The sequence below is a fragment of the Vicia villosa genome, linkage group LG5, assembly GCF_029867415.1.
Source record: "Vicia villosa cultivar HV-30 ecotype Madison, WI linkage group LG5, Vvil1.0, whole genome shotgun sequence".
In the NCBI taxonomy this organism is placed as follows: domain Eukaryota; kingdom Viridiplantae; phylum Streptophyta; class Magnoliopsida; order Fabales; family Fabaceae; genus Vicia; species Vicia villosa.
This window is the reverse complement of record NC_081184.1, coordinates 65567446-65639534: the sequence shown is the minus strand read 5'-3', so window position 1 is coordinate 65639534 and position 72089 is coordinate 65567446. Positions and strand designations below refer to the sequence as shown.

The following is a 72089-nucleotide window of genomic DNA, read 5'->3' as shown; positions in this document are numbered from 1 at the left end:
TTGAGAAATTTACCAATTCTTGAATTAAAGTGTTGAAGTAGCTTCAAGAACAAGCACAAAGTGTAGATCCTTCAAGTATGGAGATGAACAATCAAAGAAAAGAGTGAAATGTAGGAGGCTTAGTTCAAAATTAGCAAGATTCAATGTGAACCTTACTAATCTTATGAAAATGAACTTTGGGTGAGGGTTTTGGAAAGGGTGAGAAATGAATTTGCAAGCAATTTTTTGGCTCTCCAAGCTTGAGAAATGAGAGAGTAGAGGGCTCTATTTATAGAGTTGGAGCAAGAGTAGTGGCAAATTGGTCTTTTTGTGTTTGGTGATTAACTTGTGTTTAATTGGTGATTAAAGTGGCAATTAAATGGTAAAAATGGTAAAATGAGGTTAAAGAGGGTTTAATGAATGAGTTAATTTTGATGAGGTGGAAAATTGATAAAATGATCAAATAAAAAGGTGCCAAAATGATGTCAAGCTTCCCTCTTATATTTTTTTTGAATTTTGCGCACAGGAAATCGATTTCCCACAGGGGTAAATCGATATCCACCTTCAAATTTTCAAAAATTGTTTTCTTGCACTGTTTTGATTTTTGCCCGATCTTTCACCTGTAAAATATAAACAAAAGAGACAAAACATATATTTTTGATTTTTTTGGTTAGTATAAACAAATAAAAGGTTATAAATGCTCGATAATTCCCCTCAGAGATAATCACAGTATCAAAGATAAAGCTTCACAATGGTGCTCTTAATTGATGATTGAATGCAATTGATGTATGATCTTGGGGTCAAAAATTGGGGTATGACACCCTTTTTTTAAGTTCATTCCCAATGATTTATCCTCCTTTCTCCATAGTTTAAGATCCTTTGATTATTTTTGTGAGTCTCGGGAAATCAGCTAGCATGGTAAGTGTGGATACGGGCGAAGGTAGAAGTGCAAATGCCAATGTAAATGAATGCATGAAAATGAAAATGCATGCGTATATGAGAGACTTCTTTTTTTGTATTATGACTTATATGCAATGCAGACGTGTAACGTATAATCCTAGGGATAGCCTTAGAGGAGACATTATACCCTCGTGAAATCCTTGCAAGATAGATGTTAGGACACGCCAATGGAAATCCCTTAGATTAGGGAGTATGCAGAAGGTAGTGGCTGGTGACCGTTCATGACAGTTACCAAATCTCACGGCCATCGAGAGCCTATTCGACGTGTACCATTGGAGTAGTCCTTGGGTGGAAGGTTCTCTATGCGGAACACAACCTATATAAGGACGATATCAGATGAATTGAAATCCCTACAGGCTAGGGATGAAATATGTATAGATGGGAATCCAAACCCTACAAGTTAGAGGGTGCGCGGAAACGAGCATGGAGTGACCGTTCAGGACAGTCACTAGATCTCATAGCCATCGAGAGGTCAATCGAACGCATGCTAATGAAGTTGTCCTTCGGGGAAGGACACGTCGTTGTGAAAACACATGGATGTAAAAGAATATTCCTACAGGCTAGGGAGTACGTAGGAGTAAGCACGGGGTGACCGTTCTAGACAGTCACTGAATCGCATGGCCATCGAGAGGCCAATCAATGTGCACTAATAAAGGTGTCCTTCGTGGGAAGGACGCGATTCTAGAAGTGGAATCCCTACAGGCTAGGGAGTGCGTAGATGTAAGCACGAGGTGACTGTTCATGACAGTCACTAAATCGCATGGCCATCGAGAGGCCAACTGACGCGCGTAAACGAAGATGTCCTTCGTGGGAAGGACACATAGTTGTAAGAGTACAAAGATATATAAGGAAAGTCCCTACAGGCTAGGGAGCACGTAGGAATACCTGGAAAAATTAGAATGCAAGGCATTCGCAGTATATAAATTGCACATATATAATAAGCACGTAAGCACATAAGCCCTAGCTTCATAGGTTTGACGTTACGGCTTAGGGTGCCTACCCTTCCCATTGGTATGTTCTAGAAAGTCTCATGGGGTCGTTCATAGCCGCCGATACTCTTTGTCTCTTTGGATTTTAGAACAACTCATTTTATCCATGAGGTTCGAATTTTAGGGGTAGGTTCTCAGAGAGATCAGCCAAATACCAAGTCCAGCCCTCAACAAGGTCAAGCCTCGTATCAGACCTTTCCGGATATTCAACCCACTCGGAGTGGAATTATAATAAGACTCGTAGGGGATGTAATTCCCCTCTGGTCTTAAATATAATTCCCACGCTTAGGTTTGACAACAATTTATATATCCCAAGAATGCGATAAAAATACCAAATATTCAATTAACAGAAATATTTAATCGAATAGATATATATGAATGAGATTGTAGATGAATAAATAAATAAATAAAAATTTAAAAATTTAAATATAAAACCCTAAATCCATAGAAATTATAAATAAATATATAAATAAAAATTTAAATATTTAAATATAAAAAGAAAATAAATAAAACCTAAACCCTGATTCACAACCCTAATTTTGGCAAATTTACCAAACCTTAACAAAGTTCGCCAAAAACCTAAAAAGGTTTGCCAAAAACCTAAACCCTGTCAAGACCTAGGAGCATCATAATTTACAGTTTTGTTATCACTATTTCCCAGCAGAGTCGCCAACTGTAGCAACCTGCCCTAAAAATAAAAGTTTTAGAGTCGCCACCTATTCTGAAGGGCGAATAGGAAACTCTTTGCAAATATGAGATTCAGGGTAAGTTATTATAATCAGGTCGAGGGAAGGTGTTAGGCACCCTCAACCCTTTCCTATGGCTTTGAATCTAAGGTAACAGTTTATGGCTAAAAGTTAAGGTTAATAGCTAAGGAATTGAATAGGGGAAAAATTGAGATTTTAGGGAGGGGGACTCGCCTTGGTTATCCAAGTGCCTACGTATCTCCTTAGGGAGAATCAGAGTCAACGTAGTTCGGGCACAGGGTTGTAAGCCTTAGAATTAGAATTCGTGGTTTGAAATTGTTTAAAGGCTTTTTGAGTGGCCTGTCGTAGTTTGAAATTTTATTTGAAAGACGAAAGTGTTTTGAGGTTTGGCATACAACCTGATTTGATATGGCACCGTTAGATGCGATGACCAATAGATTTGGTCACTATAGCTAACGGATTATGGGCATTGCTGGTTACTCAGATCGATAGATTGATCGTTGCGGGCAGCAAATAAAAATGTATTTTAATTTTATGTATTTTTTATCTCTCGTCTAATGCGACTAATAGATTTAGACGGGTCGAGGAGAGAATTAATCGAAGGTTAATGTTTCGCCAAATGGGCAATGGGATCGGGCAAACCCTAATAGATATAATCTTTCTAGGGTTTTTATTGATTTTTATAATTAATATTGGTTAAAATAATTAAATCAATTATTAAGTCGAATAATCAACATAATCGAATAATCGGGAGAAATCCTAAATAATTCTAAACCCTAATTATATTCCTAATCCTAATAATATTATTCAAATCCTAAATTAAATTAAAAAAATTAAACATAATTTATATTTAACCTAAATAATAAAAATAGAAAAACATATGAAAAAAAACCTGGACCGGATTGCATATGGCTGGATTGAATGCTCATGGTATGTGCCTTCATCCTGGTGCATTAGATCTGAATTGTAGGAGATCCCATGGTTGCTGTTAAGGGTCCACGATGAGGTTCCCTAGATGCCATGCGCTAGATTCGGAAGCATGAAAAGGCAAGAAAAATAATTGTGGAAGCCTGGGTTCGAACCCAGGTCTTGAAACCCACCCTTTGTTCCCCTTGGCCAATGAACCCGCGCTTCTTTGCTGCTATTTATTCTATTCGTATAAAATATATAAAAGAAAAATAAAAGTGAATCGAATGAGTCAAAACCTGGCCCACTGAGCACCGGACTGACGAATGAGAGGGGGAGAGAGAGCCATTGAGTGTAGACTGGCCATTGAACGCGTAACACGCGTGATGGTAGTGGATAAAGAGAATTAGAAAAAGTGGACCGACCACACAAAGCCTTGCACGCATACTCCACAAACCCAGGGTACTGTTCATCTTCTTCAAGATATTTACCTACGGATTTTGCAACGGCCCCAGCTGCGGATTTTGCTGCGAAACCTCCATAAAGAATCTTACAAATTTTAAACTCACGAAACATACGGTAAACGAAAATAAAAAGAGTCCAGATCCATTAAACAATGTCTTATGAATTCAATGGTGGAGTCCTTTTGGGCTGAAACACCCTGCAACATGCAATACGATGATGGAGCTTGATTATGCCCTAGCCATGGCAAGTATTGGTTCGCGCGTGAAAGCTTCGTTATAATGGTTCAAACCTTCTAAAAATCACACAAGTAACTCAAGGGAATGGTTAGATTGGATCAAAACGCAACAATATGTGCAAAACGAAAACTATACGAATAAGAATGTGAAGAACCTGATAAATACGTTCTGGGCGTTATGGGACATTATAAGCCATGCAAACTCACCATGTGGTACCTTAAGACGCAGATTGAATGATTGGGAGACCTTGAAAACCTCTTGAATCAGGAATACGAAAGTTACACCATCCTTGAGAATTTTTCCTTTGAAACCCTAGTGCTTTGGCTAATTTTTCCGTCCCCCCTATTGCTGAACGTTTTTTCTATATATATGGGTGTATTAGGTCAATTTGGTGGGCTTGAATATCTTCTATTTGGAGAGAATTTTTTTTATAGAAATATATATTATTTCTCTTTAATCTTTGAAGACCTTTCTCCATAATCATGCATCATGACTTTGATTATTCTTTGGATGTCTCTTGGGCCCTTAGATGATAGAAAATGAACCCATACAATTTATTTCACAATTTTGGATTTTTTGCTTAATTAATTTGCTTTTATAAATGAATAAAAATACAAATAAATTAAATAATAATCCAAAAATATGTGAATAGATTCATAGGTCCTATATGAACTCATAATCATGTTTAACGTCCAAAAGTTAGGCTCACTAATTCAAAATTGTGAAAATCACCCATTAGGGTTCCATGCCTTTCTTGAAATTTGACCAACTTGCGCACATTGTATCTCCCTCAATTTTAATCATATTAATGCACTCTAGGACTTTTTAGAAAGCTTAAATAGTCCTTTAGAACCTCCTTTTGGTTTCATCTCAATTGAAGCTTCCATGTTTAAGTTATGAGCTTTGACCTAAAAGGTGTATTTGTTGACGTTTTGGAGGACCTGTAATGTATTGGACCACATCTCTTAAATGAAGCATTTCTGGCCTTGGCTTGTGAGAGACAAAGTTGTAGAGAATCAAATTTCCATCACAATAGGCTTTAGTTGGGAAATTTTTGATGCTCCATGTGAAAGTTATGACCAGTCAAAGTTGAGTTGACTTTCTCCTTTAAAAACCCTAATTTGAACCTTCGATTAGGAGAGAGTGACTTGAATAAACCTTTGAACCTTGAGCCATTGAATATGCATAGAGGAGGGCAAATTTTGGGGTATGACAATGATCAAAATACTACATGTTTGTCACGATGAGAAACATGCTAAAAATTTCCAGATCTCACGCTTGCTAACACGGGCCGTATCAGCCCCCTGACTTTCATCTCTGTTGAATTTTCAGCTTCTTTTACACCAATACTTGTGAAATTTCCATATTATCCAGATTTAACCTACAACCACAAAGTAGAGAGATCAAAAGCATCTAAAAAGACATGATTATAAAATAAATAACGTAATGCAAGCTAATTAACAAAACAAAGGAAAATCAATGAAAACTCTTAATAAACAACTCGAAGTGTTACCAAACTTGATGATCTTGTGCCAAGTTCATAACAAAACTAGGTAGAAATGGTGACCGATCACAACCCCAAACTTATCTCATTGCTTGTCCTCAAGTGATGCAAGAGATCAAATCGAGGTCACCTTGAACTTTTCTCTCGATAACACAGCCGATGTCCTTCGCAACTTGCTTTCACTTTCTTGATTAGGCTTTTGGTTCATCGAACCATGTTATCTATTGCATGTCCGTATCAGAGTATCTTTTACCTACAATTTTTTCACACTTCTCACCAAGTCTCTCCTGGTTAAAGTGTTTTTCGCTCAAATTCATGATATGCCATACCAACCCTTAACTTTGAATCAATCATACTTTCTGGTGAGACTGTACCACACTTTTCAGTCACCACTTCAGGCTCTACTCCTACTGGTCTCTTTTTAGAAATCACTTCTTTCATGAATTTCTTGTATAAAGGCATTTTCTCCAGTGCTTCAAAGAAGGGTAAATTAATCTCTAACTTTTTGAACATTGCAGCAATCTTCTCAAAATCATTCTCTTTCGAATCCTTCTTGGCAACTCTAGAGGGAAATGGTAATTTAATCACCGGTTTAGCCTCATTTTTATTTTTCTCTTCAAGTGGCTTATCCGATAGTGCCACTACTTCAGGTTCTTTCACATTCTCTTATTTCAAGATCTATCTCTATTACCAAGTTGTCATCTATTTCCTTTTTTTCTTCAGACTCTGGTATTTTATGATTTCTTGTTGTGACAGCATTGATATTCTCCTGGTATTTAGGATTCTTCACAGTTGAGCTCAGAAGGGTACCTTGTGCCTGTAGAGTGAGATGTTGTGCTATCTGACCCACTTGAACTTCCAGATTTTTGATTGAAGTTGTGGTGTTCCTATGGTGGTTTCTCGTCTCTTCTTGAAACTGAGAACATTGTCTAGCCAGTCTCTCGATAGCTACTTCCCATTCTGCCTTCTGAGGCACTTGTTGTTGCTGATCTTTCCAGGAGAAGTTTGGATGATTCTTCCACCCCGGATTAAAGGTGTTAGAATAAGGATTGTTCTGCTTCAAGAACTTTATCTCTTCAATTTGTTGAGGAGTTGCCAAACAATACACAATTTGGTGAGGGTCGTTACAAATCTCACAGCTGACAGTCTGAGCCGGTTGAACTTGAGCCACAGTTTGAGTCTCAACAGTCATCTTCTTGAGTCTTCTCTCGACTTCAGCTGCAATTTGATCTTCCATTTTTATAACTTGATTAGCCAAGTTCAAATCAATTATCCCTTCAGGTTGGCTTACACTACAGTCATATAATTCCAAATGCTCATTCGCAGCAATAGCTTCAATGATCTTCTTGATACCAATGGCTATTGTAAAATTAGATGAGCCACCGGCAACTGTGTCAATTAGTTGCTTAGTCTTTATCTTGAGGCCATTCATAAAATTCTGCATTTGTTCAGTTGCATCCATGTTATGAGTAGGACTACAACCAATAATCGTTTAAACCTCTTGTACGCATCTCCAAGTGATTCTCCTTCCTTCTGTTTAAAATTCACTATGTCGTACCTTTTGTGGATATACACAGAAGCACGAAAATACTCGTTGAGAAATGTCGTCTCCATCTGTTGCCAAGTTTTAATGCTCCCAGCAGGTAAAGAGTAGAACCACTCTTCAGCATCTTTTGAAAGGGTAAAGGGAAACATTACCAATTTTTTTGCTTCTTCGGAGTGCCCTTCAATTTTCAACGACGTGGTCATCGTAAGAAATCTTTGTAAATGCTTATTTGCATCTTCATTGATTTTTCCTGAAAAAGGTCTCCTCTCGAGTTGTCAGATCGTTGAAGGGTGCAACTGAAAAATGAGCCACATTGATCGGTTGATTTACTATTGTCAACCGTCCAGTTGGAGCATTTGCTCCTCCATAGTCACCCAGAAGTCTGTCCAATGGAGGTGGATCTGCAGCCATAGTTTCAGACTCGGTGTCTGAATGCTCTAAATAAGCAGAAATTACTTCCTCTTCTTCGGATTCAGAAACTGTCAGTGTTGCTTCGAGCGTTTCCAGTCTTTCTTGTCTAGCTTTACGGAGTTTGGTACGTAATAATCTTTCTGGTTCTGTGTCAAAAAGAAATTCAGCTGAGGCCTTACCTCGCATCCATAGTTTAGACAATTATTAGTAGTAATAAATCAAAATACAGAATGAAAAATTTTGGTTGCAGAGCAACAAAATTTCAATTGAATTACAAATTGAACTTATACTTTGGCAGTCCCCGACAACGGCGCCAAAAACTTGACCGGTAAATAGCAAGTGTACTATTTTTACCGATGTAGTAATAATAGGATTTATCCCAAATATCGATCTCGTGGACTGCGTAGGAAATATAAGTTATCTTAACAATTTAATTGAACAAAAGATCATGGGGGTTTTGTTATATATATTTGTATTATATAAATCCAATAAATTGTTTAAATGGTTTAAATATAGGTTTTTTAATTAATTAAAAAATAAATTAATTTTTTAAAATATAATTAATACTAAATATTATTTAATACGAAATAAACTTTAATACAAAATATTAATTTAAAAACAAATATTATTAAACATAATTAATACTAATAATACAACAACATCTCTAAAGTAGTTGACTGGTAAATAGCAAGTGTACTATTTTTACCAATGTAGTAATAATAGGATTTATCCCAAATATCGATCTCGTGGACTGCGTAGGAAATATAGGTTATCTTAACAATTCAATTGTAAAATAGATCATGGGGGTTTTGTTGTTTGTTTGGAAATAATGATAAATGACAACGAATCAATAGAAGACGTAAATGTGACTTTTAACCAAAATGAGAGAATATGCTAGGGTCAAGTGTATAAATTGCCTTGCAATAACCTTTAATCCTTATTTATGAAATATCAGTGTACATGAACTATTACCGAATCTCGAGAGTTATCTTCCCTAATTCCTTAGCGGAAAAACTTTTGATACTTTCTTGTATCCTAATTCCTTAGCAATTCAAGAAGTAATCAAGCGCAATATAAATTATCAAGATTATTACGGTTACTACGGAGTATCCTTATTCCTAAGCAATAACAACCATAATATAATTTTGCAAACAGAGATAAGGTGGTTTGTCCGACCTAACCCTTAACCGTAAATCAAAAATCTATTTGTCAGATAGATAAAGCATTAAGAACTTTGCACAATCAAATAAATTCACACACACAAATATTCCATAACATAAAGGAAATTAGGTTCAATGACAATAGCAATTCAGGGACACCCCCTAGCATTGGGGGTTTAGCCGCTCATAATTTTCAAATAAAATACAATAGGAAGATTAGACATTACAAGAAAATAGGATTGCTTTGATCTTCAATCGCAATTGCTCTTGAAGATCTCTGTTCTCCAAAACCCTTGAGAGCTCTCCTCTTTATTCGGCAATTCTTTCGTACGTCAAAAAGTGTCCCCCCTCATGTCTCAAAATCACTTTTAATCAGTTCTAGGTTTTCAGGTCCAAGACAAAACACCCAAACTGCCTCGGGGACTTTAAAAATCACAAAACAGAATAATTATAAATTTTGTCCCGCACAGCTGACACGGCCGTGTCACCTGACACGGGCTGACCATGTCAGCTTCTGCCACTTTGGGGAGTGTCCTTCAGTAGGTCTGACACGGCCGTGTCAGCTTACACGGGCAGCCCGTGTCAGCCTCTGACTTCAGAATTTGGCTTTGACTTCAACATCAAATTTGTAGCCCTTTTCGTTAGCAAAATTTTTCCACCGGAACCGGATCATTCCGAGTTACGAAGATCTAGTTATGATCAAAATACTACACGCTTGTCACGATGAGAAACATGCGAAAAATTTCCAGATCTGACGCTTGCTAACACGGGCCGTATCAGCCCCCTGACTTTCATCTCTGTTGAATTTTCAGCTTCTTTTACACCAACACTTGTGAATTTTCCATCTGATCCAGAGTTAACCTACAACCACCAAGTAGAGAGATCAAAAGCATCTAAAAAGACATGATTATAAAATAAATAACATAATGCAAGCTAATTAACAAAACAAAGGGAAATCAATGAAAACTCTTAATAAACAACTCAAAGTGTTACCAAACTTGATGATCTTGTGCCGAATTCATAACAAAACTAGGTAGAAATGATGACCAATCAGTAGTCAACAATGCCTAACTAGTTTGAAGTGCCTGTTGTATTTGGTCGATGCGGACATTTTTTCCGCATATGTAATCCTTGACAGATTCCACATCGTCTTTTTACTTTCTCAACGGTGTCCATTTTTGTCTTAATACGAGTGCTGTTCGGGCGACCTTTTTTGTTTCGTCGCATTCTTTCTTTGTGTAAAAGAATATCGCCTTGATATTTAGTCCATTGAGTTTCTTTGGGAACACCGATAAGTTTTGTTCATATACCTTGAAGACATTTCGAACTCTAAATACAGGATGGATAAACATCAGTTAATTGAGTCGGACATGAGAACAAGCTGCAATGGCATATGAGCAGGGCACATGAGAAGTTTGAAATTGCCCACAGTCACATGTTTCTTTTTGGAGGTCGACGTTATAATAAGTAAGTGGCCGAAACTTATTATTATTAACCGACTCTTGGACGACGAAATAGTTTCTCTCACGATCAAAACTCAGGACATTATAACTGTGATTTTTCTACTTCTTTCATCATCCCTTTCATGCAATTATCTGTGAAATCCTTCTTTGATGACAACATTTTTGTCCAATCATGACCTCGCCTCCCAAACAGTGTGCCCATCCTGAAATATGTTGATCTTACCAGTGCTGTAATAGGTAAATTCCTTGTTTCCTTCATCACTGAGTTCAACGATTCAACAAGGTTTGTTGTCATGTGACCCCATCGTCTTCCACCGTCATAAGTGATCGTTCATCATTTCTAGTTAATTTCGTCATAAATTCGGCATAAGATCGTCATACTTGGTAACACTTTGTGGTTGTTTTTAAGATTTTTTCTTTGATTCATCTAGTTTTAGTTAATTTGTGTGCATTATGTTTTTGTGCCATTTATCTTGTCTATTAGGTGCTTTTGATCTTGTTTTGTAATCGTTGTAGGTTGGCTTTGGATTGAAGAAAGATCTCAAGTCCAAGTGGTACACGTAAAGGAGAAAAATGGAAAAAATGGTGTGAATAGGCAGAGGCTGACACGGGCAGCCCGTGTCACCTGACACGGCCGTGTCAAACCTCCTGAAGAAGTCTCCCTAAAGTGGTAGAAGCTGACACGGCCGTGTCAGCTGGTGCGGACAAAAATGCTTATTTTTCTATTTTGTTATTTTTAAAGTACCAGGGGCATATTGGATGTTCTGTCTTGGACCTGAAAACCTAGAACAAATTAAAAGTGATTTTGGAGACAAGGAGAAAGCACTTTTTGCATCATATGATAGAATTCCAGAGAGAGGAGAAGATAGCTTCATCAAGGGTTTCGGAGACAGAGAGATTTAACGGTGGACACCATTGAAGATCAAAGCTCCCACTCATCTTTGTAATGTCTAAATTCTTTGATTTGTGTGGCTTGAATATTATGAGAGGTTAAACCCCCCAATGCTAGGGGGTGTCCCTGATTTTATTTGTAATAACTCTGGATTTCGTATTTCGTTAATCAAAGGTTCGTATTATTCAATTTGATTGTATAATGTTTTTAATGCTGTCATTATCGGATCAATAAGGATTGTTCTATGGTTAACAATTTGTAGAAGTACGATTGTTAAGGTTTGTATACAATTGAACCGTATAGTTATCACCTAGGACTAGGGATACCGTATGGTTATTTAGAAATTCTTGATTAATCAAAGATTTGGTTTTCTCCTATGTCTCTAAGGACTTAGGTAATAGGATTATAAACCAAAAGGTTTTCACTAAGGACTTAGGGAAAACATCCTTAAGAATAAATAATTTAATTCTTTGAACTTGTTAAAGAGATCTTAATCCAGAGGAGTTATAGAGTAAATCACACACCTTACCTTGGCTTTTTTCTCATATTATAAAAAGCTCAACTTTAATTTCAACTTATTTGTATTATTTCAACTTATTTCATCGATAATCAAAAGAACCCCTATGCTCTTTTGTTTAATTGACTCATTATAAGAACTTATATTTCCTACGCAGTCCTCGAGATCGATATTTGGGGTATACCCATTATAACTACATCGGTGAAAATAGTACACTTGCTATTTTTCCGATCAATAAGCTCGCGACCATTTTTCTCTTGGAAGATTCTCTATCCACTTGAAAGCTTCCATGTCTGTTTGTCGGATTTCCTCTCGATAATAAGCGTATGTAGACTCCATCAGAGCATACTCTGTATGATTTATTAAAAACATTAGTATAACAAAAATATGAGTTTAAAGTTGAAGAACATAACGCTAAAAAAATCTAGAATAAATTACCCATGTTTACAACTTTTTTGCGAAGGTCTTTGTCCTTGATTGCTCGCATAAAATTTTGTGCAATGTGCCTGATGCAATACACATGCACTAAAGGAGGATTTTTCCAGCCATTGTCTGGGTTATTGTATGCACTCTTTATAGACTCGTGTCGATCAGATATTAAACATAGATCTGACTGAGAGGTCACGTGGAGCCACAAATTTATCAGGAAAAAACTCCAAGCCCCTCTGGTCTCACCTCCAACTAATGCGTAGGCGATTGGGAAAATGTTACCGTTCCTATCTTGTGCAACAACCATTAGCAACGTTCCCTATATTTTCCATACAGCCATGTGCCATCGACTTGCACAATTGGTTTGCAATAGGCGAAACCCCTGATACAAGGTTGAAACGCCCAAAAAAGGCGATGGAAAATTCTTGCACCACTAATTTGTGTTCCATCATCTAAATATGCAGGCAGTGTTTCTAGTTCTATTACGGTTCCAGGAAGATGCTCTCGCATGACTAACAACCATTGTAGTAGGTTGTTGTATGAAGCCTCCCAGTTTCCATAAATAGACTCGATTACTTTGTTCTTTGCAAGCCATCCCTTTTTATATTATATCGTGTAGTTGAAAACTGTACGAACATGACCGATAATAGTTTTCACCTTGATTGAAGCGTCGTCGCTGACAAGAGCTCTGGTGCTTTGAGCGCTAAGATTTGAGTCAAGCTTGCTGTGATCTTGTGACATAGCAGACGCCATGCAAGTGTGAAGTCCATCAATTCTACTAATAACCCATTTACCACACCCCTTTCGTAATGATGCTCTACATGTGAAGTCGCATCCTTCGATCTGACATCTAACCAAGAAACGTTGCGTATCAGACTTATAAATCTCGTAATCAACACTATTTTTAATGTGATATTTACGGATTGCATACATACAACTTTCTTTGTTTTTAAACTTCATGCCCTCCTCTAAACCTCCACATTCATGACCCTCGTCTATGGAATCAAAGACCGATACAGGCACAGTAGGATCGGAAACATGATTTCTCATGTGATATGGTGGGCTGTATAAATCAAGTACTATAGAAGGTTGTGACACGAGAATAATTTCGTCGCCTGAATCGTCAGTAGAACCACCAAACAAGTCAAGTTTCTTGGAATCATCAGAGTCGCTATCATCATCAACCTCTTCTTCTGGAAACAATGGCACGTTATGTTGGGTATGGGATGGCTCTCCGTCTAGGGAGGACTGGTTTTGTTGATATTGATGTGTTTGGGACGATTGTGTGGGATAAACTTCCTCTGCCTCGTGAAAACAAACATACAACTCCAATGGATGTCCACCAATGAACCTAGTGTGACAATTAAGCATTGAAGTAACATCTTCATCATCTTCGATCTTCACAGTATTGTATGTGACACTATCATGTGTGTAACGATATTATCAATTATTGGATACCGATAAAAAATATCTGATTTTTTTTGCATTGTTTCTTTTATTTTTTTGTCATGTGCGCTAAATCACATTTGCGATGAACTTTGACAAGAATGGTAGTTGTATTATGAAAAACTACCCCAATATTCTCATGTGTAACGATATTTCCATTGAGATAATGATACAAGGTATTTTATTTTGTGTTATTGCAATTGATTGATATGGATTGTAAGTAAAGAAAGATGGTTATATTTGTTGCATAAAAGATGGTTTGCATGTAAAGAAATAATGTTGCAAGTATTTATCATGCAAGTCTCAACGCTGCATGCATGGCCTACACGTGGAACACACATGGGAACTTGTCTCCAAAGCATTTGGCGACATAGGGTGTTGTCTCCAAAGCAATTGGCGACATGGGGGGTTTTCTCCAAAGCAATTGGCGACATGAGGAAAGCAATTGGCGACATGGTCCTTTACTCCAAAGCAAATGGCGACAAAGGGGCCTTTTCCCCATTCCAATTGGCGACATGGTGCAGACGTGTTGGGAAGCATGCATGCCTATATAAACAGTATATTCTGTACGCAAATAGCACACCTCAAAAAATGGCACTGCTACTTTGCTCAGTGTTTATTGTTCTGTATAATACTTCTGTTCAAATTTCTGATTATAACACCTCTTTATCTGATCCATTAATTACACGACTAATGGAAAGAGAGAAACTTCGTCATTTAAAAAATCAACTACTCCAGGTCACCGAAATTGATCGGCAAATTCTTCATATAGCATTTAATCGCAGGTACTTCAACGACGATTGCGTTCTAATTGAAGAAATAACACAATTAGAGACCGATGAGGATGTGCGTAATATGTTTTATGATTTTATGAGTTGTTTTAACAAAACGCCATTTGAATTGTATGTTAGATTTAGTAGATCAGCAGATGAAGTGATAACATTGTGTAGAAAACCGATTTAATATAAATTTATGATTCAACTATGTTATTTATTGTTCCATTTACTTTTCACCCACCTACATTTACTTTTCACCAACCTATATTTACTATCCCACCCACCTATATTTATTATCCCACCATTTAAGTATTTTAGATGTAACATTACTATTTTTTATTACAGCTAGATGATGAATATGTACATGGGTTTAGATGTAGAAGTCACCAAAAGTTGGAGCCATATTCGGCAATCGTCCCGTATCTAATTTATTCAGGTTTATACCACGTAACAAAAATACCCTCAACCCAAATTGACAACCGTTTAATTTTGGCGTTATTAGAAAGATGGAGGCTCGAAACTCACACTTTTCATCTTCCGACTAGTGAATGACCATCACATTGGAGGATGTTAACATGCTACTAGGCCTTCATGTTGAAGGTACGCAATTAAATGGTCCTTCTGATGTAGATGATGATGTATGGCCTGCAATCGTAGGGGAAGCACCACCAGAAAATGCTTTACATGGTTCCGCTGCAAGATTGACATGGCTTAAAGGCATTTATCAAGCAGAAGCAAATAGACCAACAGAAGCTTCAACAGAAGAGCATAAAATGAGATATGCTCGAATTTATATAATGATTCTCATTGGACAACTTTTGTTTTCCGACAAAAGCGGCAGCCTCGTCCACCCAAAATGGTCACAATTCATCTTTGATTTTAATCAGTGTGGAACATATAGTTGGGGTTCAGCTGTTTTGTGTAACTTGTATAGGGAGATGTGCAAAGCTTGTGAGTTCAAAGTAAAAGAAATATCAGGATGTCTTTTACTTCTTCAAGCTTGGGAATTTACACGCATGCCTATTATTTCTCCTGAATCTGCGTTCGCTTCAACATTTCCTCATGCTTCGAGGTAAAATATAATTTAATTTCAATATTTAATTTTTTTTAATTACTTTGGAATAATTTTATATTTTAATATTTCCTTTAGATGGTGCGATAAAGGCATGAACTTCAAGAACAACCCCCGCCACTTTCTCCAAGGATACCGGTTCCTAATTGATCACATGCGGCCAAATCAGTTTTCTATTCTTAAGCTCTTTTGAGAATATGTTTTGTTTTAACACTATTTCGTTACACTAACAAATTTATTTAATTAATTTTACTTGTCAGTTTATTTGGAGGCCGTATCTAGGATTTGCACCCCCATGACATGAAGATAGTTCGATTTGGAGTGCAAGAACGTATATAATTTGTTTTCATATTGTTGAAATGCATCAAAGTGATTGAGTGAAACTTCAGTTTGTCTATCTACAAAATATACCCGATACACCAGTGTGCCTCAAAGATCATCACAAGATGAAAACAAACAAGTCCCGCAAAACTCCATGGACGGAACTATACCACGACGAACAACAATGTTGGACAGATAGGGCATCCTATACGTTGGAGGGAACACAATTACAAGAGGAGACAAAACCATCAGCACAGTACATGCATTGGTATAGGTCACTTCCATTCATATATGCATCGTACGAACACTTTCTCACTGACCCGCATTCAATTCCAAGTGGGTCTCAACAACAACAACAACAACAACAACCTCAACCCCAACTAATTCAACACAACAATATCAACCCCAACACTTTCAACAACAACCTCAACACCAAACCTTCCAACAACAACCTCAACCCTTCCAACAACACTATCTTAACCCTAATTATTCCCAACTACATACTCCTAGCCCTTACATTGACCCATAATACTCTTCCTACACCCAATACACCCCATCTCACTCTCAAACAAATTATAACTACCAAACCCAACACCAACAAACCTATAGTCGTCCACCCACGCAATTCACACCAATCTCGAATCCAAACTTTGATTCCCCTTACATCCAACAAAACCCTTCAACCTCATACACTCAACCACCCACCACTTCTTACATCCCAACCGTGACCCACCATGACCCGCCGCACACACAATCCACCCCAAACTTAAACTTGGATCTTAATGTCAGTGATTATGAAATGTTAAGCCAAATTTGGTCTCCTCCTCCACCTCCAACACAAGAAACACAAAACGACCCTGCTCCAACTGAAGAAGAACAACAATATGGTCGTGGTTATCCTCGTGCGCGACGACATCCTGCCTGCGGTACAGATGGTCATTTGTTTCACTGATTTATTATTAGTATGAAATGAAATCTATGAAATTTCGTATTAATATTATTAGTACTAATTATGTTTAATAATATTTGTTTTTAAATTAATATTTTGTATTAAAGTTTATTTCGTATCAAATAATATTAAGTATTAATTATGTTTAAAAAAATTAATTTATTTTTTAATTAATTAAAAAACCTGTATTTAAACCATTTAAATAATTTATTGGATTTATATAATATAAATATATACAACAAAAATAACTTATATATAACAAAAATAATAAAAATAACAAAAACGAAAAAAAAATAGAAAATACCTTTTCTCCACCTCAAATGGCGACATGCCTTCATGTGGCGGATAGGGCCCACCATGTCTCCATTCCAATTGGCGACATGGTTTCTTGTGATGCTGGGGCCCACCTTTTCTCCATTCTGAATGGCGACATGGCTTAAAAGCGTGGCAGTCTGGGAAATTAATTTCAACTTGTGGCATTTTGGGAATAGTGTTTCGCAGATGTGGTGGTCTTGGAAAAAATTCCATTTCAGTCTAAGATAGTGATTTTTTGCCCTCAATTTATAGCTGTCATTGCCATTTTTTGTGCTTTTTTTGCCTTCCACATTATAAATTTTGATTGGCAACAAAAATAAGACCAGTATGTCTTGTCATTACCTCTCTTACGAATGGGATTCATCTCCCCCATCACCTTGGAAGTAATGACAAAATCATCAAATTATATTTATTTTAATTGCTTATATGAGTTACTTTAAGACTAGTTTCATTCTAATTGGTTTAATTGAAATTTTTGTTTATGGAGACTCACAGTTGAATATAGAAGAGTTTGTTGAGTCTCTGTTGATCATTCAAAGGGAATGCCAAATCAAAAATTTGCTAAAGCTATAGCTTGCTGGTATTGAACCAAACTTGTTCTATTAAAGTTACAACCACCGACATTTTTGCTCAAAACAGAATTAAAGAAGAGTAATTTCTATCAAGGAACAAGGAGGTAATTTCTGTTAGCGCACAAAGTTTAAGAAAGAAAGATGAATAATATCATTGTTCTGTAATGACGGCTACAAAAGTGTAAGGAAAAATAACTAAGTTTAAATGACAATTACTACTAGTTTATTTATACACTAAAAAACCAGGGTAACATAAACAACATACTAAAATACTAAATTACCCTTCAATATAATTTAGGATTTTCTATACAAAAACTAACAACACCAATACCATCTCTTAAGCGAAGAAATTTATTTGTCTTGATTGCCTTCGTCAGAACGTATGCCAGCTACTTCTGGGTGCTATAGTGCAAAACTTCTAGTACTCCATTCTGGACTTAACTTCTCAAAAAATGATATTTTGTCTCAATATGATTGCTTCTCCCGTATAGTACTGTGTTCTTGGCAAAATTGATTGCAGACATGTTATCAATCATCAGCTTCAAAGGCTTATCCACTTTGATCTTCAGATCCTGCAATAGATTCAGAAGCAACACAGCTTGACAGCTACAACGCCTGCAGTGTACTCAACTTCACACATTGATAGTGCAACAACAAATTGCCTAAGGGCGTATCATCCACAGACAGATGGTCAAACTGAAAGAACTATTCAGTCTTTAGAGGATTTGTTGAGAGCATGTGTTCTCGAACAAGGAGATTCGTGGGATGCTCATCTTCCGTTGATCGAGTTTACTTATAATAACAATCATCATTCTAGTATCAGGATGGCACCTTTTGAAGCGTTGTGCGGTCGGAGGTGTAGGACTCCACTATGTTGGCACGAATCTGGCGAAGGCGTAATACTTGGACCGGAAATTGTACGAGAAACTACAGAGAAGATAAAATTAATCCGGGAAAATATGAAGGCTTCACAGAGTAGACAGAAAAGTTATCATGATAAGCGAAGAAAGGAGTTAGAATTTGAAGCAGGTGACCATGTGTTTCTAAGAGTCACGCCTGTGACCCGTGTTGGTCGTGCCCTGAAGTCTAAGAAGCTAACTCCACAATTTATTGGTCCTTATCAGATTTCGGAGAGAGTTGGGACTGTTGCTTATAGGGTGGCGTTACCGCCTAACCTTTTGAATCTGCACGATATGTTTCATGTGTCACAACTTCGGAAGTATGTTCCATACCCATCTCACATGATTCATATGGATGATGTGCAAGTGAGAGAGAATCTTACTGTAGAGACGATGCCGATTCGGATCACGGATCGTGAGATAAAGTCCCTTAGAGGTAAGGATATTCCGCTGGTGAAAGTAGTCTGGACGGGGACTACCGGAGAAAGCATGACGTGGGAAATGGAGAGAAAGATGCGGGACTCCTACCCCGAGTTGTTTGAACGAGGTAAGATTTTCGAGGACGAAAATATCGTAAGTGGGGGAGAGTTGTAACGCCCTGATTTTGATTTTTATCTTATTACTTATTTATTGGTGTATATAGAGCTTAAATTGGTGTTTTGTTATTATTATATTAATTTGTTAATTTAACTTTAATATTAGAAGATGGGGTGGTGTGTACTAAGCCCATTAGTAATTTATTAATTAGTATGTTTTTAATAAAAATAATAAGGAACTAAGAGGAAAAAAAAAGGAGATTAGTGAACATTAGTGAAGAACGGGAAATTCAGAGAAGAGGCTAGGGGAAGAGGTAGAAGAATTCCACCATTGTTGAGGAAAGTCAAGCTTCAATCTAAGGTAAGGGGGGAGAATGGGTTCTTTAAATGGTGACTTAAGCATGAGAGGGTAGTGAGGGTTCCTTTCCCTCTTTATGTTTCATAATTGATAAGTTTGATTTCTTCCTTGATGTGTGAATTGATTTGATTTGTGTGTTGTTCTTCTTGACTAATGATACTGTATAATTTCTGGACGAAATTCTGGTTTGAATTGATGAATTATGATGTGGGTTTGGATGTTGGTTGAGTTGTTGTTATGTTCATAGGAGAAACTGAATCTGAATGTATAACTGTCCAATTGGATGAGTAGAAATTGAGTTGTTATCATGTAAAATTGATGTAGAATAATAGGTTAATGAATATAAATGAAAGGTATGAGTTAATAGGTGAAAATATGTTGTTTTGGACCTGAAATCGCAGACTGGAAGTGATGGAAACGAGTGAGGAACGAACTGGTGCGAGTGCAGATCTGGAAAACTGATTTTTTCTGTCAGTTTGCGTATGATACGCGTTTGGGTTGGGGCCATACGCGTATGAGGGACAAGCCCAGGGGCTATACGCGTATGGTACGCAGCCCTGTCCCAACACATTGCAGCCTTTCTGGTGTAACGCATATGCTATGCGTATGGAAGGGATGCCATACGCGTATGGGGATGTGATACGAGTATGGGAGGAATTTTAGTGGAAATCGGGTTCTGGTGGTACGCATATGGTATGCGTATGGGCAAGGGGGCATACGCGTATGGGCTAGCTGTACGCGTATGGTCAGGCTAGTGTGCAGAATTTCCCATTTTTGTGATTTTCTTCCGATTCTTGAGTATAATGAGTACCCTTCCGAATTCCCTTGATTAGTGAGACTTAAGTAGATATAGGAAGGCTATGAAAGTTATAGATTTGGACATAAAATTTTGTGATAAGATTTATGTTGATTTTTGTGAATGTTGACTATAAGAGAATGAAATCCTAGTTGCAGGCTGATGGCAATGAGTTGAAGGCTGATGCCTTGTGTTGTTGAATTGTGTTGATTGAATTCCCATATTGCATACATATGTCGTTGAGGGCTTATGCCTTGCTGTTGGCCTGGATTGGCATTGTTGAAGGCTTATGCCTTGTTATCGCCTCTAAATTAATGGCAAATGTTGAGGGCTTATGCTTTGTTGGTACCACATGCATGTAGTGTCGATAGTCGCATTGTATTTCCCATGATTGGTTGCTAATTTCATATATCGTTGTTGTTGTGTTGTTGATGGTGTGAGAATCTGTTTGTGATTGTTGTTTGTATGTGGTGTGAATACTACTCCTTAGCATGTGATATTTCACCGTATATTTATTGAATGTAATTCTCACCCTTTTTCTGTTGTTGCATCTGTGCTTCTTCGGAAGTACAAATAACCATGTACCAGAGTAGTGCTTGGATTTCGAGTGTTACCTGATCGAGTCTTAGGAGTCGCTCTGATACGTAACACAAGAGTTGTGGGATACGTTATGTTTTTTATTTCTTTTCAGTTATTTGTTGATTGTTACGTATCTTGATTTTGACATTTTGTTGGACCACCTGTTTAGTGGAGATGATTTATTTGTTGAGGCTATAGTGCCATGAGAACTATTAAGCCGTTTTAATTTCCGCTGTGGTATTGGATTTACTTTAATGAAAACCTATTAAATAAAGCGATGTTTTATGGATTTTTAGTTGATGTGACATCCTACTCGTATTACTCTGATTATTTATGTATTTATAATTTATATATATTCGAGATGGGAAAGTGGGGTGTTACATTAGGAAGCTTCTTCTCCTTTAGCATACTTCTCGTCATATCAAGCAAAGTACAATTTCTTCTTTCAACAAGACCATTGTGTTAATGAGTATTAGGAGCATTAACCTCCTTCTCAATTTCATTTTCATCGTAGAACTTCTAGAATTGTATAGAGTTATACTCACCTCCACCATCCGTTATTAGTATTTTCAGCTTCTGACCACTCAGTTTCTCAGCCTTCACCTTGAACTTCTGGAAAACACTAAACACCTCATGTTTAAAATGAATGAGTGTTACCCACTTCATTCTTGTGAACTCATCCATAAAAGACACAAAATATGTATTTCCTCCAAGTGAAGGTTTTGGAAATAGTCCACACAAATCGGAATGCACTACTCCCAAATCATGTTTTACTCTTGGGACTACTTCTAACCCAAATGGCAACCTGGGTTGCTTGCCTTTCATGGATACCTCACATGACTTCTCAGGATTCACAATCTTCGGAATACCACACATGAGCTTCTTAGAACTCAGATTCCCTAGGCTTCTGTAGTTCAGATGCCCTAACCTCTTGTGCCACAACTTACTATCACCTTCAACGTCTTCTGTACTAAGACATTATGTTTCAGCTGTCTCCACATTCACCTTAAATATCTTGTTGCTTCCCTGTTCAGATTCCATAATCAGCTTCTGATTGGAATCATACAACATCAAGAGATTTTACTTCATGACAACTGAGAAACCTTTCTCAATGAGATGACCCACACTCATCAGATTGCTCTTAATTCCAAAAACATACTGATTTTGAGTAAAATCAAATGTAAGTATTATGTTTATCGTATCCACAGGAATTGGGGCGACATCAAAACCGTTTAATATTCTCTATAGTTCTAAGCATAAATTTCAAGATTGTTTGGTTTAAAGTACGGAAAGTAAAAGTGCGTGAGTAACGAAAGATAAGTTCAGGGGAATGGACTTGTTGGGAATTGGTTTTCATCCACCGATTCAATATGTATATCTCAATTCAATTATACAAAAGTCATGAACGTTTCAAGATCATCACGTATCACACATAAGCAAAGTTCATGTCTAAACTTTGTTGAAATTCCTTACCTTATGGTTTAATCGACGATTTCTCAACCTATTAAACAATATGGTAAAAATAAGATTTGATACTTTTAGTGAATATTAAATCTAAATCTATGTCTAGCATTTGGAATTTAATAGTTGTTATCTTGGATCGAGATTAGAATCGTATTTGTCAATAGCAATTGAATCCATGAAATAAACAGTAAAACAAAGATAACAATAATCATGATTCAAACATAATTTATATATAATGCCATGATTAAACAAGATACATACAGTTTCGGTGAACTACGACCAATCCCAACAAGAGAGGGATTTATCTACTCATGGTAGCTTGATGAACAATGGAAGAATTGAGTTGGAACGACATCAACGATGATTTCCCAAATCTCGATGTGTATCCAGCCCTTTTCTACTTAAAACCTCTTCTATTCTTACTTCACTTACAAGAGTATAGTGTATTACTGATCGGTCACAATTTCTACTTAATTTCGTCATAAATTCGGCATAAGATCGTCATACTTGGTAACACTTTGTGGTTGTTTTCAAGAGTTTTCGTTGATTCCTTTAATATTACTTAATTGCTTGCATTATGTTTTTGTACCCTTTATCATGTATTTTTAGATGCTTTTGATATCTCTACTTGGTGGATGTAGGTTAATTCTGGATCAGATGGAAATTGCACAAGTGTTGGTGTAAAAGAAGCTGAAAATCATGACATGCGTGTAGTATTTTGATCATAACTGGAGCTTCGTAACTCGGAATGACGCGGTTCCGGTGGCAAAATTTCGCTAACGAAAAGGGATACAACTTTGATGTTGAAATCAAATCCAAAAGAGGCAGAGACGGACACGGTCAGACCGTGTCAAGTGACACGGCCGTGTCAGCCTGTGCGGACAGAATTTCTGAATTTTGATGTTTTTACAATTTTAAAGACCCAGGGGCAATTTTGGCATTCTGGCTGGGATCTGAAAACCTAGAGAAGTTAAAAGTGATTTGAGAGACAAGGAGAAGGCACTTTTTGGTGAGGAGAAGACACTATTGAAGATTGGAGAAAACGAGGGTTTGGGAGAGAAGAAGGTTTTCAAGAACGGAAGGGATTGAAGATCAACTTTCATCTCAATTCTTGTAATGTCTCTATTTTAAAGTTTGTTTTCTTTGAACAATATGAGTAACTAAACCCTAATGCTAGGGGGTGTCCCTGATTTGATTCTGTAATGATTTTGAATTCCTGAGTTCATCGATAGATTTGTTTTCTTATTCAATTTAATTGTACAAGGTTTTTATGCTTTCTTTGTCGGACCAACAAGATTGATTTACGGTTAACAACCAGCTGGACAGCGGTTGTTAAGGTTTTTGTACGATTAGACTATAGTAGATATCACCTAGGACTAGGGATACCCTATAGTTACCGGTTAACTCTTGATAACATAAAGGCTTGAGTTCATCATAATTCTCTAAGGACTTAGGATTTAGGATGAATGTTCAAAGGTTTTCCCACTAAGGACTTAGGGGAAAATAATCTAGAGGGCGGTAATTAAAGGTTATGAACTTGTTGAAGAGATCTAAATCCAATGTTATTACAGGAACAATCACACACTATACCCCTAGCATAATACTCATATTTGTCAAAAAGCCAATTTACTTTTCTGCTTATTTTAATTATTGTTTAGTGACAATTTGCAACCAAAACCCCAATATTAGTTTTTGTTTAATTGATCTATAATTTGAACTCGATATTACTACGCAGTCCTTGAGATCGACATTCGGGGAATTTCCCTATTATTACTATAGAGGCAAAATAGTACACTTGCTATTTTACCGATCAATTACAAAAGTAAAAAGTGGAATGAATCCTTTCAAAAATGGTTTCTGCTCTATTTATAGCAGTTCTGGCCACCTAAGTTTCCTACATGAGCTTTTTCTTCATGGTTAAGTCTTTCAAAATATCTTTAAGAAACCGCCAACGTTCGCTACGTGAACTTCCTGCGATGCTGCTCGCTGCTAGCGAAACCGAGTATTTTTCTTCTGACTTGGTTCGCTACGCGAAAAATGGCTCGCTTTAGCGAATCGGGCTCTTGCTGCACATTCGCTTAGCGAATTCTCTATTGTATGGATTTTGCCTTTGACTTCACTAGAGTTCGCTACGCGAACACTCTGATTGCTGGTTTTTGCTTTAAGGCTCTTTCCTGCACAAAAGCAAACCATACCAAGTAAACTTGCACAATAATACTTTTATTCAATAATTGCAATTTTTATATGAGAAACTTGCAATTTAAGTAAGATAAATGCTATGTCATAATAGGACATTTTAACATGAATCAAGCACTTATCACATACCAAACATCCTTGATCAGAACAGTTTTCCCCTTCTTCACTTTAACTTTGACATTTTCCATACCTTTTGCATTAAGGTACTTATCATCAGCAAGTCTTATCTTTGTCCTCCTTCTAGAGTCAAAATCTATCAGGCATTGTTTGCTTCTCATGATTTCCTTCCCTTATTTGACCAACACTCTTTAGCAAAATGGCCAAACTGCTTGCAATAGGAACATTGAACCTTCTTATTCTCAAACTTCTCCTTCCCTTTTGATGTTTCTTCTCATCAGACGTAGAGGTTTCTGGCTTCTGGAATCTATCACCACGTCTATTCTTGGCTTCTGACCAAGAATGCTTCTGGTCCTTCTTGACAAAAGAAGCTTTCAGAGCCTACTTAACCTCTCTCTTAGAGGTTCTTTCAATCTGACGCAACTCCTGCGCCTATAGACTGCTTTGCAGCTCTTCTATTATCATGATGTTTAGATCTTTAGAATGTTCAATTTCTACAACAATGTAATCAAATTAAGGAGTAAGAGACCTCAATACCTTCTCTATGATTACTTGTTCAGAAAGGGTTTCTCCACAAGCTTTCACCTCAATAGTGATGAGAATCACTCTGGAGATGTACTCAGATACCTTCTCGTTGTTCTTCTTGTTGAGATTCTCATACTACTTTCTCAGGGACTGAAGCTTCACCTTTTTCACTAATGCGTCACCACCATAACATCTGACCAGTGTATCCTACGCCCCTTCATTGTCGTCGAATCAACGATTTTCTGAAACACGTTCACATCCACACATTAATGAATAAAGAACAACGCCTTCTGATTTTTTTCCCTAGGTCACACTGAGCATTTCTCTGCGCAACAGTTGCATCTTCTAGAAGTGAAACTGAGATATAACCATCATTGACGAGATCAAGAACATCTTAAGCGCCAAACAACACACGCATCTGATTCTTCCAACGATTCCAGTTTTTACCATCGAACACTAGAAGTTTGGTACTCAGACTACCGTTTCCGTTCATCTTCAACCTTGTGCAAGTCACTCAGATCTCACCAAACACATTGTTTCCCAATCCTGCAGAATCAGAAAATGTGATTCTGTTCTGATTTTGTTCAAGATTCAACATGAATACAAGAACCAAAATCAATCATACAACGCCTCACTGTTTCACTCATGTTTTCCGTGTTTCCCCGTGGATCTGAACCGGAGCTCTAGATACCAAATGTTAGTGCACAAGCTTTAAGAAAGCAAAATGAATAATATTACTACTCTACAATGACGGCTACAAAAGCGTAAGGAAAAACACTAGTCTATTTATACACGGAAAAACTAGGGCCACATAGGCAACATACTAAAATACTAAATTACCCTTCAATAATTTGTATGTCCTTTCTCTTATGCTCTGTACTTTTAACAGTTTATAGCATTTGTTTATATTTTCATAAGAGGGTGGTCCAATACACCATCAAATTATACTGATAATTCTCCTGAAACATGATTTATATGGTATATAATCAGCTGTGGGTGAGCTGTTAGCTGAGTATAGCTTGAAAATGTCTTAGAAAAAAATGACAATGTTCAATGTAATTATTATTAGGTTGTGGCAACAATGAGAGTTTATTTGACTAATTTTTGAACTTCGGGATTCATGTCTATAACAATGGGGATGTGAAGTTCTATGTAGAACGTGTGAAAAAAAAGGTTTACATGAACCAATTTTAAAAATTCAATGCACCAATTTTAATAATCCAATTTGTGTTGGATGTGAACCGCTCCAAATCCATTTTGATAGCAAAACAAAAAACCCGTTTCCATTTTTCATAACTCGTTGTCATGTATAAAATCAAATGTATATGATACTATTATTAATGAATAAGGTATTATTAAGGTTCAGGAATCAATACTAACAAAATGCAATTTAGAGAGGGAAATTTTTTGTCACTAATATAGTAAATTTCGTCACAAATTATATTAGTGACGGATTTTCTGACGAATCTAAATCCATACAGAATTTCAATGTCGCAAAATATTTGTGAGGGAATTTTCTTTCCGTCACTAAATAGTATGCAGAAAATATACTCAACATGTATATTTCTGACACTATTTAGTGAAGGAATAATACCTCCCTCTCTAATTTACAAGGGAATTTTATTTCCCTCACAAAATTACTAACTACAGTTTTAGTGACAAAATTTGTTTCCCTCACTAAATTAATCATATTAATATTATAAATTTTAAATTTAATTTCATTAATGATTTTAATAATATAAAATCATTTATTATATTAAAAAAAATTAAAGTCATTATTATAAATAATTAAAGGAAATTTTTTTAAATATTTTAAAGTATGTTCAACATTATCTTAAACAATTAAAATCAAATTTCTAATGTGAAATATCTACAAATTTCACTCACTCTACTCTCATTAACTATTACAACAAATAACAACCAAATTTTTACGACTAAATGAGAATAACACTAATGCTCTGTTTGGATGGGAAAAGAAAGTGAAAGGAAAGTAAGAGGAAAAGAATAGTAAAAGAATGAAAAGTGATGAAAAAGTCAGAGAAAAGTGGAATAAATTTTTAATTGTTTGTTATGAGTGAAAGTGAAAAGAAAGTGGGAGGAAAGAAAGATATACTAACATAAATGACTAAAATAACCCTTTTTAAAAATTGAATAAAAATATTTAAATAGTCTTAGTGTAGTTTTACTTTTATCGTTATTAAACAATTTTTATTTTATATAAACTCAATTCTTTTATAAAAATGATTCATGCAATTTTTTTATAAAAAAAATACAATGTTTGTGATGGTGTTTTTTAGATTGATATATCATGCTTTAAGCCAAATATCATATAAAATGAAAAATAAATTAATTGATGATAAAAAGTATAAGTAAGCATAGAAAAATTTTAAAAAAGTGAGATACATTTTTGTTTTTTTTTTTTACATAATTAAAAGAACAATTTAAGCTTTCTTCTCATATTTAGAGAGAAAGTTATTTTACGTGGGACCCATCTAAAAGATACTTTCTTTCCTCTCTGACATTACATCCAAACAGAAGAAACACATATTTCAATAAACTTTCTTTCCTTCTTGCTTTCTATCCACTCACAATACCTAGAACCAAACAATGTGTAATTTACAATTAGAATATAAAATTGTGGACAATGGAAACTAAAGACTAGCATGTGTCTTGATAGAATATAATATGCATTAGATGATTAACCGACTTTCAAGTATCAGCTCTGCTGATCTTCGGCTAATTCATAGTTGACAAAACATCCTACATTAAATACATAATATATGAGAGAGAGCTAGAGAGCTTTTACAAGTTTATCATAGATATAATATTTCGACATTTTTATTAGGATTGAGAACATAGCCAGTTGATGAATATAATGTTGGCGAGTATTAAGAAATCTAAGTTACTATGTGCAAAGTCTAAGGCTTACTATTCAGTAAATCGAAGAGGTAGTCTTGCAAAATAATAAAAATGTTGTGAGATAATTATAGGCCCACTTTCTAAAAGATTGAGAGAGGATAAAAGAGAATAGGAGAAAAATCTCTACTCCAAATCATATTTACAACAGTACAAACACATATTTTTAACGTATGACAAATCAATTAATTGTGAATCCATTAATTAAGAAGCTCTAACAAGTGCATTTAAAAAATAACTATAAAGTAACTAAGTAATCCCAAGTTTAGATGCAAAAGATACAATGTGAAGACTTATTATCTAAACAAATGAAAATTACCTGGGTAAAATCACACAAACAACTTCATCAATAAAAAAGTTAGACATCAATAACAAGCAAAATAATTTACCATTCAACTTCTTCACAGTTAACTCACGGTTTCGTTATACCTCAGTGAAATCATAACTACCCCTAATGATGCTCTATTCATTTTCAATAATGATAGAAAAATGCCACATCTAAAGGAATTTACAAAAAGGGACAGAGGAAGGATTAAAGAAGAAAGCACACTGTGGTGTCGTTTTTTTTACCTCCCCGTTTCACTTAGGAGGACGGCACGCTAGACCCTTCACGCGAAATTTGGAAGGAGAATGCGCTCGTTGCGGGATGAATTTTATTTCAGTTCTTCCTATGATAACACACGAACTTTTTAATTATCCTACGAAGGAGGAAGGGGAAAAAGATCTCAAATAAACCCTAGGAGTTTGCTAAGTGTGGGGATTCACCTAGACTAGAAATTCTGGAGTCCGGGAGGTCGGTTATACATATGGAAGGTTTTAAGCACCCTACATATCCGTAGTACTCTACGAGAACCTTCTCTGTGTCTATGTGTTTGTGTTTGTTGCTGATGATTGGGAAAGTTTCTCCTTTGTGTTAGGAGAAGGAATTAAATTGATTTAAAAGAAAGACAGACTGACTGACTATTTTTGGTTTTTGATTAGCTCGCTGAGATTCCTTGCGAACCGCATGCCTACATATCCCTAATGGAAGTCGGAGCTTTTTGTAGTTCGGGGAACTAATTAGGGAAATTAATTGTTTTTGGTGCCTTGCTTGAAGCTCAAGGTTGAAGCTTGGATTAAATCTCTGTTTATAGTAAAGAGACTTGAAATCATCTTTACAGAGAGGTATTTCAACTATTCCACCACAAACATTTTAAAGTGACAGAAAAGCTGAGTTTGTTTCATTAAGAGAGGGACCCTACTTGGTTGATCAAGTATGTCAGTTACGTGTCTCTTGAATGAAAGATTCTCGACCAAATTAGGGAAAGTTGCACAAGTTTGGGATGTTGCCAGAGCATGCCTTTCACGAGTCTTAAGTGGGAGAATGTTTGAAATGATTGTTTGTTTGAAATGATTGTTTGTTTGTGGTGAGATAGGAGAAATATATCCCTATAAAGATGAGCTATGTCTATCTACTGTTTGAAAGATTTGATTTTTAGTCGGCTTGAATGAGGCCCAAGCTTGAGGCTTTTTGATTGATTTTATTGACTCTGGGAGATGACTCCACTGGAAATTAACTTTTGAATGATTTGTGTTATGTATGAAGCCCAGAATTGAGGCTGACTTTAGTTGGAGAGTGTTTATTTTGTTTTATGATTGAAAAGGTTTATTTAGTGTTCTGTACAAAGCCCATAATTGTGGCTGACTCTACCTAGGGAGACTCTATTTTATGCCTTGTATGAAGCCCAAGGTTGTGGCTGACTCTTAGCTAGGGAAGACTCTATTTTGTGCCTTATATGAAGCCCAAGGTTGTGGCTGACTGTTGAGGAAACTGAGTATGGATGAATCTATGGGGAAAAGATCCTGAAGGTTAGGAATCTTTTGACACATGAAATGTGGTTTATCTGCCTTGTTCAAAGCCCAAGGTTGTGGCTACTTGATGATGAAGGACTCACTGGGGAGACTTTATTATCTGCCTTGTACAAAGCCCAAGGTTATGGCTAACTCTCTAGGGGAATACCTATGAGTAGGGTTTTGACTCTAAGAAGAGTATGTGCCTTGTACAAAGCCCAAGGTTGGGGCTGACTTTTAAAATGAAGAAAGATCTACCAGTGTGGGATCTATTGACTCAAAGGGGATTTTTGTCTTTGTTGAGGATTATCTTAAAGGGTTGACTCTACTAAGGATTGTGCTTTTGTTAAATACGAATTGATGAATGAAAGACCCAGGTTTGAAGATGGACCCTTATTGGGGAATTTGTTTGAGTGGTTGACCTAAAGTAGACTCTACTAGGGAATTGGTTTTTATTGACTGAGACTGACCTTAAGTGAGATTTATCTTTTAAAAGTTTAATTTTTGGAAGCTAACCCTTTTCAGGGAATTATGACTCTAGAGGACTGATTTTGGAGGCTAACCCTTTTCCAGGGTTTTACTCTGCTGGAGAGTTTGTCTTTTGAAAGTTTAATTTTTTTTTGGAAGCTAACCCTTTCCAGGGAATTTTGTTAAAATGAAGGAATGAATGGAGGCTGACCCTTTCCAGGGGATTTTGTAAAAAAATGGAGGAATGTTGGAGGCTAACCCTTTCCAGGGAATTTTGATAATGGCAGAATGATTAACTATTTGAGACTTCTTGTTTAAAGCCCAAGATTAAGGCTGACATTGACTGAGGATAGACAGATATGGAACCTAGACTCTGCTAAGGAGGAAATTGTTGAAGATTGAAAGATAAAGGTGACAGAGACTGTCCATGTCTCTCATTCCAAAAGGTGAACTCAATGTTAGATTGAGACATTCTTAGCTTGTTTAAAGTCTGGTTTTAAAGAGTGGAAGAAACTCACCAGGGTAGGCCAAAAAGGTGACTAAAGACCTGTTCCTATGTTTATAAGAAATCTGATGGGTCCTTGTATACAAGCTCAAGAGTAAGCTGGGAATGCTTTTAAGAAGCCTGTGGGTCCTTGTACAAAGCCCAAGAGGAGGCTAATCGAGGGTCCTTGTTATAGCACAAGAGAAAGCTATGTGGCTTTGAACTTATTTTGGCTCTAAGCAAATGGGTAAGAGGTTTCACCGGGAATAATTCCTCTTGGGTGGATGTGTCCTAGTTTTGGTTCTAAGGCTTTTTTCAAGATGTTTCACCGGAAATAATTCATCTTGAGGTTAGAACTAAAGATCTCTAATTAGGAAAAAGCCTTCATCGGGAAGACATTCTCAATCCTAGGCCATAGTCCTATAATATATATATATATATATATATATATATATATATATATATATATATAGTTTAACTGTCCTAAGGTTTATACTTAGACGTAGTTCTAAACAATATATATACAGTTTATATTTGACAGTAATTTAAATGAAAGCTTGTAAATTGAAAGCTATATAGCCTAACCTGGATGGAGTGGAGGCCTTTGAATATGTATGTACAAAGCCTTACCAGCAGTTTAATTGTTTATTGATAACAGTTGAATAGTTGTTATAAACAGTTAAAGGTTTTTGAAAACAGAAGAAGTGAAGATGGACCTTAGGTCACATAGGTATCTGAAGAGTTTCACCGGGAATAATGCCCTTCAAATACCAGAAGAATGTTTTGAAAACCGAAAGAAGATTTTGTAAATACAGATTTTGAAAACAAACTAAGAAAAGAAAAAGGTGTTGGGTCTTACACTCTATTAGAGGCCCATTGAAATGATTTACTGTTTACGAAAAACAGTTGAATGATGATATGAAATTATGCAAGGTTTTGTTGTCTGAAAACCTTGATCGTCTGGTCAATCGGAGATTTGAAAACAGTTTAAATTATTGACAAAAGTCAACTTAATTAGGATAATGACAAAGTCTATACCTAATTAAGACCTAAATGATTAGGGTTTTAAATCAAAAATATTTACAAGAGACTAGGTTTTGAAAATCAAGTGAAATTTATATTTTTAAAGTATTAAACCATGCTTAAAATATGTGATTTTAAACCTAATTAAAACATGTTAAAATAATATATTTTTTATTATTTTTTGGTATATTCTCAAAATAGATTCATTAAATGAGAAGTGTGTGAAAAATCAAGTGAGAATGACTTAATTTGATAGGTGAACTAATTGTGTGAAGTTGTGAAGAAAATGAAGGAAATTAGTGGTAAAAAAAGGTTTGTCTCCACCAAGGCTTGAACCCACGCCCTTATGGTCAGACATTCAAAATAATACCACTGGGCCAAGCCCCAGTTGGTGACTATAACGCGCCCGCAGTTAGCTTTGTTTCAAAATGAGTTAGAAATGTTTGAAAAATAAAAGAACCAAAAAGTCTGGGGCGAGGGGGATTCGAACCCCAGACTAGAGGCATGGGGAGACTAAGAGCGCATGTGAGGCCACTAGGGCAAACGATGAATTCGTTTTAAAAACGCATACCATTCAAAATAAAATAAACTTTGCCCTTAGATTTGAATTTGCGCGCAACAGCCATGGTCGTCTTCAACCTCAAGCTTGAAGATTTTGAATTTTCTAACTTGCTCAATTCTCAACCAAACAAGGCGATGTAAACATGGATTTCACTCTAAATTTCTTCACGAACTCAAATATGTAACTAACACAGATTTATATTAATTACATCTAATGAATTAACTATAAAACGTGAAGAACCCTAAAATTTGAAAATCAAATTAAATGACTATACTGAAAGATAAATGGATGATGATAGAGGGTTTTTAATCCTCTGATGATGCAGAATGAAATGGTATTGAGTTTTATCACAAAGAGTGCCTAAATTAAAGAGGTGGATTTCAAAAACTTACCTCTGAAACTGAAGGTCGTGATGATGATGGAGAGCTTCTGGCTTTGAGTGAATGATTGCAAAAGCTTCCTGGGACCTTGTTGATGCTATCTGGGCACTTGGATTGCTTTGAAAACCTCTGAACTGATCTACCTGACCCCTCTTGCTTGAGCTTCAAGTAGGAATTGAAGATGATGATTCTACAGCTACAGATGAGCTGCGACCATCTGGATAGCTTCACTACACTCCAAGGAAATTGTTTGAATGCTTGGACTTGCTTGACACCCTCTAATTTGTTCTACAGACCTCCAGCTGCTCGAGCTCCAAAATGAAAGTGACTATGGTGTTCTTGCACTTACATAAGTGATCCAGGTGCTTGGATCACTTCTAATGAACCTCCTTGAGATGTTAGAAAGCTTACTTTCAAAAGAAAAGCTCTGGTTTGAAGAATTCGATTCTTCTTGCCAAAGAACTCTTGAAAACTATAAGCAAGAGGGTGAGAAGGAGAAAGCAAGAATTAGAGTTGCTTTGGTGTGCCTAATACTGAGGAATGCACTTGTATTTATAGGCAAAGATCTTTGTACAGATTGAAGAGAGTAAGCTTGCTTAGCGAGGTAGCTTTGGTTTCTTGGCCATGAAGAAATTCAAGGAATCTTGCAAATGTAATGATGGAAAACTCGAGCTAGCCCCCCATACATTGATCTTATATGATCTTAGGGGACATTTATGATGCATAGGAGTGTTCCAATTGGTTGGTGAGAAGATTCCTTTGGTGATTCATCCATTTGCCATAAATTTCCAAATGTAATCATTACATAATCACATGTTCTTGTTTTGGGAATATTCTCCAATCCTCATGCCATGGTGAAAATGAATGCATGGCATCTTTACTTATGTGTTATGGGTCGTGTAGCATCAATTAGTGGAGTCATTTGCACAAATTTGCAAAGTTTCAAAATGGTACATGACCTATAATTTCACTTCATGAGCCCTAATTTGAATCATCATAACTCTTAGCTCAAAATGAATTTGGAGAAGGTTGAGCACAATTTGGAAATCCCTTAACATGTATTTCAATTCATTAGTTTGGAGTTTCTTCAAAATCATTTTGGAAAATTGTGAAAAACAGGCCCAGAGTTTGAAGAAAACTAGGTTAAAACACTTAGAATTTTTCTATGTTTTTTATGACCTATAACTTCCAAAGTTCATATCTCTTAAATGATTGATCTCTTGAAAAAATTTCCCTTGTGAGAAGTTGTTTTATTTGATGAGATCTAAAACTTTCATGTTGGAAGTTTTTTGAGTTGTGTAGGTGAAATTTTAAGATCCATGAACTAGGTCAAAATGCACTAGTTTGACTTTTTGTTGACTTTTTGATCCTTGATGAGTTTTCTTGATTTTATTCGGTTTAATGACTTCAATAATCATATGTTGATGATATTTATCCTTAAAAGTCATGTTTTGACCAATAATCTTAAAAGTAAAAGGTGATCTTGTACAGTTGACTTTTTCCAGATGAAGTGAAATCTTGGACTTTGGTAATGAATCAAGTTCTCCTCCTCAAATAAGTGATATGAATGGATTATATTAAGGTAATAGAAGTTATTGAGTCATGTTTTGAGTTTTGGATCCATGTCCTGATTAAAAGTTAACTGCCCAGGTGCATTAGGTCAAAAACCCTAATTGTCGACCAGATGAAATTGATGACTGTAGATCTTGAATTGAGGTACAATGCTAAATGGATATTGTTATATGGATCATTTGAAGATGATTGAATCCTTTGAGTGATGTCCTGGAGCTTTTAGGGTTTCCCAAATATGGTCCCTGATTTCAGTCCTTGATGGGCTCAAAACCCTAGTCTGGTGATCTGAGCAAACCTGAGTCTTGATGACTGGTTTCTAATCAATCATAGGTGAATGAATGAATCATTTGAGTCTTGTGATTGTTTTAGAGACCATTCCCTTTATTGATTGATCCTTTGCCTGAGCTCTTTGGTCTTTGAACATCCTCGATTAAGTACCAAATGAATAGGTGATTGCTCTGAGTACCTATCTTGAGTTTGATGAAATATTTGGAGGTATGACATCTCAGGGAGGGTCAAAATTAGGGTATGACACACACCAATTTGCTAGCTGTTGCAACACTCTCATTTGAACTAGGAGCCAAAACAAGTTCCAATTCCCACAAGTGGTTCCATTTCCATGATTTAAAACAACAAAAGGTTGTTAATCAACTGAAACGACCATTAACAAAAAATTCTATAAATTTATCCCAAGATATCATATCTAATATCAATATCGAACAAATCAGTCTATTCTTAAATCATAAGTTTGTAATTACTAATACAGTGCTGAAAAAAATGATGTTGCTAGAGCATTGTTCGTTTCACATGATTACTAACAATTACCGACGGGAACGATGGCTAAAGCCATAACATTCTTCTCTTCCAACTCTTCTCCAGATGGAACCGTATCATCCATATTCTAGTACTAAAATCAAAATGAAAGAAAAAACATTAGGGAAGGAAAAAGAAAGTATGCTAAATGTAAAACAACTGTAATATCCAAAAACAGAGCACACACAAAAAAACACAACAATTACCAAAAGACCACGTGGTGGTTGTACTGGTGGTGCTTCTACCACTACTATTACAAGTTCAGACTATGGAGGGGTGAGAGCGTATGCCTCTCCTGTACTTCTAGTTCCTTGTTATACTACTCAATAGCCAAAACTTCTTTTGGAAAGACAATTTGTTGTCAATGGATTGTTATAAATTAAAACTAAAGAATCACTTAGTAAAATTTCTTTAATAGAGCTTGAAGGAGGCACAACTTAAATCAGCTAAAAGCATTAGTTCATTAATATTGAAAATTTTGAATGTATTTGACCAAGAAAGTTTATTCATTAGCTTATTAACATTAAAAAGACATTGTCACTCATTCATACACAGTCATATTTAGAACCCAGGATTCAGTATATTTGATTATTCAAGCATTACAAACTAAGAAATTCCTATGAAGAAAAGAATCATAAAAAACATATGGTTTGAACTTATCACTGACCCACACATGGCGCTGTTGAGGATGAGATCGTTCCAAGGTAATCTGGTTCGGCGGAGTGAGGTAAAGCGCAATAGCTCCACTGAGAGATTCTGAGTAGAGAAAGGAATGAAGCGAGGGATCGAAGCGAGAGCGGAAGGATTCAAAGAAGAGGATACAGTCATCGTCGACAGGGTTGATTTCAGGGATATGAGTGATTAAACCGTCGAAGAAACCATAGCTTTGGTGATCGATGGCACAAGTGGCAAAACCGGCCTTAGCGAAGTAAACAGCAGTGAGTTAGATAGGCCAGTTGGACTCGCCGACGAAGCAATGGACAACGGCGAGGGTTCCGATGAGGTTAGTTGGAGAGAGAGGGAGAGAGAGAGAGAGAGAGAGAGAGAGAGAGAGAGAGAGAGAGAGAGAGAGAGAGAGATCCACCACTAAGTGAAGAGTTTGAGGCCTCTAGGGTTGGTAACATACTCAGAGGAGCGAGTCACTGAGTGGCGAGTGTAGAACTCGTCTGGAGTGAGGGTGCCGAAAGGGCTGTGGTTGTAAGTCGCTACAATTGAAATGAGCACTTTGGATCAAAGAAGACAAAGGGAAAGTTAATCTTCAACGAGAGAATAGGAAAGGAAAATTTTAGATCTAATGAGAGAAAAGAGAAAGTTCGACGGCTTTAGGGTTTTTTTGTCTTAATTTGGGGGAAAGGAGGGAGTGAATTGATTTGGGGGAAAAAGGAGTTAAAAGGTGGAAGAAATAAAAGGTGTTTTTTTTTCATTGGAGAGGGAAAATGAAAATTGAAAAATTCAATGGGGCGCACACACTTGAAATATTTTCCATCCGGTTAATTATAGTAAATTTATTGATTTATCAACTATAATTGAAGTTTTTTTATTTTTTTTATACAAAAAATTTCAGCATAAAAAATTAATTTTAATAAAAATATATATTTTTATAGTAAAAAATTAATTATTTAAGAAATTTTTAATATTATATTTGTCTAATTAAAATTTATGCGACAATATTATTATAAAGAAAATTAATTTAATTTTATATAAATAATATATTAGAGAGGGAATATTTCCCTCACAAAAATATCTAACACTTTATGAGAGAATTTGTGAGGGAAATATTGGAAAAAAATAACATCCATCTGAAATTCATTCACTAAATTTACTTTTATCAACTTTGTGAGGAATTTAATGAGGGATTTTTTATAACGGAAAATTTCCTCACAAATTTCTTCAGTAATTCTTGTCTATTTATGATTTATCAGTTATATAGTTTTCCCTCACTAAATCCTTCACAGTCATTGAAGGATTTATTTCCCCCATAAATTTCCGTCCCTAATTTGCATCTTTTAGTAGTGAATGTCAAATTCATGTAAACCAGTTTATATAATATTCAAATTAAAAATGGAAAACCAGTTTATATATTTTATTTTATTTATTCTTAATTAGTTAATTAGAGTGGTGATTAGTGAAGGAAAGAAGAACTTATTAAATTCATTGGGATGAACGATTGGTAATCTGTGTTTTGTTGTTTAACTGTTCTGGTGTAGCAATTCTTTTGAAGCAGATTTTGTCTTGGTTTTAGGGTATTTTATTTTAATTTATTTTAGTTGTGGTTGTAGAGTTCTAATACAAATTTATCATGGATTCAGATGTAATGTTTTTAGCACACCTTGTACTATTTAATTGAATTTTACTTTTTGGCTTTTTTAAAAAAATTGTGATGAAGGATTGGTGTTGGTGTTCGAATATAATAGGATAAAAAATGATGCGTGCCTATGAATTTTGTTCCCCTGCACTTTTTCGTCTCTTTAAATTAAGAAAGGTACAATTTTCTTATAAACCAATGTTGGTTGAAAACCTGTTTTAAACCAAATTGAAACTATTTTGCATTTTTAAATTGGTTATTATAAAAAAATGGTTTGGTTTTAAAACTAGAACCATTAAAATGGATTGGTTCTTGAAATTTGGTAACCATGCACACCCTTAGTTCTATGCAACTATGTGAGTAAAATAGAAGTGTTTATCTGTGAATTTGATAGTTGTCTAAGAGAGTTAAATAATAAGATAACTACGTTTTTGGTTGCAGGAATCTCCATCTAAAAAGTTTCAACCTTCAAAGAATGTAATTGGCTTTTGTACTTTTTATATGCACTCACATTTAGTATTCTAATTTTTAAGGTTGTTGCATCATTATTCTATGGAATTTATGAATCTTTTTTTGCAGACATAATTTAAGGCGAATCTACACAGCGAGATTCCCCAAATTTTGGCGTCGTGATTGGATAAACTGTCAGCAAAGCGGCAGGAAGTTGTGAAAATGAGCCTGAATTATTTCTTGTGAGGGAATATTTGAGTTTCAATGGTTCTCCACAACCATGTTATCAAATTGCAGAGCCATGGCCACAATGGCCGATATACATGGCGGTTTTTGGACTTGCTGCAATTTTAAATATTGGCCGCTATTGCAGGTTTTTCTGCCATAATCCACAATATTGTCCCAATAAACGACACGAAAAAGTACAGAAAAATTGTTTCCTGCAAATTTTTATCTCAAATCTACATGGATACAGAGTATTTCTAGTAGTAGTAACGATCCCAATGAATTCATGACACCGTAGCAACAGAAATTGCGAAAGACTTCAATTGGGTCCATTTTTTTAAAACCTTGTATCAACATAAGTTGTTATTTCTCTTCAAAATTAACGACACAGATAAGACGCCTTAGTATATATAGATAGGTAACAAAATACCACTACGAGTTGCTTAATTGCTTAATTTCAACACATATTTTCCTGATCGACAAGGTCCTAAATCTACTATTTTTTGTATTCAAGGGTTTATGTATTAGGTCTTTAAATTTATATTAACAACATTTAATTACTAATTTTATATTAGTAAGATAATTAATCTATTATAATTTAGCTATGGACCAGTAAGCATAATAGTTGGCTTAATAAACGAAAGTTGTTTGAAGTCAACTTTCCACACTTTTTAAAGCCTACTTATGATATGAATGTCTAACGGTTTTGTTCATCATACATAACACTGTAATAAATACTTATTGTAGAGAAATTTTAAAACTGTTTTCTATAGTATAACAATGACTCAGGCAATGGCTTGGGCTTTAACGGTTCAGACGTTGTTCTCAAAAGATTAAACACCATTTTTTTCACTTACAACACATTTGAGAAGTAAAATTTTCCTTTAATTACAACACAATTGAAGCATGTTTTAGCTTCTATCGGCCTTCTTGAATACTACTTTCAAGTTGCACACTTGAAGAAGCTGTGTTAGATAGGTTTTTACGTGTAAAAAAGGTTGGTTGTTTAGGAACTGATAGGAATGTAGTTTCATTGTCTAGCATGGTCACAACATTTGACATGTGTGGACGATCATCTGGCTCATCTTGTACGCATAAAAGTCCTATTTGTGAACACCTAATGATTTGGTAAGCATCATAAGTATCACATAGAGATGAATCCATTAAATCTTGGAGTTTTTCTTCTCTCCATAGTGTCCAGGCCTGGTATGAAGACAAATATCTCAATAAAAGTTCAATTGTAAAAGATAAGAAATGAATGTAAAGGGTGGAACATACATAACCCAAAAGGCTTGAAATTTCTCTAGTCCGATGAAATCCCATGTTCTTTTTTCCACTAATGATCTCAAGCAAGACAACACCAAAGCTGAAAACATCTGATTTTGTAGAGAATTGTCCTTCTAATGCATATTCGGGAGACATGTATCCACTGTACACAAAAGCCACATATATGCAAGTAGTGATTAGTACGTATCAAAACAAAGCATGTTGAGAGATTCATAATAACAATATTAGCTTAACATTATTTTTTTTCCAATAAAATAATTATATTTAAAAAATAATCCATATGTGTATGAGAAAGCCAAAAATAGGAGAAAAAATATTAAGAATTGAACTTACTATGTCCCGACAACTCTCTCAGTATTTGCTTCTGTTTCCTTGCCTCCAAATATTCTTGCCAATCCAAAATCGGATATTTTTGGTTGCATCTCCTTGTCTAGAAGAATGTTGCTAGTTTTTAAATCTCGATGAATAACTCTAAGTCTAGAGTCTTGATGAAGATAGAGTAGTCCACGAGCAATTCCGAGAATTATATCAAACCGCATTGGCCAATCCAAAATTATGCTTTTTGCAGGATCTTCGAATATTTTAGTTTTCCATTAAAAAAAAATCAATATTTGGTATAAATAAAACACTTAAAAACCACATCTAATAAAAAAAGAGATTTAGGAACCAACCGAAGATCAATAAGTCCAAACTCTTATTAGGCATATATTCATAGAGTAGAATTTTTTCTTCTCCCTTTATGCAATAGCCGCGTAATTTAACAAGATTTCGATGTTGGAGTTTGGCAATCAAAATAACTTCATTCTTAAATTCCTGTAAACCTTGTGATGACACACTTGAAAGCCTCTTCACTGCAATTTCTTGACCACCTTGTAGTGTACCCTAAACAAAAAAATTGAGACACTATATTAAAACTAGATAGTAATGATGTTAGTGCATTATAATTTCTGATAACAAGGTAACTTGTTAAAATTGTAATAAATGATGGTATATTTCATTAATTCTCAAAAGATAAATTACAACATTTATATAACTTGTTGGTTAAGTAATCAACCTAACTAATTAACTAACCATAGTTAGTTAGTTAGTTTGTTAATTTAAGCTAGTAACAAAATTAGTCTCAAACTAACTAGCTAAGGTATATACACACACAAGTCTATAGTGTATATATATATATATATATATATATATATATATATATATATATATATATATATATATATATATATATATATATATATATATATATATATATGAAATTAACTACTTTATTTCAGTATATATCCATACAAGTGTATAGTATAACTACTTCACTATACTATTTACATGCACATGTGTATAGTAAATCTACTTTAGTGAACTATATACCCGCACAAGTATATAGTATAAATGAGATGAACTATATATCTGTGCGGATGTATTAATGGAAATGCTATGTTCAGGATTTATCAAACAACAATCTCCCATAATACTAAACATATATTATTCCTAGTTGTTCCTTCAAATACACATAGTAATACAACACACATCTTCCTCCCCTTCTCTTCAAGGCTATTTTTCCAAATTAAATCATCATGATCATCACCGATAACTATTTTTTATTTGTACAATAGGAAATGGAGCCTTATTTTACATGAAAACATAGCATGAGGTGCTTCTTCTATAAGTTTTTTCACCACACCAATCTATATTTGAATAGCTTGTCCATTATGCCTTTTTCTTATTCACATTAGATAAAAAATAGTATGCTTAGCAACATGGTTCCTTTTATGTACCTTAGTATTCTCCTTACAACCACTTGGTGTGAGTTATTAGACTCACTCGTGAACCTAATAGTAATACTTACTGCATAGAAGATGTTAGGTTTTCTATTGCATAAGTACCTCAATGATCCCAAAATATGTTTGTAGATGATTTTTTCTACCTTATCTTTATCAATGTTAGTGCATTTAGCATCAAGTTTTTCATATAAACCTTCATTCCGAACAGGTTCTTTAAAAAAATTACTAATATCACTCGCTTTATCTAGTGTGTCTTGTCACTTCCAAATCTCTCTATCATTGAAAATCACATTTATGCTGATGTACACCATCTTATCCATATGATTGTATAATTTATAAGCAAATATATGGAATGATATTTTATGAATGCCATGCTATCATTTTTGTCATCCATATTTTTATTTGACAAGTATGTACTTGAAACATACTGATCCAAACATATTGAGATATTTCACACTTGACTTTCTTCCACAATAAGCTTCTTTAGACATTTTCATCTTCAACTTCTCGGAGGATCATTTGTTTTATATATATATATATATATATATATATATATATATATATATATATGTGTGTGTGTGTGTGTGTGTGTGTGTGTGTGTGTGTGTGTGTGTGTGTGTGATTTTGTTGATTGCTTTTATAATATATGAGGCATGTTCTTGTGATTTAGCATACTTCTGACCATGTTTCTTCTCTCTCTTATACCATTATGTTAAAGATAATATGGTTAGGTAACTTCATGTCTTATACTCTCCACTACCATTTGTCCTCAAAACTTTTATTACATTCCCACACTCCTTCTCAGGCAAGGTTTTGAAATTCTTGAACACTTCAAGTACTCCACTTTTAAATTTGATGGTATACAACCACAATATTCTAGTATGTTCATTAACAAAACATATGAAATGATTGCTTCCTAGAGATGATACTTCATAAATACACATATATATCATAGTGCAAAACCTCTAGTGATTCATTTGATCTCTTGGGTATGTCTAAAGCTTTGCTTACCCTATACTTAATAGGTTACACATCATCCCGAGAACATAGAGTATCTTTTAAATAAGTGCATTCTTCCCATCCTTTCTTTTGATAACAATGTCACATATGCCTTTCAGTGCATAGTAACTACTATTTGCAAGTCTGACATGTTTTCTTGCTTGAGTCAAAAGGTGCGAGTCATTCCCTGTGCCCAGTCCTATGATTTGAACATCCTGAATTAAGACACCTTAACTCACACATAGGATTTCCGTAACGGATTTTGGCAATTAATAAAACAACTTCTGAATCATAGATATCATCATGAGCTATATGGGCATGTGATTCTTCTTCCCATATTTCTTTTGCCAACATTCATCATCAAAATAACCAAGCTTTTCATAACTATACCATTGCACCTTTCTCTTATCAAATTCTTTCTTCTTTGATTGGTTGGTTCCAAAGCCTCCCCTCTCTTGGAGGACTAAACTTTATCATCAACCATTGTTGGACCAATTTGCGTTCTTCAATTTTTCTTTTTGAACTTCATGTCATGACCATTTTTCTTCATCACCAAAAATGACAAGACATCTTGAACTGATCTCTTAGTCCCTCTATCAATCATATTTAGTTCATGATCCTTTAATGAAGTATGAGTTATTTTATCTTCCTGGTCTTCAAATATTTGGATTCTCGAATTTTATAAAACCAAATCTTGAACTCAAAGCTTATATCACTTTCTTAACCACTTGGTGATTAGTGATAGTCTTACCACATGTTTTCATTTGATTCACCACTATAATCAATTTTGAAAAGTAACCAATTATCTTTTCATTGTCTTCCATAGGCATTAGATCATACTTTCTCCTTAAAGATTGAAGCTTCGCATTTTCTTCACCATCATGGTACGTACTTCTCTAGGATATCTCATGCCTCCTTTGATTTTGATACCTTTGAAATCTTTTCAAAATGATGATCGTCCCAATATTTTTAATATAGAACAAAGTCTTGCAATCTTTCTTCTTCGAACCTTTATATGTGACTTTGTGTGCATATGTGGGTTCTTCACCCAGTTCTTCATAGTCATTATTTACAATCTCAATCACATCTTGAGATTCACGCGATGACTTCATTAAGGCACTCCATCTTTTCCCAGTTACATCCATCAAGTATCAAGATGTTCGATGGAAATCTATCATTTGTATTCATGTTTGTTGCAAGAACCCTTGAAAAATTAACACACTTCACCAAGGATTTCCCAATTTAGTGATCCCCTCACAATTCTCTTGTGTTTCCATTTGACAGAACCAAACCCTTGATGTCAGTTGTTAACACAACGAGATTTCTAGTGCAACAAAGTAACTTATTAAAATTGTACCAACTAGTGGCATATTTCTTTAGTTCTCAAAACAAAATTTACAACATCTATATAGCTTGTTCGTTAAGTATTCAACCTAATTAATTAACCACTTGTTAGTTAGTTAGTTTAAGCTAATAAACATACTTACTTATAAACTAACTAATAATATTTTATACTTACACGAATGTATAGTATATATGCGAAACTAACTATTTCACTTAACTATATACTCGTTCTGGTGTATAGTACACTATCCATAGTATACCACATACCTGGATGGATGTATAGCAAAGATGAAAATGCTATGTTTAGTAATTATCAAACAAAATTCCCCCATAAACAAACTTTACATGAAAGATAAAATGGAGGGAAAATCAATCACCTTATAAACTGGTCCATAACCACCTTTACCAAGCTTATTTGCATCTGAAAAATTATTAGTTGCCGTCACTATGGTCTCAAAATCAAAGTAAGGAACCTCTATTCCTTCATTATCATTCTCTTCCAACCCCTCCATGTCTATCAAGTCCTTCACATGCCTTTCACTGTCGGTGAAGTGCCCTCTAATGTTTCTCTGAATGCTTTCCTTGTCTAAATCATATAAGGAAAATATTAGACAAGATTGAACATTTGAACTCACATAGATTCAAAAATTTGAAAAACGATAATTAAAATAAGAAAAGAATAACCACCTTGCTTAACCATAAGAGCTATTCTCCGTCTGCATACATAAACCAAAATAACGATGCATGCTAGAATAACCACACTCGGAAGAGTTAAGCCAAGAATCAAAGAGAAAGAAGAGCTTGCTTTTGTGGAGTGTTTTGTAGCATTAGGAAATGATCCATGTTCTGAAGAATCTGCTGAGAACAAATTAACCCTTGTTTAACTTCAAACTTAACTTTAAATTTTAGCAAAATAAGGAAATTCACAATATTGTTACGTGATTATAATTATAAATACTTACTGTTGGTACAAGTTAAAAACTCGCCACTCCAATGATAGTTTGCATTGCAAAGACACTTTCCTTCACTGCAAGTAGAATGTTTCCAACCAAGGCAATCAGCAGAGTTATCACATATGGGTTCTTTGGAAGGCGCTTCCCAACTAACTTCCACCTGTTTAGAGCATAGTTGGTCACTAGACAGGCCAAATGGTGAAGAAACCTTTAGATTTCCCACACTCTTCGAACCTTCACAATATCGATTAATCAAACTATCTTTGACCTCTTGATAAATGGTAAACGTTCTTGAACTGGGGTTTACACGAATAACTCTGTAATTAATGTTGCTGTTGGTGTTGTTGGTATTGTTGGTATTGTTGCTGAAGCTGAGTTGACCCATGGAGGTGTTGCATCTAAAATTGAAGTATCTGGGGTCTCCACATTTGGATCCGGTGCTGAGAGGATAAGGAACTATGTTTGTACCACAAGGCTCACAAGTTCTTGGAGTTGGTGCTGCAAAAGTGAATAACATGTCATGAATCTTTACAATTATATATAGACCAAATGTGAAGTATATCTCTAATTGTATCATAAATACCTATGTCTGATTTATCTACTAGGACATAGAGTCTGCGGTCATCCTCCCAATTAGTATAGTTTTCTTTAAGAGTAGTTAAATTGTGTGTCCAGATCCAACAGTTTGATGGATTATTAGCAGTACGCTGGTGTTCAGTAGGAAGTGGAGCATATGAGTAAGCTTGGCACTGGGGACACATCCCAACGCACATAGATGTGCAATTTTCTTCGTATTCTACCATTTTCTTTATATCCGGCCTTCCTGTTTTAATCATGGTCAAGTTCAAAAACGCCGTGTCATTTCCAGTACACGGTGCTGATTTTCTCCTCGTACAACTTGCCTCGTCTAATAGAGGATAATCTCCATCTCCCAGATTATCATTATCGAATCCAGGTAAGCATTTACATGGGGAGTCACCATCGTTGTCGTTGCAGCTAGCAAAGTTTCCACAATAATTATATCGCAAACAATTGGTTTTTGGCTGCTTCCATCTGCCCGACGGTTCAACTTCCAACAAATTGACATCCGCCAACTGAATCATACCTGTAGAATCGAGGAACAACCTTGTATTCCCGTATTGCCATCTAAGTAAACTGAAGTTGGTCAACAAGCTGTAAACCTCTGAGCTGATGTCATCCAATTTATCATTATTTACTTTGTAATTCCTTGTCTCGTAAAATTCGCTCTCCCAATAAATTTGGTCTCGGTTCAAGATTATGAAACGGATGCCCCCTATTCCTTCCATCTTAAAACTGAAATTCCCACTTCCTGGGTCATCGTCACCTTTCCAACTAGTTAATTTCAGATTCCTATCCATCTTCATACCTGGTAGGAACGTGTCAGATGGATTTTCAAAGCTCTCCCATAGTTTCACTTCCTTGTCTTCATCATCATATAACACAAGGTTACCAGAATCCATGAGTTTCAGTATCATATTTTTTGGCGAAGAATTAGAAAAGACTTTGACTTTGGATTTGGAACTGGAATTGGATGACCAGTAGGTTTTGTTATTACCGGATGTGTCTTCAACTACAAGATTCCCATCCCCAGCTATTTTAAAAACTCCAGTTGAACCAACAGCTACAGGGTTGTCTCTGTTGGCAACCCACACAACTATTTGTTTTTGAGGTTGTTCTAACCCCTCTTGCATGCGATACCATATGCCTAAGTAGTTTTGTGAACCACCGGTGATGCTAGGAGTAAAAAAGCCTAGTTCAAATATTTTTCCAGCTGAAACAAGGTTGGTGTCATCGCCTATGATCTTCTGGCCAGCTTTCAAAGTGTCCCCTGCGAAACACGTTGGAGAAGAACATATTAGAAACCAAAAAGCATACATGTTGAAGAAGCGAAAAACAGTTGTCATCTTATTTGACCTGAAACTTCTCAGATCAAACGTCTCTTGGAGCCTTCCACACTCACATACTATTGCTACCTACCATTTTAGTTTGACCTTTTCATTTCAGCTAGTTGTTTTTTATCCAGGCCCAACTTATTCACCGACAGGAATAATAGTTAGACCACTCGTGGTTTTCGTGGTTTTGAATATCTTTTTTAAGAGTAATGCTATCCTTACACACATATTTTACACTAATATTTACACCAAATACTATTTACCGTATTTATACGGTAAACAGTGTTTTTTAAAATAAAATAATAATATTTATTTTAATTTTTAAAATTACAGATGACAATATTCATGTACGGACGTCCATTAACCAACTTCATTACTGCATTAACCAAGTTTTTACACTGCATTAACCAAGTTTGATGACGGTTAAAAATTATTTTTAATACCTGGATGTTGCATTAACCAACTTCATTACTGCGTTAACCAAATGTTTACACTGCATTAACCAAATTTGGTGACTACTGTAAAGTACTGTTCATGGGTGAAAGAATAGCATTACTCAAATTTGGTTAATGCAGTGTAAAAACTTGGTTAATGCAGTAATGAAGTTGGTTAATGCAACATCCAGGTATTAAAAATAACTTTTAGCAGTCACCAAACTTGGTTAATGCAGTGTAAAAACTTGGTTAATGCAGTAATGAAGGTGTTTAATACAACACCCAGGTATTAAAAAATAATTTTTAGAAGTCATCAAACTTGGTTAATGCAGTGTAAAAACTTGGTTAATACAGTAATGAAGTTGGTTAATGGACGTTCGTACATGAACAACGTCGTCTGTAATTTTGAAAATAATTTTTTTTTATAAATATTATTATTTTATTTTAAAAAACATTGTTTACCGTATAAATACGATGAACAGTGTTTGGTGTAAGTATTGGTATAAAATATGAGTGTAAGAATAGCATTACTCATTTTTTAATAGTTAATGCTTACTATGATGATTGAATGAAATGGATTAATTTCTGTTGAATGAGAAATGAGTGGGTCCCGTCCAAGTAAAAAAGCCTAGTTCATATTTTTTTCCTAGCTCAACCGATTAGTGTATTGTATTAAATTTAAAGGTTTTTTTAATTTTATTTATTTTAATAATGACTATCCTTATATCTCGTCTTTATTATTTGCAAATAAAAAAAATTATTAAGAATATAAAATTAGAAAAATAAAATTGAAATAAATTATTATATTAGGAAAAAATTAAAATAAAATATTTAAGTCTTTATTATTTCAATTTAATTTCAATCGACAATTGTTATTAATATATAATCACAAAAACATAAAAGAAAATAAAAATATGAAATAAAAGTGGTGGGATAGGATGTTGAATTTTATTACACAAAAATTATTGTAGTGAGTAAAAGATGAATGAGTGTTGAATTATTAGGTGGACGAGAGAAGATGATGTGGAGTGTAAAAAGTGAAAAAGGAGGGTGTTGAATATGTAAATCATTGTAAATAGTCTTATATGTGGATTCTCAAAGAAAATTTCAAGAGAAATAACATATTTATTATTGAAATAAAATTTTTAATGTTGTTAATAAAATTTTTATAATTATTTTTAGGATTAAATATGATTTTCATCTTTATAACTAGTTTAAAATTTTTTTATCTCTATAAAATAAATAACATCTTTAAGTTCATAAACAAAAATTTATGCATACAGTTTTAATCTTTGTTATTTTCAAAAAAATTTAAACTGTTTAATTATTTATTAATTTTTAATTTTTGAATAATTTTTTCATACATGTTCAGAATACTGTAAAATATTTTCTTACGAAATTTTAGAACTTTTTAAAATATAAGAATTAAATATGAAAATTTTTAAAATTTTTAAAAAATAATGATAAGATTAATGAAAATCTCGACTTTAAAATTAAATTTTGAGTTCTTTTTTTTTTCAAGAAACTTTTTAAAACATTATAAACATATGTGCAAGATAAACATTCAAAAATAGAAATTGGTTTAATAGTAGAGACTAAAATTACTTGCATAGTAATTTTGTAGGGACCAAAACATGTCATTTAGTTGTATAGGGACCAAAAACATATTTAACCTTTATCTTTATTAGCAATATTTGGGTCATTAATCAAACTTATTGATATTATAATGGTCTATTTAAGAAAAGTATTAGTTGTACAATTTTCACAACATTAAAAATATATAAGATATTAAGATGTATATTTTTCATTGTAGAATAAGCTTTGTTTTTATTTTCCAAGTAAATCTTAGAGATGTTTATATAGGTTATCCGATCTGCGACGAACTGTCCGTTGAAGACTCGAATTTTATGTGAGTTAAACTAATAAACTCGGTTTATAAATAAGCTACATTGTTGTTGAAACCGGACTTTTTGTAGGTTACGATTTTTTAGACCCCAAATATTTAGTTGCTCAAGTTAGTAACTGAATGAGGAAGAGAGGAATGTTTTAGGTTTTAAAGAGTGTATACATTGATTACGATGTTTGTCCCCTTTTATAGGTGAATTCTAAGGTTTTCTTGAATCTAGATCTTCCTGTGTAGGCCAAATTACATAGTATTACTCATTATGACATCTAACAGTCCTTACTCTATCACTTACTTTGATCATGTGCATTCTTAGTGGTAAACTATAACACCCCGAAAATCTAAATTAATTATTTAATTAGTTATTGAATAAATTTAGCGTGATTATACGAGTCCTTATGAAGTATATGATGTTTTGGTGATGATATGTGATGTTTTGGTGATTTATGTGATGTTCATGTTGTTAGAACAAGAAATGTTCTGATCAATATTCTTAGTTTTGATGATAACATTATTTATGAATTTTGTATAAGAGAATGTGGTACTCTAATTATTCACGTTTTCCATTTCAGGAAAAGTATAAAAGAGTATGCACAAAATCATCGCTCAGAGGCTCTGACCCAAAAGTTCTGGAGTGCTTCATCAAAACATGGTCTGGCAGACATCAGAAGATGGTCCTGCAGAATTAGAACATGAACTAGAAAGCATCAGAAGATGGCAGTTTGAAGTAAAGCTCTGAAGATTTGATGGTATCACGCTCAAAGCACTTCTAAAGTCTGAAGACAGAAGTTGCATCTGTACCAAAGTTGAAGACTCTGATATTCAAATGTCTATTCTACATATTCTGAGTCTAGAAGAAAGTACAAGATGAAAAGGCTATAACGTCAAATCTCTGACTGATAAAAGGAATGTTAGAAGCTACAAAAGGCAAAGTCAGTAAAAGTCGTGAAAGCATAGCTCGAGGTAGTTGACAAAAGTGTGAAACATTAATTGCAGCAGTGTACTATTCAGGCAAAGCATTAAATGCTCCTAACGGTCACTTTTCCTCAGCGCCTATAAATAGAAGTTCTGATTCAGAAGCAGCTAACGAACTCTTGCGTAAAAGAACCAAAACCCTGTCAAACTGAAATCAAACAAAACAAAGAAGAACTTCATCTTCAACCTCACAACTTTGTAATATCTTAGTGAGAGTTAGATCTTAAAATTAAGAGAAAAATCACTTTGTGATTGTCATACCCCAAAATTTGCCTTCTTCACCCCATCTACAATTAGGGTTCTATCCAAACAATATTCCATAAGTCAAGGGCTTCTTGAGGCTAGGGTTGAGGTTCTCTTAAAAAGATCAATAAGATAAGGTTCTCAATCAAAGTTATATGATTCATAATGACCTAAGATAGCTCCATGGCAAAAAGTCAAAGCTCAACTCCAAAAGTTACCTGCTCAAACAAACTCCAAGATTCACAGTCAACTGATTAAACCTAAAAGTCAACCACAATCAAAGCATGGTCCAAACCTCTGATCATTGATCAAACATCAAGTATAGAAGTGTATATCCATCATTTGATCAAAATTTGATCATGATTTATCAGTAGAAACTCAGAGATGAACAAATACAAAAAGGTTCAAATTAGGGTTTCTCCAGGAGAAAGTCAACTCAACTTTGACTGGCCATAACTTTCACATGGAACATCAAAAATTCCCCACTCAAAGCCTATTTGGAAGGAAATTGGGTTCCCTACGACTTTGTCTCTCACAAGCCAAGGATAGAAATGCTTCATTTGAGAGGTATAATGCAAAAGAGTATAGGTCCTTTTCAAGCATCCTTCAAAAAACAGTTTTTTGTCAAAAAGGATATGATCAAGATAAAAGCTCCAAATGAAAAATATGTTCCAAAGTGGCTTATAGAGCACCTCTTGAGGTTTCCAAAAAGTCTAGAACTCCCTTATAGCTTAAAAATTGAGTGAGATATGCTTGGTCAAAGTTGGGTAATTTTAGAGGACCAAATATGAAATAAAGGAGGTCCAAATTGGATTTATTGCAAATGGGCCTATATTTTATGACTCAAACTTGATCCACAAGTTATCCAAACCATATGCCACGAATTTAACCTTTTATTTAATTTATATATAATTTTATTTCATTTTTTAAATGATTTAAAATGGTTTAATTAAAGGGAAAATCAAATATTTTTATTAAGAAGTGCATATGGATTGATTCCAATCACATTTATGACATATTAGCAATATAATTTCGTGGTACATTGATTGAGAAAATATTGATACAAAATTTGACAAAATTAGAAAGCTTCCAATTAAATTTTAAATCAAATTTCTCAAAATTGCAAGATTGGATTCAAGTGAGGTTTTGGACAATTTTATTGACCTAATCCATTGCCTATAAGTATCTAAAAGATACCACACGAATAAGGGTTGAAAATATGGATCAGAGGCACAAGCTCAAGAACTCAAAAATTCACTCAAAACCAAGATCCGGATTTGAAGAATTGGAGACTCTCAAGAGCTTTTAAGCATTGCAAAAGGTTCCTTGGAGGTTTCTGAATCGATTGGGATCGTTACTCTGCTTCAGCACCCCCAAAATTATCTCATATTTGTCAAGGTAAGTCGCTCTGAAAATCTCGTCGATCTGACCAATATATGCATTCTCATTGATCATTGAGTGAATATTATAATTCATATGATGTTTGTGAACGTTTCTGGATGATTGAATTAAAGTTTGCGTGGTCTGGTTGTGTGTTGCCATTAATGACCGAGTAAGGTTTTCTAGGGTTGAAATTGGGGGTTTGCGTTCTAGGTTAAATTGAGGCAAATAGAGGGCATAATTAGGACCAGGGATCTTGGACGAAAAGGATAGAGGGGTCGCGAAAAATTTATATATGCATTGTGTGTGATTCGTTATTTTTTCAGGTGCATCTGCTACAAACGAATTCGTAGTAAAATGGTAGCTAAATATCCAGAAAGTACAGGTATAGTTGAGGAAGACGATGAGCTGTCTTCGTCTGGTTGGCCTGTTTGAATTTCGCGCGCACGTTTTCATGTGCTCCAATTGTCTTCCTATTTTATTGTTTAGTGTGCGTTGGATTAACGACTTGCGTGCGTGGTTGGGTTGGTTAGTGGAGATAGTTGCGAGGGGGAGACCATGGGTTCGAGTCTCCCCTAAGGCATATATTTTTTCTGAAATTTCCTGTGCAATCCTGTGTGTTCGCATCCAGACCATGTACCATATACCGTCAGATCTTGCCACTGGATCTTCAAACCCTTTAGATCCAACGCCCAAAATTAGTCCCCATAATATAAACCTCAAATCCAGCCACATAGAATCATAATCTCAATAAACTAAAAATTATTTTAAATTAATATATTTGTTTTAATTAATCTTTTTTAATATATATATTTATATGATAATAATTATTTTTATAAGTAAAATTAATGTATAATATTAATATTAAAAATCATAATTTGTTGTTCGTTCTGATTAAATCGATTAATCGCTATGGTCAATAATAATTTTAATTAAAATGTTATTTAATTAAAATATAATTAGTTTCTATTTGGTTAAATGGTTTCAACTATTTTATTAGTTGCGATGATTAACTCTTCTTTTTTCTAAATTCGTTGTTCTTTTTAATCGAATCAATCGATTACGAGGGGTAACGATACAAATTAATTCATAAAATTATTAAAAAAATACTATTATTCGTTATTAGTGATAATTAAATCAATTGATTAGAATTGGTAACGACACAACTATTAATCTTTTAACTATGGTAATCGAATCAATCGATTGTTGCGGTTAATAGTACAAATTAAAATCAGGGTTGTACGCCCTAAGCCTAAATCACTTCCAAAACAAACTTTTTTCAAATTTCTAACTTATCATAGGCTATTTCAAAAGCCTTGAAGCAAACTTTCAACCATCTCAGATCAAATTCAAATCCTATGGCGTACAACCCTTCTCCGAACTACGTAGACTCTGATCCTCCATAAGGAGGTATGTAGGCACTTGGCAACAAGGCGAGTCCCCTTCCCCCATAAATCTCATTTTTCCCGATTAAATTATAAACCTTTAATTATGATAATTATTTGCCTTAACCCTGTCTGTCATCTTTCTTTATCTATTGCCATTAACCTTGATCATTATAATTTAAACCATAGGAAAGGGTTGAGGGTGCCTAATACCTTCCCTCGACCTGAATATAGTGTCTTACCCTGATCTCTTAATTGCGCGAGGTTTCCTATTCGCCTTGGTAGAATAGGTGGAGACTCTAATCTTTAATTTTTAGGGCAGGTTGCTACAGCTAGCGACTCTGCTGGGGAAAACTAAAAAAATGGTGAATACTATGCTCCTATAGGTTTTAGGTTTTGGCAGGGTTTAGGTTTGGCAAAGTGTTAGGGTTTGGCTAATTTGCCATTTTTAGGGTTTGCGTTTGTTTTTTAATTGTTTGTTTTTCATTTTTTTTATTTGTTTAATTGTTTATAAAAATGTTCTATTTGCTTTGATATTTGTATTTAATTGCATAATTGTTATATTATATGCACTGCTGGGTATATATTATGTTGTGTTAAAACCTAAGTGTGGGAGTTATCCTTGAGATCAGGGGGGACTTGAATCGCCTATGAGTCTCATTGATAACTCCACTTGAAGTGGGTTGAATATTCGGAAATGTCCAAAACGAGGCTTGACTTTGTTGAGGGCAGGACTGGATAGTCAGCTGATCTCCCCGAGAACCTACCCCAAAAATTCGAACCTCATTGGATAAAATGAGTTGTTCTAAAATCCGAAGAGACAAAAAGTCTCGGAGGCTACGAACGACCCCATGAGACCCGTGTCTAGGACATACCAATGGAAAGGGTAGGCTCCCTAAAAGCCGCTACGTCGAACCTATGAACCTAGGGCTTTTGTGTTTTTGTGATTAAATATGAAATATTATTTGTTATTATTATATTTGTTTTTTTGTTTTTATTTTTTTGTGTTTTATTTGTGTGCATGCATCATTCATCATATGCATTTCATCATGACTTATCCACAGAAAAATAGTAAAGTAAAAAAATATATAAATATAAAATTGTATTTTATTTGGTGAATTTGTAGGAAGGATGAGTACAAAGAAGCCCATTATCCACTTTGCTGTTTCCACCCCAGATATCAAGAAACTGAAAATAATAAAGGAAAAACTACCATCAAGTGCTTTGGATAGGTTTGTGGTCCGTTATGGAGATATTTTGGATTTGTTAAAGGTAAAAGTTCAAGAGGAAGCTATCACTGCATTGGTTCAATTCTATGATCCTCCGCTTAGGTGCTTTACTTTTCAAGACTTTCAGTTTGCTCCGACTTTGGAAGAAATGGATGTTATGTTAGTGTTACGACCGGCTTTAAATTTTAAGTTATAAAACTTAAATTACAGAGTCGCCACCTATATTTATTTTATCCTAAAAAGATAAGGTTAAATACGGGAAAAAACCTAATTAGAGAGATTCTAAGTAAGTCGAGAAATTAGGGTCAAGGGAAGGTGTTAGGCACCCTTAACCCTTCCTTAAGGTTTACAGTGTCTCTATGGTAAGGTTTATGATAAGATTTTTATGGTAAAATTTATAAAAAAGTTGAAGTTAAAAGTGTACAGTAGGGCAGAGAATAAAATCTTAAACCTACTTAATTTTAGGGAAAGGAGAACTCGTTCTGGTTGCCCAGATGCCTACGTACCTCCTTAATGGAGGATCAGAGTCAACGTAGTTTGTAGTGTTTGTTGGTGTTTTTTATGGGGTTGTACACCATTATTTGTATGTTGAGTGTGTTTTAGACGTAGTTTCTTAGTTAACGTGGTTCGTAGTTAAAGGTAAAACAATATTGTGTACAACCCTTATTTTTTTATATTTTTTTTGTAATTAATAGTTAGTGTTTTAATTGAATTAGAATAGTTATATTTTACAATTTTAATTATGTTTTGGATATTTGGTTGGTACGACATAGAGAGTCGACCAACTCGAAGACATAGTGAAATTGTCATCCACTCGTCGTATTATTCGTGAAAAGTGTTAGAATTAAATTAATTAAAAAAAAAGTTTGAATTTATGTATAAGAGTGATGATTTTCATTAAAAGAGATAAGACTTATTTTTTAGTGTTTTTTCTAAATAAATGAATTAAATATTTTTTGGAGTTTATGATATTTTGACAAATTTTATTTAAGCGACTTGCTAAATTTTAACCTATCTTAAAAAAAGCTGATAGAAACTAACATGACTAATTAAATAGTTAAACCACGCATATAGTTAAACCAAACATGTGTAAGTAGCAAGGAGGGAGTATAGTGGTCACCATGTACATTTAGGCCCAAAATTAAAATCAAAAGGGATTAACTCTAATTCTAAAATTAGAGCCAATTCATTAAATAAAATATAAACAACATGACAGCAAACAAATGATACACATGCTCATTCATTCAAGGGCTGAAACGTGGCCACAAAAGAATTAGAAAAAACAAATTAAAAAAAGTTATCATTATACAGATATGCACACGAAAATTTGTATTTTTCCTCACAATCAAAACAACAACACTAGCATGCAAATTATAACAAACAAAGATAACACCAAATATCAAATTCTGAGCAACAACAGTAGTTAGAGAGAAAAAAAGAATGATGGTTACCGAAATCAGAGAATTACGCGGTGGCTATGAGTGTCAAAGGTGTGTTCGGCACAGTGGTTTGCGGTCGGAGATCTGGAGCTGCAAGTTTGTTTTTCTCGTGCGGATGCTATTTTCGATTTTCAGTTTCGCTCTTCTGATTTCGTTTTTTTTCCTCTTGGTCTGCATTTCTTCTGCTTTTTATAGACTTTTCATAATAAATATGATTGAGCTATTTTGAGAATGATTTTAATGACTTGAGATTTGATTTTTTTTCTTTTGTGAGCAAGATTATAACTCCAATTAATATGAGATTATGATCGATTTAAATTTTTGATTTGATCCATTTTTGCAGATTTTGTGCTTTAAGAGGAAGATATGATTAATATATTTTCTTGCAATTTTCCTTTTTGAATGAGCTTAATGACAATAATAGATATAATATAATAATGATGTAATATACTAATAATGCAATTCTAATAAACCTCATAATTGGTTGTAACGAGATTCTAATTTGATAACATTAAAAAGGACCAAGTATAAAGGAAATATTAACACTAATTATCCAATGATCTACAAATAATAATAATAATAAATCAAAATAATAATATTTATTATACTATAATTTTAATGGTGATATTTAGTAAATTAATTAAATAATTTTATAAACCTAACAACTAATACTACTATTAATAGTTAACATAAAAACTAAGAATACGATAATTAGCTAAATACTAATATAAATTAATTATAATTAAAAGATAATTTTGTTAATTAATTTTCAGAAATATATATATAAGTAAGGTAAACATTAAAACACAAGATTTTTCTAAATGGACTTAAGTCCTAATTAGGCCCAAGTAATTTTCTAAAAAAAAACATTTAGCGAATGATGATGATGATTTTTTTGAAATGGGCTTAACAATATAAGTGTCAAGCCTACTAGTTTACTAAACACCCCCCTTTTAGAATAGTATATATATATATGAAAAACTTAGTGATACGACTTACCTAGAATAAATCGGATGTTAAAGTCTACAGGGCAAATTTTGGGGTATGACAGCTGCCCCTGTTCAATCTTCTTAAACCTGAAGAGTCAGATAGGCACGTCTGCCTATCATGATCTAAAGGTAAAAGATGATTGAACATTGAAATGCCCTAAAATTTGCATGCGCTTGGGAAGAAATTCCAAGGGAGATGGGCTTAAAGATGTCATCCAAGGTAAATACCCCTTCTTTTAGAATGTGAAGCAGATGCTCTCTTTTTTTTGAAGGAACCACATGTTTTGGTTGTAGCATGCCCTGAAAAGGCAACTTTAATTTTATGCAGTGTCATGATGCATGTGATGTATGATGCAGTGAGCTTCTCAAAATAAATGAGGACTATGCATGAATATGCATTATGTATGAATGAGGTATGCAATTGAATGATGCATGACTGTTATTTGTTAGTTGAAGTATGTTAGTAACTTTGAAAAATAAAGATAAAACCTTTGCTTGTTATTGGTGAAGTTTTTAAGAAGATCACTACCGAGGGACTAACATGATGAATAACCGTAGCTAGCCATAGCGAGGGTTCGCCGTTTGCTGTGTAGAAGATAGTTAACTTGCTATAGTGCTAGCAAGGTTTTTGCAATTTGTAGGTAACCCACTTACTATAGTTCTAGTAAGTTGTCGCAGTTGGTATACCCGCTCCCTATCGTAGTTTATGTAAGCTTATCGTAGATGGTATGACCCACTTACTATCGTTCTAGTAAGTCGTCGCAGTTAGCCATACCTGCTTACTATCGTAGTTGGAGTAAGTTTATCGTAGATGGTGTGACCCACTTACTATTGTTCTAGTAAGTCGCCGCAGTTAGCCATACCTACTTACTATTGTAGTTTGAGTAAGTTTGTTGTATATGGTGTGGACCACTTACCATAGCTCTGGTAAATCGTCGCAGTTAGCCATACCTACTTACTATCGTAGTTTGAGTAAGTTTATCGTAGATGGTGTGGCCCACTTACCATAGCTCTGGTAAGTCGTCGCAGTTAGCCATACCTACTTACTATCGTAGTTGGATTGATCCCAAAAGGATCACTTGCTATAGCTCTAGCAAGCTCACCTGCACCAATGGGATCCACTTGCCCCAGTTCGGACAAGTTTACCTGCATAGAAGATTGTTTGCCTGTATGAAAAATATTCACTTGTTTGGAGACTCATGACTCGAGGGTCGGAAAAAATAGCATGTCAAATATTCACGACTCGAAGGTCGAAAAGGAAATGATATGTTTAGAAACACACGACTCGAGGGTCGGACATTCACGACTCGAGGGTCGGAAAACAAACCAATCACAACATGAGGGTTGGAAAATCACGACTCGAGGGTCGGAAAACAAACCAATCACAACACGAGGGTTGGAAACTCACGACTCGAGGGTCAGAAAACACACCTATCACAACACGAGGGTTGGAAACTCACGACTCGAGGGTCGGAAAACAAGCCAATCACAACACGAAGGTTGGAAACTCACGACTTGAGGGTCGGAAACTGGGCTTTTGTAGTATGTGAACGCGCTAAATGATATGTATATGCTAATGCGTATGTATGTATGCTCTGATGGAATGCCAAGATTTTATCTCCTTAAACCTATTGAACTTGTTTAATCTATGTTTGCCCCTATATCACGGCTATGCTTATGCCGGCTTGGTAATGTTTATGTATGCGGATAATGTTTATGCTCATGTGTGTGTTGATTGATGTAATGAGGGGAATGAAATAGTGTCTTCTATAAGACTACTTAAAAAGGTTTCTGGAATGGATATGAACATTTATCTTAAAGAAGACTACCTGAAGAGGTTCTTAGAAAGGATAAAGTTTGTATTAGATAAGACTGCCTGAAGAGGTTTTTTTTAGCAAAGGATAAGAAATGTCTTAAAGAAGACTACCTGGAAAGGCTGAAAAGATGTCTTAAAAGACTACCTAAAAAGGTTCTTGGAAATGACAATGAATGTCTTAGAAAAGACTACCTAGAAAGGCTCTTAGAAAACGAATGCCTTAAAGAAGACCGCCTGGATAGGTTCCTGGAAAGGATGATAATTTGTCTTAGATAAGACTGCCTAAAGAGGTTCCTAGAAAGGATTGTAAGAATTGTCCTAAAGAAGACTACCTAAAAAGGTTCCTAGAAAGGATTGTGAGATTTGTCTTAAAGAAGACTACCTAAAAAAGGTCGGGTGTAATGTATCAACCAATGTATGTAATTCGTGACTTATATGTATTTGCATGATGCTCCAATGATAGGTTGTTGATAACCAAAGCGTATATAGTTCGCTAATGTTGTAAGGTGGTTGGATGCTAGAGTGATTTCCCAATACCTATTTTTTGAACTTTGAAGATCGTAGATGTAGGAGAGAGCCTTATTGGGGATTGTAAAAATATGAGGATAGCTTTCCCCTTCGCGGTATGTCTTGCCCCAATTTGTTAGGTTTTTGTAGAGATTTGTCTTGATATGAGCTTGGACGTAGTTTTATCGTAGTATGCACTTGAGATATCTAGCCCATTATTTTGAATTCGCAGCACAATGACTCTTGATTAAACGACTCTTGTTATGATTTCAATCTGATTATCTATTTTGAATTAACTTCTTTTGATCGAGCCTTGCAGTGATTGCCCCACCATTAGATTTTGAAAGACATGCCCCTGATCTCTAGGAAGCGTCCTTAGAGGGAACTTGAATTTTACCATGTCATGACACGAACATGATATGCATTGCCCCAACATTTTATAGTTGAAAGGTCTACCCTCAATCTCCAGGATATGGAGGGCTAATCGTTGTGTGATATCAATTCGATATGAATTGCCCCTCTATTTGGATTTTTAAAAGATATGCCCCTGATTGTTACTGCTTAGAGATGTGACCCAAGTTGATTGAATCTTAGAATGAATGCCCCTAGTCAATAGGATATTTTGATTATATGCCCCAGTCAATAGGATTATATACCCCTATGATCATTGGGATTTTGCCCATGATTAGGAGAACCCCATAGTCGTGGTCCCCCTATTTAGGAGTTTATTAGAAATGATTGCTTTGGATTAAACCAATTTGAGATTTCCTTGATGCCAAGTATTTATTTGAAAGTAAAGTTGTACCCTTTGAGAAGTAATTCTTAGTTATGCACATGCCAGTTTTGAAATTGAAGTTCGTTATGAAATAGAAATGGATAATTAGAGATGGATGTTCGAAGAAGCGGTGTTTTTAGAAATAAATTAACAAACATGGGAGTCAGTATAACACAAATTTTGCCGAGTATGCTTTCAAAGTTAACCTTGCTTCAATTAGGACTTTTGAATGTTGTATCGTGGCCGTGGTTCGTGGTTTAAGAAACAAAGGATATATGGCTCAAAATTTATTTAGCCCACCCCATTCATCTTGATATTCTCCAATCCTAAATTCGACTAATCCAAGAAATGCATTCAATCTCCAAGAGAAATTTTGTAGTCGTGCAAATGGGAAGCGTAGATATGGTTCAAGCATTTGATGATAAGCTTTAATGATTCTTGAGGTGGCAGTCACAAGATTATTTTCCAATTTCTTTTGATTTTAATCCCTAAATTTTGTATGGACTAATTCTTTTAAATTTCGGTCCATCCGGATGCTTCTCTAACAATTGCCTAAGTCAAGTTTATTTTATTTTACTTTATGGAATTTTCCATTTGACTTAGCGGGCTCCTTTTTTTTTTTGAAATTGTTCTTTGGAAATTTCTCTATTGACTTTGAACAGTGTGACTGCCATGCTGATTTTGAGAGCTTCATCTTCATGGTTTCATTGACTTTAGATGACGATTACGAGATAATGGGTGTGCTTGAACCTTTGCTTAGATGGACTAATTCTCTTGAGATAAGAATACATCATTGAATTAATCGAAGTCTACCCTGCCCCTGGTTAAAATTAAGGTTTATTTGAAAAAATAGAAACAACTCCAACTTCTGGCTCGAGGGGGTTGACTACGGATTATCTCCTTATTTATCCACTGTTTAGGATTTTGAAATAATGCCTTACATCGTCAGCTCAGTCTTACATTGAAAGTGTACGTTTAGCAAAATTTTAGTTATTTTAATTCATCATTCTCCCTCGAAGTTTGTTAAAATGGAAGTGGAAAGTTGATAATTGCAATGGAAAAGTATTGATATTCACATATATGAAAGACTGAAACGAATGGATTTCATTCAAAACATGCATGATTATTTTATTAGAATTATTGATCGAAAAGTACAACGTTTATATCAAATAACACTTAGCAATCATAGAAATTACAACGATAAAACCTATTGATCCTATGGACAATCTGCTTTGTTGATCCAATGCCTTTTGTTTTACTTCTTAGTTCTCTGACTTGTAGAAGTAAATGGTTATCTTGGACTCTCCTTAGGCATAGCAATCTTGTTGATAAGGCATTTGATCTCGACGTAGGGGAATCTCCAATGATAATTGAATTTGGGGCGTAGGTGTAGGCGTAGCTTGTATAGTGAAGGGAAATCTTTTCTCCTTGTAAGGCCAAGCTCACTCTAATCTCCAATAATTAATTATCCTCTCTTTACAGTTTAAGACCTTTCGAGTTTCTTCACGGGTCTCGGGAAATCAGCTAGCACAACAAAGATTGGATAAGGTCGAAGGTGGAAATGCAAATGCAAATGCATGAATGTATGAAAATGCGTGGGTACGAGGAAAGAAATCCCTACAGGCTAAGGATTATGATATATAGATGGAAATCCCTACAGGCTAGGGAATGCGTAGGAGAGAGCACATGGTAACCATTCAACAGTGACCAGATCCCATGGCCGTCGGGAGGCCACGCGACGTGCATTAACGAAAATGTCCTTCGCGGGAAGGTTCCATATGAAGAACACGACCTATCTAAGGACAATGATAGACGGAGGAGAATCCCTACAGGCTAGGGATGAATGACGTATAGACGGAGGTCCAAATCCTACAAGTTAGGGGACCGTGGGAGGAGAACACATGGTGACCGTCCAAGACAGTCACCAGATCTCATGGCCATCTGGAGGCCATGTGACGTGCATTAACGAAGATGTCCTTCGTGGGAAGAACAAGATCTTCAAAAAGGAATCCCTACAGGCTAGGGATTGCGACAAACAAAAGAAATCCCTACAGGCTAAGGAATGAGTGGAAAAGAACACATGGTGACCGTTCAAGATGGTCACCAGATCTCATGTGATGTTTGCTTTAAATATAATGGCCCTCAAAATAGATATCCGAGGGTGTAAATTCAAAGTCTAACGAACGAATGGCTTGGATTGTATATTGGCGTCAGCAGATCCCATGGACGGCTCGCTTCAAATATGATGGCCCTCAAAATGGATATCTAAAGGCGTAGATTCAAAGTATAATGAACGGACGACTAGGATTTCATACGAACTAAGGATATAGGGTACGCGAGCGCTCGGGGATCCATCAAGAGTCTCCTTATCACGTGGCCATCATGAGGCCACATGTTGCGCATTAAACTGAAATCTGAGAGGTCTTATAGACAATGTCAGATTAAAAAGGGCATCCCTACAGGTTAGGGATCCAGGTTAAACGAAGTATAACCTTAAAATTCTAAGGGATGGTAATTGTAAGAGATAACCCTACGTGGACTTAGATTTACCAGGTAATGCCCCTCTTGGGATGGCTTCCCATGAAGGGTGGGATATAAAATTACCTTAGTACGTAGGTTCATAAGTTCGTCCTACGTATCTTTTACCCTTCCCAAAGGTGGTTTGAATTCTAAAAGGTCTCATGGTGCTCTTTCATACCCTCAGAAACTTTTGTTTCGTCGAATTTTTTTTGAAAGGGATTTTTTGTCCATGAGGTTCGAATTTTAGGGGTAGGTTCCCAGAGAGATCAGTCAAATTCCGCATCCTACCCTCGACAAGGTCTAGCCTCGTCTAAGATATTTCTCGGGATTCAACCCACTCTGAGTGGAATTGTCACTAAAGCTCGTAGGCGATACAAGTCTCCTCTTACTTAGTGACAGTTCCCACACTTAAGGTTTAACAAACACATATATGATAATTCCCCAATATTAAATAAGAATAAATATAAACATAGGCGGACAATTATATAACAAAATATAATAAAGATATATTTATTTTTGCCAAATAAAAAAAATAAACCATAAAAAAATTACCCCATAAACCTAAAAAACAAAAAGAGACATGCCCTAAACCTTAAGTGCTTCTCTGCCCTAAGAGTCCCCAGCAGAGTCGCCAGCTGTTACGACCGGCTTTAAATTTTAAGTTATAAAACTTAAATTACAGAGTCGCCACCTATATTTATTTTATCCTAAAAAGATAAGGTTAAATACGGGAAAAAACCTAATTAGAGAGATTCTAAGTAAGTCGAGAAATTAGGGTCAAGGGAAGGTGTTAGGCACCCTTAACCCTTCCTTAAGGTTTACAGTGTCTCTATGGTAAGGTTTATGATAAGAGTTTTATGGTAAAATTTATAAAAAAAGTTGAAGTTAAAAGTGTACAGTAGGGCAGAGAATAAAATCTCAAACCTACTTAATTTTAGGGAAAGGAGAACTCGTTCTGGTTGCCCAGATGCCTACGTACCTCCTTAATGGAGGATCAGAGTCAACGTAGTTCGTAGTGTTTGTTGGTGTTTTTTATGGGATTGTACACCATTATTTGTATGTTGAGTGTGTTTTAGACGTAGTTTCGCAGTTAACGTGGTTCGTAGTTAAAGGTAAAATAATATTGTGTACAACCCTTATTTTTTTATATTTTTTTGTAATTAATAGTTAGTGTTTTAATTGAATATTTTACAATTTTAATTGTGTTTTGGATATTTGGTTGGTACGACATAGAGAGTCGACCAACTCGAAGACATAGTGAAATTGTCATCCACTCGTCGTATTATTCGGGAAAAGTGTTAGAATTAAATTAATTAAAAAAAAAGTTTGAATTTATGTATAAGAGTGATGATTTTCATTAAAAGAGATAAGACTTATTTTTTAGTGTTTTTTCTAAATAAATGAATTAAATATTTTTTGGAGTTTATGATATTTTGACAAATTTTATTTAAGCGACTTGCTAAATTTTAACCTATCTTAAAAAAAGCTGATAGAAACTAACATGACTAATTTTTTTTGAAGAGGCAAAATGGAATCAAATAGAAGAGGGAACTCACTAGCACAAGGCATGCTAGGAGGACCAAAGTCATTACATGAATTTTGCTGTAACAGAAGATATAAAAACTACATTAAAAAACAGCCACCCCAAATACACCTTCTACCTGCATCCTAACAGACCCCATCACACTATAAATAAGACAGCCCCAAAACTACAGTAATTAGAACACTTAAATTCAAAACAGCTACAAGACCTAGTATACTTCAAAACTATAACATCCCCCTGCTATTGATACAGAACAGGTAAGATTCCTCCAAATTTTGCTTTTAAATTCAAGTGATATGCCAAAGCTTAGGCCTGTGCAGCATGTTCTGAACTCCCGGCAATGAATGTGAACGGCTGCATCGGACTCAATAATCCCGCAGCTACCAAAACGGTCGAGCAGCATCCAAAAAAGCTGACGCGCTGCCCCCATAGGCGAACCTGAGACGGAGACCGACGCTGATTATCCTAGGGTTATCTGTGGATTCGAAAACCATTGAGGCATATTGCATTTTGCAGTTAAGTTTTTGTTACTCAGCCAATTCCAAGCGACTCTTTGAACTTCTTCGAAAACTTTTTCTGCTGATGTTTCTTTGCTCTTGAAAATGCTATTGTTCCGAGCTTTCCAGATGCACCAGATACAAGCAAACCAAACCACTCTAGTTCTGCTTTCTTCTTTTTTACCACCAGCTGCGAGAGAGCCAAATTGTTCGAAATGATCCCAGCCTTCATTAGGTAAGACAGCCGAAATTCTAAGCCACGTAATTATCAGAGTCCAAACACCTGCAAACAAAGGACAAGCAAAAAACAGATGGGAAGCCGTTTCTTCCTCACCGCACCCACTTACGCAAGAGGTGTTCTCCTGGCCTAAGACTCCTCTCCTAAATAGGTTGTCTTTAGTCGGCAGTCTGTTATGGAGTAACCGCCAGGCTAAGCATGAGACTTTGCTCGGAACCGATTTATGCCATACGGCTGGCCACATACTTCCAGGCTCAATCCTATCTTCCGCCCTCAACACCTTATAGGTTTCCTTAACTGAATATTCTACTGCATTCTCGTTATTCCCTATATCCGTGCTACATAGGTCTCTCCACCAAGATGAGCTATACTCATCACTTATTCTGATAATGCCCTCATTCCCTCCGTATCTCTCGTTCAGAACTTTAATCCACAATCCAGACCTCTCATTACTAATTTTCCACACCCATTTCCCTAATAAAGCAGAATTAAAAGTTCTCAAATCCTTTATCCCCACCCCTCCCTCTTCAATAGGTCTACATATTTTCTCCCATTTGATCCAATTAATTTTTCTCACCCCCTCCCTGCCTCCCCACAAAAACTGTTTAAATAAAGACTCGAGTTTTGAGACGATACCTGGCGGAACTTTGAAGAAGGAGAAGAAATACACCGGAATTGCGGACAAGACAGATTTTAACAACACCACTCTACCTCCAATAGATAACTGCTTATGTTTCCAGGAAGACAATCTATAGCTCACTATATCCAACACAGGTTTCCATGTCTTCTTTGCTCTTGAGTTGGCTCCAATGGGGAGCCCCAAGTATGTGAATGGAATGGAACCAACTTTACAGTTCAGGACACTTGCTGCATCCTGAAGCCAACATTGGCAGATGTTGACGCCTATGATACAACTTTTCTGGAAGTTTACTTTCAAGCCCGACAGCATTTCGAACAATATCAAGTTTGCCTTAATGCTTCTAATGTTTCCCCACTTCTTTTCTCCAACGATTAATGTGTCATCCGCATATTGCAAGTGAGAAATACTATCCTTTCCTCTGTCAAATTTGTAGCCTGAGTAGTTTCCCGACTCGGTTGCTTTATTCATGAGACTATTGAAACCTTCAGCTACTAACAGAAAAAGGAAAGGAGACAGAGGGTCTCCTTGCCTCAAACCTCTGCTCACCTTGAACTCTGATGAAGGACTTCCATTCACCAACACTGAAAATGTAGATGTGTTCAAGCACTCAGCAATCCACCTTCTCCATTTCTCGTGAAATCCCATTTTGGACATCACTTGCTCTAAGAAATTCCAATCCACTGAGTCGTATGCCTTCTCAAAGTCCACCTTGAATAACACTACTTCTTTTTTCCTTCTTTTTGCTTCCTCCACAACTTCATTTGCAACTAAAATACCATCCAAAATTTGTCTCCCCGATATGAATGCCGATTGAGGTTCTGAAATTATCGAGTTCATCACTTTTTTGAGTCTGTTTGCTAACACCTTTGCGATGACCTTGTAGATACACCCGATCAGCGAAATTGGTCTGAACTCGTCCAATTTTGATGGATTCTTCTTCTTTGGAATTAACACTATGAAAGTAGAATTTACCCCTTTGACTATCCTCCCGTGTTCATGGAACTCTTCCAGAACTCTTATGAAATCAGATTTGACCTCGGGCCAAAATTCTTTCACGAACCCAAAATTTACACCATCAGGGCCGGGGCTTTTCGAGCTATCACATTCCCACACGGCTCGACGAATTTCTTCCTCCGTGAATTCTTTGACCATCTCCTCTTTTTCCAACTCGGATAATCTGTTAAATCTCAGATTTGCATCTATAACTCTGGAGTTCCTGGCCGAAAAATGTTGCTGGAAGTGTTCAGCAATGGATTTCTTTAATTCTGCAGCCTCTTCCACCCTCCTACCATTTAGATCCAGGAATAATATTTCATTGTCTCTTCTCCTCTTATTTATACATCCATGGAAGTATTTTGAGTTTGCATCTCCTTCCTTTAGCCACTTTATTCTTGATTTTTGCCATTGTATGCTGCACTGCAAGTTAGCCATCTTGTATAGTTCTGCCGACTTCTCCCTCTTTTTAGTGATTTCCTCATCCGACAACCCCTCGGTCTCTTCTTTGATTTCGAGCTTATTAATATCATCTTTGATGACTTTGATTTTTTCTCCAAGATTTTGCGCATGCCTCTTGTGCCACTCTTTGAGATCCTTCTTTATCTGCTTAAACTTTTCTTTAAGTACAAACATGCCCCATCCTTCCACTGAGATGTTTCTCCACCGCTCTCTGACAAAATCATGGTAACCATCTATTTCTTTCCAGCAGGATAACATTCGGAACGGCTTCGGGCCCCAGTTTTGCTTCGACTCCCTTAGAGAGATAGGACAATGGTCAGAAAGCCCTTTGTCAATGCACCTTTGTTTGCATTCGGGCCACTCTCTAATCCAATCCTCTGACAATAAGAATCTGTCTATCCTGCTCATAGCTGTTCCGCCTGTCCTAGCCCAGGTAAATAGTTAAACCACACATATAGTTAAACCAAACATGTGTAAGTAGCAAGGAGGGAGTATAGTGGTCACCATGTACATTTAGGCCCAAAATTAAAATCAAAAAGGATTAACTCTAATTCTAAAATTAGAGCCAATTCATTAAATAAAATATAAACAACATGACAGCAAACAAATGATACACATGCTCATTCATTCAAGGGCTGAAACGTGGCCACAAAAGAATTAGAAAAAACAAATTAAAAAAAGTTATCATTATACAGATATGCACACGAAAATTTGTATTTTTCCTCACAATCAAAACAACAACACTAGCATGCAAATTATAACAAACAAAGATAACACCAAATATCAAATTCTGAGCAACAACAGTAGTTAGAGAGAAAAAAAGAATGATGGTGTCATACCCCAATTTTTGACCCTAAGATCCCGCATCTCAGGCTCTGTTTAAATCACATCAAGATCATGTGCGATTTTCTTTTACACCTCTCTCATTCTGAGCTCACTTACAGGGGAATCACCGAGTACCTTTTTGTTTGTATTTTTTTTATATATTATGTTTCAGTAACTCATAATTAAAATTCAAAAAAATAGATATGTCTTTTTATTTTGGTTTTCTTTATCAGATAGGGTTTGGAATCAAAAAGTTCAGGTGATGTTTCCGATCAAGGTGATGTTTCTGATCAAGGTTTGGAGGTCTGAATCAAGATTTTCTTTTGATGCTTGTCAGATTGGTTAAGAATTGATTCAAGAGTGTTCAAGTTCAACCATACGATATTGGATTTTTGAGCATTTATTTTGTTCAAGAATTTAATTCGAGATGAAGAAATCATGCAAATTGAATTATTTGGAGTTCAAGTCCAAGGTTCAATAATCATTCAAGATTGGCAAGATTTTTAAAGATGTAATTTCAAGTTGTTCAAGCAAATACAAGAGGTAGAAATACAAAGGTTCCTTTGGTATTCAAAAAATAACAAGTGTTGCTACATGAAGAATTCAAGTTCTATGTACAATTTCAAATTACATCCATGATACAAAGTCATTTTCTTGAATCACTTCACAAGCTCTCCATGGGTGTGACTTATCAACTTTCAAGCTTCATCATTGGTTTTCGTTCATGTTCATCTTTATTGTTCTAATTCTCCATGTTCGCCCACGTCATCATACACATGAAAAGAAAATGGAGAAATAATTATCAATGTTATCCAAATCACAAAAACAATTGTTCAAGTCAAAATCAAAAGTATTGCAAGCATTCAAAAGGATAACGGTACAAGGTGAGGTGGGTGTAGTAACATTTATTCACACCAACAAGTAAAAATTCAAATCCTTAGGCCCATTGCCCTTTTTAGAAACCGCAAGAACATTGCCAAGAGAGTGTAAAGAAGATTTGGACTAAAAAAACAAAGGATAGAGGGGAATAACATATGATTTACGGTTTGGGCTGCAGAGAGCAAAATCAGATTTTTGTTTCCACATATTCTCGGTTCAAATTCATCACAACTTCAGCCCAAATTCACTCTCACTCTGAACCTAATTTTCACACTATATAAAGAGTGATTGAGACTGACACAAGGGACCTCTTTTTCAGACCTTTTTCAGACTGACAAATTAGAACAAAATCACAAAATCACCTGAGCTTATAAATCCTCGCCGGATTTCTAAAAAACCTCGCCGGAAAACCTTGAACCACCGCACCGGAGCTCATAACAACCACCGTCCTTTAACTTCTTTACTTCAAAAGGTTGAGAATCCTTTTCTGATACCGAATCCATCTTTATTTTCGTGTTACCTGCACTGTTGTGCTACATTTTGAACTTAGAGTTTTCAAGCTTTAACTGTAGATCTATTCTTTTATTTCACTTCTTTGAAAAAATTATTTCCGGATTTGAAAAGAGGGGAAGAATACAAACCTGAAAATGTAAAAAGATTTGAGTTCTGAAAATTTTCACCTCCGGCCACCGTGCCGGAGGATCTTCGGCCGCCGTGATCTCCATGTGAGCCGCCGGTCTTCATATTCTCCGCCGGTGTTCTTCAGTTTTTTAAAAATCTTTTGTGCTTAGTTTTTATTTAATATGAGCCTTTGTTGTTATGTGAGAGAGAAAATGAGCTAATGAGAAAGTTTTCTTATAAGGAATATTAATAATGATGATGATGTAATGTTACTGCTTTTGCTTTTGTTCTACTCTTCACGTGAACAACTATTAAAAAGAGAATATCACTTTGACTTCTTTCTTTTTTGGATTTGATTTGAATTTTCTTTCCCTCTCCTTTCTTCGAGATCCGCACGGTGCACCTATGGGTGACAAGTGGCCATCGGAGCCACTTGTCTTCACCTGAGAAGATGATCTGAAAGTGATTCTCTATACTCTTGCCCACTGTCCTTATTAAGTACCTTTGATCTGGACTTCAGATGTCAATACTGTGTGAAGTTGACTAGATCAGGTGGCTGAGATTTACTCTGTTTTATTTTAATTAGTTTTTAACTTTAGAATTTCATATTAATTTAGTATATAGTCCAAAAATTATGAAAAAAATTCACAAAAATATGTCTTATTATTTTATACCTTATGTTTTGTTTTATTATTAGTTTATTATGTTATTTTTGCTCTTTTCCTTATCTATCCTTCTTTTTTTTTTCTTTGTCCCGAATCGATAAAAGATTGAAAATGTGAGGAAGTCGTATGTGGTTGACTTGAGTCCGAATTCATCCTTCCTCCATTTTTTTATATTTCTTATTATTTTATACTTTGTGTGTTTTTTTAGTTTATTATTTTAATTTTGCTATTTCTTCTTCATCTATCATTTTTTCTTCTTTGTCCCGAATCGATAAAAGATTGAAAATGAAAGGAAGTCGTATGTGGCTGATTTGAATCCGAATTCATCCTTCCTCCATTATTAATCTTTATTTACTAACTTTGATAACATACATGACAAGTTTCAAGATGGTTATCTTTAACAATTAACGACTAATTTTAATTTCCGCATTTAATTATATTGTCCTTTATCTTTATCGCTCTTATATTTATCATATCATCATATTTACTTTCTGCTATTTTTATTTTGTCCATTTGGACGTCATGTTTATTCTCCGCTATTTTTCTTTTGTCCACTTGGACCATACTTTACTTTTATGTCAAAACATTAATAAACAAGATGAAACCTAAAAAACACTTAAGGACCAATGGACTGTGGATCATTATTTGACTGTTATCTTGCTTGTTATTTTGTCTGGTTGGATTGCTGTTGTGATGTGTGTAGGTATCTCCTCGAAAAGTCTTTGAAGGTTAATTCCAAAGCACTAAGATAAGGATTTCGCCCATTTACAACCGTTACTCTGCCCGATTTCCGTCAGAAACTTATGCGATTATTTGAGGATTTGCAAGCTCATTTGAGTCCCTAAGTGGTAATTTTGGTTTTGTGTGGGTAATCCAAAGGATGGGAATTCTTCCTTGACTCAATGTGTCAAGGGTCGACTTCTTATTTTGGTCAGATCGTTTTCTCCCTAAACTTTTATTTTCCCACACTAGGATAGCCTCTTCATCTCCTCCCACTTCTTAAATTTTCAAAGTCTCCTCTCTTTTTCTAAAAAACTTCTTATGTTTGAAATCCCTTTTAAAATCTTCTTTAAAACTATATTTAGCCATTGTTGGCATTTTCTTTTAAAAAGTAAGCACGATTAATCATTGTCATTAGTTGCGATACCCCACGATTTTAATATTGATTGACACGACGAAACCTTTTCCACGTGAGAGAGCTAGTGGCATACTTGTCGATTTTATCCGAGTTGGCGCCCTTCTCTCATTAGTGATGCAAGGAATTCGTTCGTTCTCATGTTTAAAATCTATGGCTGAGTATTCGCCCCGACGATGGTAAACGTGCTTATTCCTTTTAAAACGTTTTTCTCTTTTAAAAGTGGAACTACATTAGCTCTGACTTCTCCATTGCACTGAGGAGGTATGTAGGCACAAGACGTAGTCTTGCCGAGCTTATTTAAAAAATCAAACAAACTCTTTTTTTCACACACAATATCTTTTAATAAACACAGATTTACAAAAAGGTTCCTGTGGAGTACCACAGATATGAGGGGTGCTTAAAACCTTCCCCTTGTATAATCAACACCCGTACCTAAGATCTCTTTTTGTTTTAAAAACAAACTTTGGGTTTTTTTGTTCTTTTCCCATTTCCTTTGGAAACAATAAAGCGCGGTGGCGACTTTCACTGAAATATTGAGTCGAGTCAATTAATGGCTTCGATCTCAGATTTTCCCCGCTACAGAAAAATGGCGACTTCACTGGGGAAACTGATCAAATTATTGGTGTATCTTTGTGTGTTAAGCCTATTTTTGTTTATCTGTGTATGTTATTATCTGTATATATTATTGTGTGCTTTGTCTGTTTTGTTTGTTTATTTTTTTATTTTGGTGCCTGATGGTTTTTCTGTGTGAGATAAGTCCTATACCCAGACTTGAGTACATTAAGATAGGCGGTTGGTATAGTCATTTTGGCTTATGTGGAGTTATTCCTTCGTGATCCGACTTGAGATCCACCACTCAGTGGAGGATGGCTTGGCTAAAGGTGATAGTGTTGAACGAGTCAGTCGTGAAAGCATTGTTACTTTTGGTTGGGTCTCTAAAGCTGAGGACCTTAGAACCCCTTAACCCATCTTAGCCTTTTAGGACGTAGTGCGGAGACTAGTTGGGTGAAGTCCCAATTGGTTGTCACGCGATACTACACTCGAGCGAGTTTCTCTTTAGAATATTGTTGGTTGGTGAGTAAGTCACTTAAGCCGATAATATTCTCGAGATGGAATGCAGACCTTGGGAACTTTTAGAACCCGTTCTACAGGTACAAAAACACCTTAGTACACACCTTGTGGTTGGTTAAATCCATGGCTCCATGCTCGTGATGTTGAACTTTTGAACCTTGCTTGTGTGATCTTGTGTGTGACCTTGATTGTGGTTGATGCATTCATGCATCCATGAAAATTATTTTTCTTTTGGTTTTCAAGGAACTTAGAGGTATTTCCTTGTAAACATTATAAGTTTCATCAAACTCAATGGATCTTGGGTGTTGATGTGGTGAAAACTCTAATCCACTAAAATGGATGATTGATTTTGATGATAACTTGATCAACACTTTGATCCAATGCTTGAGTGTTTACAATTTATTATCTTAAGTTCCTTGAAACTCAAAAAAAAAATCATTTGCATTGCAAATCATGCATCATTCTACATTGGGTCTTGTTTTCTGAGATTTTTCCAGAGTCTTTCTTCCTATATCCTGGTATCATCAATATA

At 35.3% G+C, this 72089-nt stretch overlaps 2 protein-coding genes, 1 long non-coding RNA gene and 1 pseudogene across 4 annotated transcripts; 1 reads left to right on the top strand and 3 right to left on the bottom strand.

Annotated features, from left to right (window-relative positions):
• Positions 1 to 18439: 18439 nt before the first annotated feature.
• LOC131604767 (uncharacterized) lies at positions 18440 to 19204 on the top strand. The gene is made up of 2 exons (XM_058877188.1): positions 18440 to 19061; positions 19158 to 19204. Exons 1-2 carry the CDS (start codon positions 18440 to 18442, stop codon positions 19202 to 19204), a joined length of 669 nt encoding a protein of 222 aa, XP_058733171.1.
• A 16521-nt stretch (positions 19205 to 35725) lies between these two features.
• LOC131604765 (uncharacterized) lies at positions 35726 to 36619 on the bottom strand (annotated as a pseudogene).
• Positions 36620 to 38668: 2049 nt separating this feature from the next.
• On the bottom strand, positions 38669 to 46467 carry LOC131601723 (G-type lectin S-receptor-like serine/threonine-protein kinase At4g03230). Of its 2 annotated transcripts, none has more exons than XM_058873594.1 (8): positions 45061 to 46467; positions 44487 to 44975; positions 44212 to 44382; positions 43902 to 44110; positions 40072 to 40282; positions 39734 to 39971; positions 39392 to 39542; positions 38669 to 39316 (listed from the first exon to the last, which is right to left on the bottom strand). In XM_058873594.1, exons 1-8 carry the CDS (start codon positions 46400 to 46402, stop codon positions 39032 to 39034), a joined length of 3096 nt encoding a protein of 1031 aa, XP_058729577.1. In that variant the 5' UTR covers positions 46403 to 46467; the 3' UTR covers positions 38669 to 39031. The 2 variants fall into 2 exon arrangements, with proteins under 2 accessions (XP_058729577.1, XP_058729578.1); XM_058873595.1 differs by having other exon boundaries at positions 44212 to 44379.
• Positions 46468 to 67727: 21260 nt separating this feature from the next.
• Positions 67728 to 68884, bottom strand: LOC131606696 (uncharacterized). The gene is made up of 2 exons (XR_009284984.1): positions 68704 to 68884; positions 67728 to 68587 (listed from the first exon to the last, which is right to left on the bottom strand). It is a non-coding gene; the product is annotated as an uncharacterized LOC131606696 (long non-coding RNA).
• Between the last annotated feature and the right edge of the window lie 3205 nt (positions 68885 to 72089).

Excerpts from the sequence above, each read along its gene's own strand:
- LOC131601723 (XM_058873594.1), bottom strand. The coding sequence starts at position 46,402 with ATGACAACTGTTTTTCGCTTCTTCAACATGTATGCTTTTTGGTTTCTA. Across the intron at positions 44,111-44,211 it reads AGCTCTTATGGTTAAGCAAG|ACAAGGAAAGCATTCAGAGA; the intron begins GTGGTTATTCTT and ends TATATGATTTAG. Across the intron at positions 39,543-39,733 it reads GAGAGAGTTGTCGGGACATA|TGGATACATGTCTCCCGAAT; the intron begins GTAAGTTCAATT and ends TTTTGTGTACAG.
- LOC131604767 (XM_058877188.1), top strand. The coding sequence starts at position 18,440 with ATGGCACCTTTTGAAGCGTTGTGCGGTCGGAGGTGTAGGACTCCACTA. Across the intron at positions 19,062-19,157 it reads CCCCGAGTTGTTTGAACGAG|AGCTTAAATTGGTGTTTTGT; the intron begins GTAAGATTTTCG and ends TGGTGTATATAG.